This window comes from Galleria mellonella, unplaced genomic scaffold (genome assembly GCF_026898425.1).
Source record: "Galleria mellonella isolate WM207_F2 unplaced genomic scaffold, CSIRO_AGI_GalMel_v1 utg40, whole genome shotgun sequence".
In the NCBI taxonomy this organism is placed as follows: Eukaryota; Metazoa; Arthropoda; class Insecta; order Lepidoptera; family Pyralidae; genus Galleria; species Galleria mellonella.
In genome coordinates this window covers 2,917,736-2,977,200 of record NW_026442094.1, presented here as the reverse complement: position 1 = coordinate 2,977,200, position 59,465 = coordinate 2,917,736, and the positions used below count along the sequence as shown (strand labels likewise).

The 59,465-nt window shown below is 31.5% G+C and overlaps 6 protein-coding genes and 1 long non-coding RNA gene across 8 annotated transcripts; 4 read left to right on the top strand and 3 right to left on the bottom strand.

Moving 5' to 3' along the window:
• Positions 1-3,499: 3,499 nt before the first annotated feature.
• Positions 3,500-6,296, top strand: LOC113520356 (deoxyuridine 5'-triphosphate nucleotidohydrolase). Its single transcript, XM_026905673.3, has 3 exons — positions 3,500-3,753; positions 3,859-3,995; positions 5,789-6,296. The coding sequence occupies exons 1-3, from the start codon at positions 3,647-3,649 to the stop codon at positions 5,989-5,991; spliced, it is 447 nt and encodes a 148-aa protein (XP_026761474.1). The 5' UTR covers positions 3,500-3,646; the 3' UTR covers positions 5,992-6,296.
• Positions 6,297-6,632: 336 nt separating this feature from the next.
• On the bottom strand, positions 6,633-7,377 carry LOC113520376 (uncharacterized). The gene has a single exon (XM_026905699.3). The coding sequence runs from the start codon at positions 7,206-7,208 to the stop codon at positions 6,744-6,746; it is 465 nt and encodes a 154-aa protein (XP_026761500.1). The 5' UTR covers positions 7,209-7,377; the 3' UTR covers positions 6,633-6,743.
• A 7,419-nt stretch (positions 7,378-14,796) lies between these two features.
• Positions 14,797-20,215, top strand: LOC113520309 (RNA exonuclease 1 homolog). The gene has a single exon (XM_026905610.3). It carries the CDS (start codon positions 14,981-14,983, stop codon positions 18,233-18,235), a length of 3,255 nt encoding a protein of 1,084 aa, XP_026761411.2. The 5' UTR covers positions 14,797-14,980; the 3' UTR covers positions 18,236-20,215.
• A 3,025-nt stretch (positions 20,216-23,240) lies between these two features.
• LOC113520295 (ubiquitin-conjugating enzyme E2-17 kDa) lies at positions 23,241-27,145 on the bottom strand. Its single transcript, XM_026905586.3, has 3 exons — positions 26,886-27,145; positions 24,975-25,260; positions 23,241-23,553 (listed from the first exon to the last, which is right to left on the bottom strand). Exons 1-3 carry the CDS (start codon positions 26,927-26,929, stop codon positions 23,428-23,430), a joined length of 456 nt encoding a protein of 151 aa, XP_026761387.1. The 5' UTR covers positions 26,930-27,145; the 3' UTR covers positions 23,241-23,427.
• Positions 27,006-29,658, top strand: LOC128201349 (uncharacterized). Its single transcript, XR_008253204.1, has 2 exons — positions 27,006-27,140; positions 28,403-29,658. It is a non-coding gene; the product is annotated as an uncharacterized LOC128201349 (long non-coding RNA).
• A 5,877-nt stretch (positions 29,659-35,535) lies between these two features.
• Positions 35,536-41,102, top strand: LOC113520353 (coiled-coil domain-containing protein 174). The gene is made up of 8 exons (XM_031914620.2): positions 35,536-35,870; positions 36,537-36,636; positions 36,958-37,163; positions 37,301-37,486; positions 38,153-38,297; positions 38,778-38,922; positions 39,591-39,812; positions 40,311-41,102. The coding sequence occupies exons 2-8, from the start codon at positions 36,592-36,594 to the stop codon at positions 41,072-41,074; spliced, it is 1,713 nt and encodes a 570-aa protein (XP_031770480.2). The 5' UTR covers positions 35,536-35,870; positions 36,537-36,591; the 3' UTR covers positions 41,075-41,102.
• Positions 41,103-41,235: 133 nt separating this feature from the next.
• On the bottom strand, positions 41,236-50,073 carry LOC113520257 (uncharacterized). Of its 2 annotated transcripts, none has more exons than XM_031914797.2 (3): positions 49,744-50,073; positions 43,179-43,337; positions 41,236-42,274 (listed from the first exon to the last, which is right to left on the bottom strand). In XM_031914797.2, the coding sequence occupies exons 1-3, from the start codon at positions 49,820-49,822 to the stop codon at positions 41,436-41,438; spliced, it is 1,077 nt and encodes a 358-aa protein (XP_031770657.2). In that variant the 5' UTR covers positions 49,823-50,073; the 3' UTR covers positions 41,236-41,435. The 2 variants fall into 2 exon arrangements, with proteins under 2 accessions (XP_031770657.2, XP_052754027.1); XM_052898067.1 differs by having other exon boundaries at positions 43,179-43,334.
• Positions 50,074-59,465: the final 9,392 nt, after the last annotated feature.

Below are 59,465 nucleotides of genomic sequence, written 5' to 3'. Positions count from 1 at the left end.
TTTATGCTACTAAAGGATTATGGACCTTGTAATTATGGGCAAAAGTTTCTGTAAAGTTACTATATCAGAAAGTATCCAAAAAGTACTTAACATTATAATAAAGTGGTGTAATAAAAACAAATTATTAGTAAATCCTTATAAAACCTGGATTCATTTGTGTGTCGTGGTCAGGTGGAGATTTTTTATATCCTCACTGAAGCCACCACTGGGGGCTTTACAGGGAACTACCTTAGGGGTGAAGAAAACCCCCTGAACAACCTTAGGGGTAAAGAAACCCCCTAGGCGACATTAGGGGTATAAGGTACCGCACTTCATCATCACCTGCTCTGAAGCTCAGTAGCCTTCTCTGCACATCAAGCCGCAGAAACTCCCGTGCCTGCCACCTCACCAGACCAGGGAAGTGCCATTCGGCAGGACAAGGTTGGCTTAACCAGTGACGGGCATGGAACCCTTTATTTATATTGCTATAAATAAAGGGTTAAGATTATATATTAACGCTACATAATGGGGGGTCGTCCTACACTGCGTTTGCCCGTACGCGGTCGCCACTCAAGGACCTTTCTTCCCCATCGGTTGTCGATTCTTCGAGCTATGTGACCAGCCCATTGCCACTTCAGCTTGCTTATCTTTCGAGTTATGTCGGTTATTTTGGTTCTTGCGAATATCCTCGTTTCGGATTCTATCACGCAAAGAGTAAGAGTCCGCTGAGTAACTTGAAGCTTTTGCATACGGACAATCGTGTAGAACCATGTTTCGGTTCCATAAGTCATCACTGGCGATACGCACTGGTTAAAAATCTTCGTCTTAAAATTCTGAGGTATTTTGGATGAAAAGGTGTAGTGTAGTTTCCCAAACGCTGCTTAGCCGAGTTGGATTCGTTGGTTGTTTTTGGAACCCAGCTTGTTCTGGTGTTGTTGAGCTGGAAGTCGTCGAGTTCAGAACAAGACTCTCGAAAACAGTATGTAGACGCGATTCAGAAGGGATTTTGGTGTATAGTTCTTCAATAGGGTATTGTCACCCTTCTTGACGAACAAGACTACCGCACTTCTGCTCCACGCCTCTGGCGTAACACCGTTATGGAGGACGAAATTAAATAGCTTCTAAAGGACTACAGGTACCGGTTTTCCACCCGCTCTCAGATACTCTGCTGTAATTCCATCCTTCCCATGTGCCTTGCCGTTCTTAAGCTGTTTGAGAGCCATTTCAATCTCCTGCAAACTGACGTCCGGGATATCACGGTATAGTGTCGGGTTACTTTAGCTCTTTGGTTGTTCTAATATTCTTAGATTATACTAGTATTATATCTACCTTAGTAGTAACTATTTATTACGAAAGTTAATTGACGTACCATAAAATATAAGATCACGTGAACATCCTAATATCTCTCTCGACTCAATTTACTGTGTAACAACAAAGTCTTGGTTTCAATTTTCAATCGAGAAAGTATAAAAAACCAAAATTTTTAAACGACCTAGCATGTAAAATACCTGATAAATTAGTAATGTTAAGAGTCATTGTAGACAAAGTTACATCGCGATCTAGCACTATTTTAAAAAATACATAAAGTGGTTGCTTCTTAGTCACTAGATGGGCTAGAATACAGAGAATGTAATTAGTAGATTATTTAGGAGTCTACATTGCCTTTATATTAGTGACAAAAATAAAAGTGAATTTATTCAACGAATTAAGAGCATCAACACAATATTTTTTATAGAAAGGGAAACAATTTGATGGTCCGCTTGATGGCAATTGACAATTGCCACCTATAATCATCAACTAATAGTATTAAAATATAGTGAAATACATATAACGTAACATATACTAAAATAAATATTTAAATGTTGTACATATTCAACTTAAACTAATAATATACGTCTGTCCAAAATATCAACATCAATAAACATTTCAAAAGACCTGGCAACTTCATAGTCTAAAGTCTTTAAATTTGCTTAAGTGGTTGCATAGATTTCGTACAAATGGTTTACAAAAGGTTGCAAAGACTATAGTAATAAGTACGCCCCATTTTTGTTTTTGGTAGAATGACTTGGGCTTTATGTATTGATATACGGTTAAGTATAATTGAAGTTTGCATGTATTATCTAATTAATTAAGATGTTCGTTCATATAATGGCAATATAATATTTTTAAATTTAAATATAATATTACAAATTTTGCTGAACTTATAAAATTAATTAAAATCTATTAGTATTGTTTTTATCATGGTTTCTACTATTTATCGATATGAACTGAAATTGAATTACGAATAATACTTAAAAATATTTATGAACAATTAATGATAATGAATTATATTTGTAGTATGCTGTTTCCCATTAAAATATCACCTTTTAAAATAAAAAAAAAATTAATCATATAGTTATATGTAATTAATTATAATAATATATATTATAACTACAAATCGGGATATTTCTGTTATATGTATATAAATCGTATGTGTACGAGTATATTCTTTAAAACTTTATATGTGTTTTTTCAGATGCTGTTTGTTAATATGTCAAAGAGAACTTGCATTACTCACCTGTCAAAAAAAATATTTTAAATTGTAGCAGAGTAAAATAAAGTAACTAAACATAAATACTTACACTAAACATAATAATTTAATTGATATATCAAACATTTTGTATACACTAGCCTACTACGATATAAATTGAGAAAAATAGCAACTGGTGGTGTATCTTTCGTCCTCTTTCCACTAATTATATTTTAATAAGAAGAAAGGAGACAACCATATAATTTACAATTTTTATTTTATCATCCCTTCTATGCATTCATTATTCTTATGTAATTTCTTATTTAGGATTGTACCCATATTTGACAAATTTTTTTTATTTTATATTTATATCCTAAGTTTGTACTTGATATGCCAGAGAAAGAATCTTATTGACTTTTGGATTAATTAAATTGTATTAACAATATTATTTAAATTAGCTTAAGTATTTTGAAGATGGTTATATTAAATTTGACTAAATATTTAATGAAAAATGACGGGTACTTGCCATATTTGCGATGTGAGGATTGAAGGAATGATTAAAAAAATTGAACATATTGTTTAATTTATTTACTTTATATAGTATATTTATGTACATTCATTTAAACATGAATTATAAATTTGTTATCACTCATCAAAATAGGTACCTTTTAATTCTAATCCCTTGACTATTTATAGTAATAGTAACTGTAAAATCTACTTATGCCATTTGAAAGATAACAGCCCAATTTTTCTATTCACCCCATATGTCGTTTTTTAACCCTATGTTCATAGTGAATAGAGACAACATTTTCATATTTTTCTTTCAAATAAAAAAATAAACCGCTTTTCTATTATTTTAAACATATTAAATTAGTCTAGTTAAGTAGTGTAATGGATATTTTTGATGCCTCATATTAATTTAGAAATAATATGAAATCTATGTCAAAGATAGAAAATGTGTACTATTCACCCCGTTTCACAGTAATGTATTCTAGTTACCGCCAATTTAACTCATTTCGCGCCAATTTTCTTGACATTACTTGTCTTTCTTCCATATTTTTATCTGCTTGACCTGTGTACTTACTTAAATAATATTGAATTCGGTTCAATTTCAATCTGGTTTCGCATTTTATTAATCGTTTAGCACAAATATTGAAAATGACTCTTTTTGAGAATCGTCCTACATTGAAATTCTCACGAATTAGCGACAACGCATTCACTCCTACAAAAGGCTCTGAGAAGGCAGCTGGCTTAGATATGAAAAGGTAAGAGTATATACCTTAGTTTCGAATTGTTTATATCTTAAATTACAGATTAGTATATAGCCATTAATTTATTAAGTTCTAAACTATTCATTTTTTAATTTATAGTGCCTATGATTGTGTAGTACCAGCTCGTGGAAAAGCATTAGTGAAGACAGACTTACAAATTGAACTGCCACCTGGTTGTTACGGTCGTGTGGCTCCTCGTTCTGGTTTAGCTTTGAAGAACTGTATCGATGTTGGCGGTAAGCATTGGAAATCCTTAAGCAAATTCATTCTTCCTCGGACTTGTATGAACAAAATAATAGTACTTCAGAATCAATTTCTCTATCATTATTAATACTTTACTTCATAATCAAGGACTAAATTTACTGAGATTCAAGAATAGTTAATAACTTGGAGGAACATATTACTCTTAAATAACTTGCACAGCAATACTTTTACATTCAAAAATTTTCACTGCAAAGATTTCAATAAAGTATGGTTTATTTTTTCAAATTTACTTTCCTGAGAACTGTTGTAAAAAATCTACTACTATTTATCCTTGAGTGTCTATTTCTGGGCCTTGCTCGATATATTCAAAGGCTCTGACACAGGTTATTGAATAACAGTTTTATGTGTCCTATAAAGCATAAAGTGAGTGGTAGTCATTTTTAAATGTCTAAGTGTTGATATTATAAGTCAGAGGTTAAGACTGAGATAACTTTATTAAATAATGCATAAACATTCTTAAAAAACTTAAAATTAAGAAAAATTATAATTATTGTAAGTGGCACCTACACTGTACAAATTAATTTTTACAGCCCTATCACTGGATATTCTTAAATTATCACACATCTGTTGCAAATATAGGTAACAAAACATTTTCCTTATGTTCTAACATACTCCATCCAGTCTTTATCTAACTTCTAATAAGACCACACATGTAATTACCCATATAAGTTACTTGAGTAATAGGTTCTTTTTTTCTGTACTCTCTAAGTTTTTTTGTTCTATTTGTTGTCTCTTCTTTTTTATTCCTGTGGTAAATTTATTTTCTATTTTTTTATTGGCCTTTACTTTTTCTGTTCAATAAAGATTTTGTGTAGAGATAAAATTAGAAATTTTTCACAATATATGAATTAGACAATGTCTGAATGAAATCGAGTTAATAGGTTAGCATTGCTTGTTAGCGTTGTTGGTTCACTAGTAGATTTTTTAGGAAGGAATGTAATGTGTACAAATTTGAATCTGTGATACAAATTTATTATAACAAATCTCTTTCGCAGTTTCCAAACAAGATACAAATATAATAACTTGTTGCCTGTCTGGTGATATAAAATAACTTTGTCTGTGCCACAGTGCAGGTAGTCTTAAAATTACATATTTAGGAAATCAATAAGAGTTTATTAGAAATTTCAAATATGTATGGTATACTACATGTAATAGGAATTAGTATATATATAATATTTATATAAACAGCAGCAATACTTTTATCTTACACGAAGATTGTATTATCTTCAAATGCTGTCATGAATAGCACCTACCTTTGCTTTATGCGTCATCTCAAGCAGTACCCCATAATCATGCTATGTGATTTAAAAATTGTGTTTCAATTGTTTTAGAGAGTGTTCAACTAATTAATCTAATTATTTTTATTTATAAACATGGTTTAAAAAACAGCTAAAAATTTTGAGTTTTAAAGGTATATAAAGTTGAGAAAGTGGGGAAATATGTTTAGATTTACTCATTGAGTATTTATTAAAAAGGATTTTAATGATTTCAGTTTCATCCAGTAAACACATGACCAGTAGTATTACCCATATCACAAAAATAATTTGACATCAATAATAGTCATCCTATTTTTGTAATTATAGCCATGCAGGTAGATTTGCTAGCCGTGAAGCAAAAATAAGGAATAATAATTAATGCTATCAATCACATATTAAACTGAAATAGACTAGAAGAGAGAATAAAATAATTATATTACTTTTATATATGTAGATGCCATTTTTATTGAATATTTGAAATATCTACATATGTGTTTATTCTTTTGCAGCTGGTGTCATTGATGAAGATTATCGTGGAAACATTGGTGTAGTCTTATTTAATCATTCAGATGAAGATTTCCATGTAAAAAAAGGAGATAGAATTGCACAACTTATTTGTGAGAAAATATTTTATCCTACTGTAATAGAAGTAAAAAATTTAACAGAAACTAAGAGAGGTGAAGGTGGTTTTGGATCAACTGGTACACAGTAAAATCTATCATTTTGAACATTCACACAAGTAACTGTTCCCATTTTCCCAAAAATGTTTCAATTTTGCTAGAATTTGGTAAACAATATTTGAAGAACTGAGCTATTGTGATATATGAATAAAATAGATAATAATTTGTAGTTTTAGAAAACCATTACAAATGTACCAATTTGTTTTGGTTGCATTTTGTTACTAATGATCTGCATAATTTGTTAACCTCCTACTTTTTATTTTCCTTACAACACTCCTGATTGCATTTTTTTTTTTTTTGTTATGAATAATATTAAATAAAACATTTAACCATCCAAGTGTTTATATTTCTGAAATGGAGAGTATGAGAAAAAAAGTAGGTTAAAGAGCTAATACGAGCTAATAGCTTATACCACATTATGCTTAATTTTTTAATCCTTTTGTCACTATGGTCTTTGTAAACTGATGTTTATAAATTTCATCTTTATAATTCAAAATCTGATGACAAAAATATTTATAATACAGTATAATAAAATATATACATACAAGAGCTTACTTATTTAGATGCACTCAAGGGGTTAATATTATCTTTTTCTATAACAAGGATTTTGATTTTTATTTCATATATGTGTAGACAGTTTGACACATTTTATAAGCATAAAATAAAAGAAATATTGTTATAAAATTGTTTTATTGTACGATTTTATAGTATGATGAAACAAATTTTTTTTTGTGCAGTATTTAATACTTAGGTACATCTTACATTACTTATTTATATATAGATATCATGAACATGGAGGATTACAGTCAAAATTTTCCATGACACTTTGTAGTTGCAGTTTTATGGGGGGTGTTATTGTTATATCAGGATTTGAAACAGATTCTTTACTTTTCTTCAAAAATGGTTTGAAGAAGCTTAGTAGCTTATTGTCCTTAGAGATACCAAAATCAATTTCTGCTTTTTCTACTTGCTTCTCAATTATATCCACATTATTTTGTAATTTTATAATAACATCATTTATAGCAAGTATTTTCTTCGAGAGTACACTTACTTCACTGCGATATTTATATATATCATCAGAAACTACTTTGTTGCAGTCGCCATTTTTCAACTTTATCATGAGTAAAACACTGGTTAATTCCTCGAGTCTTGTTAACATATTATCAATAACATCTTGCACACTTTTAAATCCACTAGACACATCCAACTTCAAATAAGAGGCATAATCGTTTGCCAATTCTTCCAACATAATGCCTTCATTGTGCGTCACTGAAATTAGGATAAATACATTCTAATAAAGATAAAAATTTATCCAGAATATCTGTCAAGACTTTTGACAATTCCCTGATGGAAGTTGGACAAAGATAGTAAAATTTCATAAAAACGTTCATAGTATAATATTAAAACTACAATAATTTAGTTTTAACTACCTGTTGACTACTTAAAATACGAAACATATTTCGTAAAAGCTTGTAACTAGTAAACGTGATTGTGAAATATATCTTGCAAAAGTCGCTGTGGATCGTGGCCATGAATAAATGACATTTCCAGTTACTTTACAGATTAGAGAGTCTGTCTAAACTTTAAGACAGTTTCTCTAATCTGTAAAGTAACTGAATATGTCATTTAGACTAAAGAGTTCCGAAATCTTTTGTTAGAACTGACATAGCACATTGTCTTATTTGAAATAATGTCATGTCAACGTTCATTCATTGTTTTTGTTTCCTTTTTAGTTCACTGTTTTACTGTTGTACATACTAATAAATCTATTTTACATATTTGCTGAGCCTAGACGTTATTTTCTTGTAGGAAAACCCTTTGCTTTCACATCTTTGCTAAATTACGTACAAGGAATTACATAGAAGGAATGATAAAATAAAAACTATTAATTATATGGTTGCCTTCTTTCTTCTTATGCAAATATAATTAGTAAAAAAACGACGAATGATCAGTTGCTATTTTTCTTAATTAAATAGCAGACTAGTGTATAGAAAATATTTGATATATCAATTATTTGTCAATGATAAATTTTACATTACTAGGTTATATATTCTAATATAGGAAATTGGTAGTAACACTCACCAGTATTAAGCAACGCCGGGATCAGGATCAATGTTAAGGAAAACCAGGACTAGGATTTTGGTTACCTACACTAGTTAATATTAGTCAGTTAGAAAGTTCAGTCAATGTTCATAGTATATAAGACAAAAGGGTAATCTGTCATATTTTATTCAAATATTATTTTTCTTTATTTTACATTGACAAGCGCTGCTAGAATGCATATCGCCTGCCATTGAACCAAGGAAGTTCTTAACATCTTCTCTCGATGTGTAATCCTAGCAGCTTACTAATCTTCTCTAACCTTGGCTTTGGTAAAGCTTTGGTAAAAATATCCGCAAGCTGCCACTCACTGCTAATTTTCTGAACCATGAGATCACCTTTTGTCACAAGTTCTCGAACAAAGAAGTGCCTGATGAGAATATGTTTTGTTCTCTTGTGAAACTCAGGATTTTCCGCTAGTCTCACCGCGGCTTCATTGTCCACTTGTAATACAGGAGGATACTGTATTTCACTAAGTTCGCTTAGTATCCTAGTTAGCCAAATGCATTCTCGAGCTGCTTCACTGGCTGCAACTATTTCTGCTTCAGTGGTTGAAATTGCAACACTTGCTTGTCTTTGACTCATCCAAGATACAGCACCACCAGCAAACATGCACAGTACTCCAGAAGTTGACCTTCCAGTACCAACGTCTCCTCCATGGTCAGCATCACTATAACACTCTATGATGCCCTTTTTATAGTCCTTTTGATACAAAATACCCATATCTTGCGTATGTTGTAAATAACGCAGAATCCGTTTCAGCTTTACACAATCGTCTTCAGTTGGATTTTCCAAATTTCTTGAGACGACACTAACAGCAAATGCAATGTCAGGTCTCGTTCCAACCATGAGATATGCTAAGGCTCCAACAATATGTCTATAATTCAACAACATATTACTCATGTCGACCTTATCCCGGTTTTGAGACATGTCTCTAACAATTGGTGTATGCACCGGTCTGCAGCTGTCCATCCCAAACCGTCGAAGAACTTTGTTCACATAACACTTCTGATGAATTTTTATGCCGTCTTCTCTGGTTATTATCTCTATACCGAGAAAGTAGGATACAGACTTCGTTGTGATTTTAAATTTTCCCATTAAATCTTTTAGGAAATTTTCGATCAGTTTCTGATTAGACGCAGCTACCAAACCATCATCCACATAAAGAGCCACAATGAGCTTCTCGCTAGACTCCTTTCTTGTGAAAAGGCATGGATTAGCATCAGATACTTTCAAACCGATTTCCTTGAAAAAATCTAATATACGCTTGTTCCAGCACCGAGGTGCCTGCTTCAAACCATAAAGACTTTTCTTCAGTAAACAAACTTTACCAGAGTTATCTTCATAACCTTCCGGCTGTCGCATGTAGATTTCTTCATCAAGATCGCCATACAGAAATGCAGTGGATACATCAAATTGCGCCATATGCATCTGTTCACTAGCGGCAACAGCTAATACACTTCTAATGGTCGCCATTCTTGCTACAGGACTGAATGTTTGATAATAGTCCACGCCTTTCTTCTGACTATATCCCTTAATAACAAGCCTAGCCTTGTATTTGTCGACATTCCCGTCAGCATTTAATTTGACCTTGAAAACCCACTTGCAGGGTATGACTTTCCGACCTTTCGGGAGATCTACCAACACCCAAGTTTTATTTTCCTTCAGAGAATTAATTTCCTTATCCATTGCCTTTCTCCAAAGTTTACTTTCAGCACTTCTCACAGCTTCCTTGTAGCTATTAGGTTCCAGTTGATTACCAGTGCTCTCTCCATTTATATTATATAGAACAAAATCATTGAATTTCTGTGGTAGACGAAGCGATGATCTATCTCTAAGAATACGACTACTTTCCTCTATAATCTCATGTTCATCCATAGTTTCGTGAAGCTCGGCTTCGTCATTTCCTTCTAATACCCCCCCACATTCAATAGTTTGTTCTAGCGTATTACTTCTTGCATCATCAAATATATCTTCATTAATAACAGAAGTATCTTCTCTATCAATAAACTCATCATTGTTTACAAGACCTTCAACTTCATCATTATCAATTACAATATTCTGAGCATCAGAAGATTCTACATGAGGTAATTTTTCATCATTCCTCTGTTGAGTTATCTCTTGTAATGCCAAAGGTTGCAACTCAATTACATTGCTAGGAAATTCTGCTTGCATGGGTTCAGACACCTTCAGTGATTCACCTCTAAGCAGAGACATATCATCAAATGTCACATCTCTTGACCTTACTAAACCAGTAGAACCATTCCAGAGACGATATCCATCATCATTATCATACCCTATTAGAATACATTTCATAGCTTTCTTATGTAATTTTTTCCGAGTCTGTTTAGGCACGTGAGCATAACATGATGACCCAATAATCCTCATGTGTTTAATCCTTGGCTTTATACCAGTCCAAAGTTCTGAGGGTGACTTGTGTTCCACTGACGTTGGCCCTGTCCTGTTCAAAATATATACAGCAGTATTCACCAATTCAGCCCACAAAGTTTCAGTTAACCTTTCATGTGCATGCATCATAGCTCTAGCACATTCCACGATCGTTCTGTTATCTCTTTCACTATTTCCGTTTTGTTCCGGTGTATACGGCATCGTCAGTCTTTGCTTTATTCCATTTTCCACCAATATTTTCCGTACTTGTGCATTGTCGAATTCACCACCATTGTCACTCAATAGTTCCTTAACAACATGACCAGCTACTTTAGCTTCAACTAGAAACTGTTTCAATTTCTCGTGTACTTCCGACTTATTCCGAAGAAAATACACAAAACGATGACGTGTATATTCGTCTTTGAAAAGTACAAAATATCGTAATTTGGAATAACTAGATGGAAAAGGGCCCGCAAACATCCGAATGTATGCGTTCTCCAGGTTTCGTAGCTTTATCTCGTACACCAAACTTTTGTCTGTGAGATTTTCCAAAGATACAACCTTCGCATAATTCTTCACTATCTTTTGTTTTTATTCCCAACTCTCTATCTATCAGACTTCTTATATGTCTTTTATTTTGATGACCAAAACGTTCGTGATAAAGTTGCAATATATCAACTTTCTGTACCAAATTTACTGACATATTAATAGGCGGTACGACTCTACAATTCAGCTTGTATAATCCTCCATACCTCTCCCTATTTCCTGTCACAGTAATCATTCCTCCTATTTTCATAGTACAAGTAGTGACCCGTGATTCAAACACGCTACCTGGATTCCTATCTTGCGTCGATAATACAGAAAACAGATTTCTACTTATCTGAGGAACATACCAAACATCTCTCAAAGTCGATCTCACAGTATGTCCATTAACATCGGCCTCAATACAAACTGATCCTTTGCCTACTGCCTTGATCACATTTTTGTCCGCCGTAGTTACAGTGTGACCTTCACTGAAGTATTCGAAATCTTGAAAGATATCATTCCGCATTGTAACATGATTCGTAGCCCCATTATCCACATTCCAATGGTCACGATCTACAATACTACTTTCAGCCGAATTCACAGTCAGTAACATCATGTTAATTCCCTTACTACTGCAATCTTTTCGAGAAACTACTTTCTTAGGACAGTCTTTCTTAAGGTGACCAACCTCTTTGCAACCAAAGCATTTAAACTTTTTGCTACTGTCCTTGTTATTACTACCTTTGTCTTCACACTTACTAGGTTTCTTCTTGATTCCTTTGACAGCAAAGGCCTCACAACTAGATTCACTGTCTACATTGTTACCGAGTGCCTTTTCATGCGCACATAGCTGACTTGTGATATTCTCTATATTCCTATCCTTCTTAGATATTAACAGCCAACTTGACTTGAATGAAAAATATGTTTCAGGTAAAGTATCCAAGATTTTACAAATTAATAGAACTTCAGGTAAATCCTTACCTTCCTCTTCTTTCATTAATTCTTGCTTGAGCTTATACCACAGATTTTTCAACTTCGAGATGTGTGAAGCTATGTCATCAGCAGGATTTTTCTTATATCTGAAAAATTCTAAACACAAATCATACAGGCGGTCCTCACATACACCTTCGTATAGGCGATGCAATTCATCCCATATTTCCTTTGCGGTCGTTAACCTTAGAATTTTATCCAGGATATTATCAGAAATATTATTTGTAATTACAAGTACAGCTATACTGTCCAACTTAGTGTAGCTTCGTAAGTCCTCTTCGTACTTAGCCATAGCTGCTGAATCCCCAGCACTACTATCTGGCATTTCCGGTTTTTTTATTGATCCATTTATTACATCCGTTAAACCGTCTATTCCCCTTAATAATGCTGACATGCGATACTTCCAATGTATCCAATTTTCACCTTCTAGTTTATTAATTTGAAATTTCGACACATCCATTTTGAAGTTTGGTATTAGCCCATAACCTAATATAGGAAATTGGTAGTAACACTCACCAGTATTAAGCAACGCCGGGATCAGGATCAGTGTTAAGGAACTATTGAGTGACAATGGTGGTGAATTCGACAATGCACAAGTACGGAAAATATTGGTGGAAAATGGAATAAAGCAAAGACTGACGATGCCGTATACACCGGAACAAAACGGAAATAGTGAAAGAGATAACAGAACGATCGTGGAATGTGCTAGAGCTATGATGCATGCACATGAAAGGTTAACTGAAACTTTGTGGGCTGAATTGGTGAATACTGCTGTATATATTTTGAACAGGACAGGGCCAACGTCAGTGGAACACAAGTCACCCTCAGAACTTTGGACTGGTATAAAGCCAAGGATTAAACACATGAGGATTATTGGGTCATCATGTTATGCTCACGTGCCTAAACAGACTCGGAAAAAATTACATAAGAAAGCTATGAAATGTATTCTAATATTATTTTTCTTTATTTTACATTGACAAGCGCTGCTAGAATGCATATCGCCTGCCATTGAACCAAGGAGGTTCTTAACATATTCGACACAGTTTATGTAGAAAATATGCAAGGAGGTTGTATCTGAATTTGTTAAGATTATATAACCAATAAAACCAAGTGACATATCTTGATGAATTTAATTTTTACGGACTATCTAGAACAGAACACTAATAAAATAACGACTTGACTAACTTAACAGTTAGCTGACAAAAAGTTGACCTGTATTTAAGACTCGAGGCTCTATCTTGTTCTTAGCTCCATCTAAGCTTCTTAGCTAAATCTAATGACATCTCCGTGTCAAAATGTAATATCTGTAGTGTAAGTGAGCTGGGGTAGTGAGGTACTTACTCTGTATTTAATTTTATTCACTGTAGCGTTGCCAGTGCGTTATTTTTGTAGCTTTTTACGTTACTTTTCATAATGATGTGAAATAGTTTTATAAAAATTACAAATAAAAAAAATTAATAGATCGAAATAGAGCTAGTAGATGTGGTATAACGCCTTCTAACTTTTTAAGCTGTAGCGTGTCAAGATTTATCATCTAAATTGTTTGATTTGCTTCTTTTTTATATTTTAATATTAGATTATTATTACAAGAGTAGGTATGTCCATTAGGTTGACGAAGTGATATGCTCATAACAATTCTATGGTATATTCTTTCTACTGTTCAATATTTTTGTTTGTGATTCTTAATGTATATTTATATATCTGAGATATAATATTCATATAACTACTCTTTTCTTTTTGGGAATATAAATTATTAGAAATAGTTGTCTGTTTGGAAATAGCTTCCATATTTCTAGCAATATATCCTGTCAAGTTGACCTTTACACCTCTTGAAAATCATTATATAACACGGTGCAGATTCAAAGGCATCTAATATAATTTATTTATAAAATAAAATGTAGAAAATGTATGTAGCATATTTATTAGTAATTCATTTCTTCTGTTGCATCCACTGCTTTTTTAGATATGAAATAATATTATAAATTATGAATCGTAACAATCAATAAATACATTGGAATTAATCATAATTATAGGCCTCTCTTATAAAGCGAAATTTTGGGATGCAAGAGCGTAGTTACCATACTTAGCAGGCGAATTGGTAATAGCAGTTGTTTTTATGATTTTTTTTCAATGGATGATAATGAAATGGTGACCCTTTGCGCTATTGGTATACACTGATGGGGGCACTAGTGAGGGATGACAGGTGAGTATGAAATCAGGTCAGTTCGCCCATCGTGACGAATGCAAGAAGTATTAATCACAATGGTTTTCAGGGGGAACCTCGACGATGGTCAACCTCACAGGGCTTGCTAGCAATGGGGCCATTAGTCCACATTACTAACAATCCCTTCCCTCCCCCCTTGGTGATGTTTTAAGACGATGATGCCCATCTGATGAAATAAAATAAGGGAAATCTACGAGTATATAGCGTATTATATTTTATTTAAATTTAGATTGAGAGTAACTGACCCCTGAAAATACACCCGTACATCGCACACACCATCCCTACCAGTGGGGACGAAGATTCCACACGATACACGGTTCGCGCACAATCAGGTTTGTCCCCGAACGCATACCAATGACTCAGTATTCCCACCCATCACGACATATGGACCCTTCACCATCCCTTGACAGGTGTCGAAATGCAATGGTCTAAGCCGAAGCCCGAGCCACTCTGGCGCCCTTAGGCGCATGCTGCAATCCAAAAGCAAGAGTTGACACTTCTGTCGCTCCCCTCTCGTGGGCTTGGAGTGCCATCTGCATTCATCCCTACTTACACGTTCGGTGAAGCTGTAAAGTCCACTCACGGCCAACAGCAAACACATTCAGAAAAAAAAAGCGTTAATTTTACAATTAATATTTTTTTTTTAGCAATCTCGTGTAACTTTTGTCTATCGGCTATTGGCAACATTGATCTGTCTAATCTGTAGTTGTAAAAATATAGATGTCGGTGATTGTGTCATTTTAGCGTTCTTAATTTTTTGTATTATATTCTATAATTTTATACAACTTTATAAAATGTTGCCTTCAACTGGTTATTTTAAAGGAATTAACTGTCCATTCTATGACAGTGGTTTATGTGAAAGGCCTTATTGTCATTTTCGTCACGTTAAGAGGGAATCTCAAAATACAGTAAATGAAGGGATGGAAAGTGGAACGATTTTACAAAAGCTTGTTTCAGCAGCAGTACAGAAAGTGCTTCAGCATACTGATGCGACTACTAGTACATTAGGTAGTAGTGATGATGCTGACGATAAAATACCAAACGTTCAGTCAGGGTCTAAAGTAACATATAATCCTACACCCATTGTAGAATTAAACAAAATATCCAGTGCAGATACAGATAATGTTGAGGACGTAAGTGAACAAAGAAAGAGACATATACCTGTACCATACACTCCAAGGAAGCCTGTTACTTTGCCTATTATCAGACCTGTTGATTCTAATGGTTCTTCGAAACCTTTTATTTATATACCTCCACCAGTGACATACTCACCGGGAAGTAATGATTCTCCTAAATTGGATCCTTATACTCCTAAAGGTACAACAACAGAATCAAAAGAAAAGTATTTACCTGGCATTGAAATTGAATTGCAAGAATATACACCCAAGGAGACAACACAACAACCTAATAAACACAGCTATATACCTTCAGACAAAAGTGTTAGTAAAAAGAAAATTCTGGAGTATAAACCAGCCAAAGTAAATTCAAAAATAGCCCCACCTTCAGTTACATATCGGCCTACACCTCGATCACAGGTTCCTTATTTCTCAAGTGACGAAGATGAGCCTGATAAGAAGAAAAGAAAGTTATCTAGTGATCTTAATGGTTTAGATGATCTGGGTCCAGAGTTTGATATTTTAGACCAAATATTAGATGAAGAAAAGACAGAAAAAGATAAAAATGCCAAAAGTGAAATAGATATTAATAAGACAGAGAAAAATAAAGACAAAAACAGTAAAGAAAATACATTAGGTAGTGAACATTGTGCAAAAGATGAGAGAAAAAAAAATGAAAAGAAATCTCATAGTAAAGAGAAATTGGATTGTAAACATAAATCTACATCACATGATAAATTAAAAACTGAATGTAATAATAGAAGTTCTGAAAAAGCTAATAAAAAAGATGAAGCAAAAATTGAAAATAACAGTAGATGTTCTGAAAAGTCTAACAAAAAAGATGAAAGTAAAGATGATAAAAATAAAGGGGACAAAAAAGAAAAATATTCAAGTGAAAAGAAAAAGCACTCTACAAGAAGCTCTAATGAGAGCTCTAAATATTCTAAAAGTTCAGAAAGACATTCGAAGCACTCAAGTAGTTCTAAAAACAATTCAAAAAGTAAAGACAAAAGCGACCATGACAAATCACATAGAAGGTCTAAGCATTCTAAAGAAAAACACAAGAAAAGAAAAGATAAGTCTCCCTCAGTTGATTTATTAGAAAATGATAATCACAATGAAGAAAATGTAGACTTAAGCAATGAGGATATATATGATGAATCAGATGAGGATATAATAGCCATGGAATGTAAAAAAATATTTGAAGAGTATGTTCCTACTGAAAAACCTAAAGTGTATGAAGAAATAGATAATAAAGTAATTGATACTGATAATGAATATGTTTCAAGTAAAAAGAGAATATCAAGAACAATAGAAAAAAATATTAAAATAATTCCAAAAGCTCCCATAAAACCTGATTATAAATTAAGTGCTGTTCAAACAATGACTGAAAGATTACATAAAGTTAGAGAATATCATTCTTCAAAAACTCCAAGTTCTACTGTTGAAAATAAAATAGATATTACAAAAGGTACATTTAGTAGTCCCAATATTGGCAGTTCTAAGATTCGTATTGCTCATGTGCCTTATGTTTCAACACTATTAAATGCTAAAAAAACTATTACTCCAAGTTCTAATTCAGTAAAAACTGAACCTTCTACTAGCTCTACTGTTATACAGACTGTGAAGAAAGGAGCTCAGCGTGTTGCTCATATACCTAATGAAAAGTTTATTGACAGACCTGGCGTTTTAGAACCACTAGCATCTAAAATTCCTGCAAATGTAAGATCTACGTATTTGAATATGATGATAGATGAATGTCTTAAATTATATCTGTCTGCAACAGATGCTTATGCTAGAGCACAACATGAAGAATTGATTACTAGTAAAAAATGTTCTACAGTGCAAATCTATAAAAACTCTGCTGTATTAGCTGTGAGCAGGCTGAGAAAAGAATTCCAAGAATGTAATGGTATAAAGAAATCAGGATCTGATTGTTTGACTTTACAAAAAATTCCACAGGGTGCAAAAACAAATTACACTGGTTCTTGGAGTATAGAAAATAAGAATAGGAAAAGTTATGATAATTTACATGAGTTTAGTGGAGCAAAATTATATAACAATATAAAAAAATGGATTTTAAATGAAGAACAATTAAAAGAAAATGGTTTTCCTAGACCTCATCCTAGTGGTGAAAAGGGTAGGGCTATCATTATTGGACAGAATAAACAGAAACCACCAAATGGCAATATAAGGACTTGCTGCAGGTGCAAAAAAGATTATACAGTTAATAAAAAAGGGTTTGCTGCAGTTAAAGAAGAATGCATATATCACCCTAATAATAAATACAGAGTACGTGGTGAAGCTCGATATCAGTGTTGCAGTCAAGATGGCACTTCTGATGGTTGTTGTATTGCACCTAGCCATGTATATGAGTATGTAGATTTTGAAAACCTCAAAGGATATGTTAGGACAATGCCACCTGAAAAATCTATGGAGGACTATGGAGTATATTCTTTGGATTGTGAAATGTGTTATACAACTCATGGCTTAGATTTGACTAGGGTGACAGTTATCAATTCTGCCTGCAAAGTGGTTTATGAAACTTTTATCAGGCCTTTGCATCCTATTATAGATTATAATACTAGGTATTCAGGCATTACAGAAGAACAAATGTTAGAAGTGAAAACTACACTATTGGAAGTTCAAGCAACATTACTTACTATGTTCAATAGTAAAACTATTTTAGTAGGTCATAGTTTAGAATCTGATTTCAAAGCTCTTAAACTAATCCATGATACTGTTATTGATACCAGTATATTATTTCCTCACAAAATGGGGCCTCCATATAAAAGGGCATTGAGAAATTTGTCATCTGAATACTTAAAAAAGATTATTCAAAATTCAGTAGATGGGCATGACAGTGCTGAAGATGCTACAGTTTGTATGGAATTGATACATTTCAAATTAAAAGAAGATTTAAAAACTCGGTGATAGTTATGTTAAATTTCTTTATTTAATAATAGGTGTAAGTATAATAATATTCTGGAGTTTATAAAGATGATTTTCCAGTTTAAATTAATAATTTTTATTTGAAGTCACTAATTTTGGTACTTAGATTTGCCTTTAATTATTTAAATTAGGCTGTTGCAGACTTTAAAAAAATAATTTTATATCTAATCAACAATTTTATAGGACAAAATCCATCATTACCCATAACTTAGTTACTAATACATGTATGTAGTCAGCGATCCACAATAGTGGAATTATATTTTTTTTTATTCAGTTATAGTTTTAAAAAATACTTTTATCAAAAGGCTCTAAATATTTAGATTTAGTGCGAATATATAGAAACAAATTGACTAAATCATAATTTTTCTGTTAAGTACCCCTATAGGTACTATAGATTTATTTAAATTTTATATACTTGAGTAGGTAGATAAATTAGTTATTTTATGCATTTTTAAATAATTTATTGAATTGATATTTTGGTTATTTTTAAACTAAAATGCAGATTTTCGTCTACTGTGTAATTTTTTTTTAGTTGAATATACACTTACCTACTTAGGTATGTACCTAATTTCATTATAAGAGATACTGAGCGATTTTGTGGCGTCATTTCTCCAAACCTATTTCAACTTAATCTTTTAATTTGATACTTTTGCGATAGCTTTATGGACCATCATAAACTAAATTTATAATAGTTTTGACATGAATCTATTAGAAATTTAGTTTATATTGATATTTAAAATAGATATTTCGCTGTGATATTAAATTGAAATTGTAATTTTACAGATAGGTTTCGAGAATAACACGTTAGATTTAACCTCATTATTTTAGATGACAAGTATTAGCAAATCAAGTATAGCCATACTTACTTTTTTATTTATTACGCTTAGAATGTTTATATAAATAATTTCCCTACACAGAATGAACTTTTATTTCTTTTTTTACCACCTTAAAATCTTAAATTCGGTACTTACACCACAATGAGAATAGGTAAGATATACCTATTCTCTTTATGACTGTTTCAAAAATATTAAATAACGGGCTTATCTATACAGATGAAATCAAGCGTTAGGCATCTATGAAACAAACGGTCCTAGTACAAAATACAGTGAACTCTCTATATAAGCAACATTCTTTATATTTTATTTATTCTACTCAGCTTAGTTAGTAAAAAAAATATTTCAAAGACAATAAATATGTTTATACTCCTTTTTTCCCTATAAGCAACTTTTCCCAACTTTCCTATAAGAATCTTTTCTATAGAAATTGGTTCAAACGAGTTGCTTGTATAGACCGTTTACTGTATATTTGAAACACTGTTTATCTAAACAGAGTTTAACAAAACTGTGTAAGTGATTAAATACTGTTTAGTCAGGTAACAATGTTTATTAAAATTTTGTGTGCCATCATTTATAGATTATATAATAAAATCTATTACTTTAACCCTTTCAGACCTGAACGATACGGGCGTGAGTTGTAACTTTAAAAAATTCTAAAACCGCGCGCAATTCATTTTTACACACGAAGCTGAAATAACATGATATTGAGATTCTAAACCAGCCAATAAGAAATCATTTTAGCGGTTAGGTGGTGCAGTAGTCTCGTGCGTACCGGCAAAATGGCTTGGCTCCAAAACAAAATTACAAAATATTTAATCTGAAAGAAAAAAAATCTTGGGTCTGAAACACGTTTTATTTTCAATAATGTATTTTTATTTGTTTAGACAAACAAATGTTAGAAATATTTTTGTAACGTTATGTAAACATTTATTAAAGGCCTGTCTATAGTAAATTTAACGTGTCATACTAATCATACTAATACATATAAATGTTATTTTTATATTTGTATATATTATATATCTTTGACAGTTTTTTTTTTTTGATGGGTGAAAATGATATGGTAACTCCGCCTGCGCTAACGGGATACGCTGGCGAAGCATCAGTGAAGGGTGATAGATGAGAATGAAAACAGGCCAGTTAACCCATCATGATGAATTCGTGAGGAATTAACCATGATAGTTTCTAGGGAGAACCGCGAGGAGGTCGACCTGGTTGGGTATATTGCTAGCAATGGGATTCTCGGTCTCCATTACTAACAATCCCTTTCCCCTCTATCTTTGACAGTTATTATAGCAACCTCAATTTTCTTCGTCTTATACTCTTGGGAAAAATATTCCATTTCACGAATAGAAGACTCTCTTGATGGATGATTGAAAAGGATGAAGGATAAAGGATGCTAATGAATTCAAAATCACTCTCTAATTTGTGTCTTTCAAAGTACAAAATATCTAAATAGGTATGAGAGCGTCGTAACCCAGTATACTATATATTGAATAGACCGCAAAAGTCGTGAATTCAATTCTGGCCAATATAAAAAAAATGTGTCAATATTAATTTCTAACTAAATCTTCAGTAATTGATAATAATAACAAACTAAAGAATCCAAGAAACTGTGATAGACTTACCTCCTGTCACGTCGGATAGTTATGCTCGGCGAATGTGAGCATATTGAGTTTCGTCAGAAAGATAATTGTGAAATAGCTCAGACTAGCCATATATATATATATATATATATATATATATATATATATATATATATATATATATATATATATATATATATATATATATATATATAATAATAATAATAATAATAAGTAACTATTACATAAATGTAAACACAAAGGTAAGTTTATGAAAGAAGATATTGTTTGTAAAAAGGTCAACCTTCACGTATTCCTCCAAAAAAATTCTTATAAATCCGTCACGATAGACCAAATGGTTTGCTGTCAACCTCATCTATCATCACTTATTGATAGCCAACCAGTGTATATCGATAGAGCAAGTGGGCTTATTATTTCCATCCCATTAAAAAACTAGTAATAGTAGTTCCTAATCGGATGTTATTTCTAATGCGTCCAGGATTTTTGGATATAATACCCTAGTTAGTGGCAAATTTATACTTTGACACTTCACAAATAGTAATAAATCAGTTAACAGAAAATATTAACCTACATATACTATTTAAATAAATATTAGGACAGTTTGTACAATATTTAGTGGCAGTGAAATTAAACACGATTTAAAACCGAAAATAATATTTTACTAAGACAAAATATTACACATAGGTACGTAAAAATGTCTTTGCAACACTAAGACATTCATACTTTTTAGCTTTATTAGAAAAAAAAAAAACAAGGAAACTGCTACACATTGTTGCACAATAGATCCATTGGGACACTAGTAAAAGATTAATTAGTTGTGGCTTAATTTTGTGCAGCAGAATTATAAATTAAGAGCAATTAGGATAAAGATGTCAAGCAAACTAACTGTTATTAAATCGGTACTTAACTCTATTAAATTTTGTAATATAAATATATAAAAAACACATAAGTAGTCATGTAGGTCTAATATCTAATTTACATTGGTAACTTTTTTATCAGAGCAAGTACAGTATTTTTGCCTATATGAGAAATAACCCTGGGATCACAACACATAATACAATAGTTCACTTAACATATCAGTTCAAGAAAAGATAAATTTTAAATAAAATCCTGTACTAAACCGCTTGGTCAGCGTGGTAGAAATAGGTTACTTCACTCTCTTATTATGAGCAGTCCATGCTATGTAGTGGGAAGTTGATGGGTGATGATGATATAGTATAAAACGATCGAATTGTGGCGAAGTAGACTCGTCATTTGGACTCGCTACTTTTCTAAAAAGATTACCAATGTAAAATGGCAAAACCCTATAGTTCATAAACTTAATAAAACAAAAGTAGGTGTATGGTGACAAATGAGAAGTAAACGTTATCTATAGTATAATGACTGTAAAGACATTTTACAATGATATATTTATGATTTTAAAATGATTGAGATACAGATTTGAGCACCAATCGATATCGGGAAATGAATCAAATAGAAACCATATCATGCTGAAATACTATTTGTAGAGAAAATTCCAAGTATTGATATTGTGATTAAAATACATTTGTTAGGTAGTCATTATTAAAAGGAGATGTTACAAAATAAGTAATTCTGGTATTTCACAGATAACCTTGAATGCAGAAACATAGGTATTTATTCTTAATTTGCTTACATGAAACTAATTATATGTTAACTATGGGATTCAATGTTATAGAAAGTGAATATTGTTAAATTTATTCATTTTGAAAAGATTCTATAAAAAGTGAAATATATATTAAAATATCTCTATTCTTGTGTCATAAAATTAGCGACTACCCACAAAAGCAAGTGTGGTGTAAACAAAAAGTAGATAAACGGTCGCTTACACTTCACCCATTGCACTGATACTGGATCTTTTTACTTTGGATACTTTTTTAGAGTCAGTTATTTGAAGAGTTTAGAGTCAGGGCAGTAAGATAAATTATGACAATCATCCACCAGTCTTGTGTTTGCATGACTGTGTTTCGGTTTGAAGGGTGGGATATGGCGTGAATTTACAGGGTACAGAGGAATAACACCTGAGTCCTCAGGAATGGCAATATAATATTACATTCTAAGTTGCATAAAAAAAAAAAAAAAAAAAAAAAAACATACATATTAACATCTGAATGTTTATTTCAAGGGCTTTCTACATAACTGACGAGTGAGCCTGTCACTGAATATAAACATAACATCCTTGTTAATAATAATTATATTACTTTGGGCTTTATTGTAGTTGTAGCACTATGTGTAACCTCTAATTTTGTACAATTAACCACCACCCACATGATCATTTTACACTATCGTCGTATTACCTGTCCCATCCGTCGGCTATATGGCGATCCCTTAAATAATTTACTAAATGGACATCGTGGCTTGGTTGAAGTTAGGAAATAATTTTAATATTTTTTTAAATACTATAAAATTATGCTTGGTTGTAAGATCTAATGATATATTTGTTACTATCTTATTAAATTGGTTTGTAGTGTATCATTATACTTTATTCACTATAGAAAGTATAGAAATAATTCATCAAAGATTTTTGAATAACGGTATAATTGTGTATTCTAAATTATGGATTTGTAAGAGGTTAATCTTAAAAAAGTTATATTATGAGGCTATATAGTTAATTTACATATTTGTCCCAATGAATTTACATGGAGGTATTTGCCAGCATTGTCAGCAGCACAGTCACGCATACATCACTGATGTCTGAGATCCTGGCTGTCCCCTGCTAATCAATAAATGATTGTTCTACACATGCTTTTACCCGCTTTTCGTATTCCCTCCTGTTTTCTTTGTATAGTTGCGCTGCCATTGAATTTGCAGGTGAATTGGGGTTTGGATCACTTAGTAATGACTGTAAAAATAAAACAATTATTAATAGTTCACAAGTTAGCAAACAAGGATAAGTTGTTAAACGGAATGTAATTAAAATGAATAATTACTTATGTAACTGTCTATGTACTGACTATGTAATTTCCAAATTATGTCAAATATTAATTATTTAAACAGTTATAATTGTCTACAATATCATCTACATATTTTGTGTGTAGAGACTATTAAAAAAAAATTGTTTAATAAAAATAAGTATTTTTGAGGATCTCCATCACATAGATGTGTTCGATATTTCATTCTGTTATGCATATGCAAAAGCTTCAAGTTAAGAGCTATAGAGAGGGCTATGCTTGGAGTTTCTTTGCGTGACAGAATCTGAAATGAGGATATCCGCAACAGAACCAAAGTGACCATAATAGCTCAAAGGATAAGTAAGTGAAGTGGCAATGGTCTGATCACATGGTTCGAAGAATCAACAACCAATAGGGAAGAAAGGTTTTAGAATGGCGACTTTGTGCGGGTGAACACAGCATAGGACAACCACCCGCTAGATGGAGTGAGTTAGTGGATGCAAGTGGATATAGAGATTTGTTTTGAATCTAGTGGCAATTTCTAGTATTGAATTGTATGATTTAATAATTTCTTTCATATCTCTAAATAAAACATGCATATTTTCTTTATATAGTGGGTATTCTGAATATCTATTTTCATCCAAAATCCAAACAAATTGTAGAATCTTATAAGTTTTAAAAATCAGGAAGATCAAAAAATAATGTTACTCAACTTTTAACATTAAGTATAGGTTGTTGTATTAGACTATATTTTAAGATACACATTAGTGTTGTATATTAGATGTCCGAAAATAATTGTTACAACAAAGACAATTAACATTTAAACAGTCTTGTTATGTTAACCAGTGAGGTAAGTCTGGTTTACTTAGGACATCCTGTATTAATGTGGGTTATAAAAAAAATATCTGCAGATAGCATCCTGATCAGAGTGATTAAGGATTATAAAAATACATGCACAGAATGGAGATGGAATGGAGATCCCCAAAAATAAGTATTGTTAATTAATAACAATTGTTTTTTTATATCATAGTTTCATTAAACTTTGGTTATGCCTAAACAGAAATTTGTATGTTGTAGAGTGGGTTCCCTTCTAGTTATTAAGATAACAAACAATAAATAAATATTAAACAAATAATATTAAATTTATTTCTTTTTCACACTTGTTTCAGTTTTACTTGAATAATGTATAAAACTTTATATCATGTCCTTTCTGTGGCAGACAGAAGTCCTTATTTAGCAACTGTATCACCAAAAAATAAGGGATATTGCATGGATTGTAGTATTTATAAAAAGTCAATTTACCCCTCATTTATAACAAAAAATTAAGTATAAATGGCTTATATTGTTACTTTACATGTTAATATTAATTTACCTGTATGGAAGTTAAAATAGCGGACACATCATATGTTGGACTCCACCTGTTTTGCAAAATGTCAAGACAAATCCCTCCATCAGCATAGACATTTGGATGGAACATTTTTGATACAAATCTAACTGTAGGGGGTTTATTGGGATACTCCTCAGTGAACTCTATAGTCAACTTAAAGGTTCCATCTTCAAATGGGGTGTCATGAGGTCCAAATATCACAGCATTCCAGATCATAATATTGTTGTCAGTGGGTGCCCCTGACACTCCGGTAGGTGGATCTTCTTGTAAACTGTAATGTTACATTATTTATATATTATTATCAGATTTTTTTCACACTAGGAATAATTACACATAATATACATATATGTAATTCTAGGCACTTAGCAATAAGAAATTATTTAATAGCCCAAGCAGAAATATTCAATTAATATGCATTAAGTACATAATACTTATCAAAATTAATATTTTAAACAATTTAATTAAATTATTGTTACATTTTTTTTTATACCACTTAAAATGGCAAACAAGCTGATGGCCCACCTGATGGAAAGTGGCAACTGTCGCCTATAGACATAAGTAGTATCATGGACATAATAGAGTATACTGTTTCGCCCATGATACCACTCATGCATTGCCATTCCTGAGGACTCAAGTGTTATTCTTCTGTACCCTGTAAATTCACCATATCCTTTCAAACCGAAATACAGCCATGCAAACACAACTGCTTCACGGTAGAAACACAAATGGGACAGAGGTACCCAAGCAATCGACTTTTGTACAAAGTCTCCCTCTGGTGAGCTAAATTATTATATTATATTTATAATAAGTTTAATTTATTTTAATAATAATTAATATATGGTTACAAGTGAATAAAACTTGTAAAATATACATGATTTCTTTAACATGATCATGAATTTTCTAAAAATATTGTTATTCTTAATACCCTTAAATTCAATAATTGAAAGGTAATGAGAATAACAATGTAAATATATTAATATGGTTAGATTATTTCTTTATTACTCCTATACAAATTGTAATTGACATGAGACCAACAGAAGTGATTGCAAAAAGAAATACCAAAATGTATTCAGAATTTAACAAGATAAAATATAATATAAATGCAAAAATTATCATCAAGTTACTAATGTGTTTTTGACACTGCTTAAGTCTGACATCTACATTATTATACTGAACTAAAATCTTTATCATACAATAACATTATTGTTAAACTACTACTAATTTTTTAGATGGTAAAATTGTATTTAGAGAGTTATGCAACTTGTTTATGATTAAGTTATAAGAGAAGTTTTTGTTTAATCATTCAGACACATGGAACATATTTTTTGTTTTTCGAAATTGATTGATAAAATTAAGCAGTCATTGCTATACTTCAATATAACTACTCATATGACCTAAATATTGCTTTTGGATTTGAAATTATACTGAATGTAATATTAAAACTGGTAATTTATTGTCAGTTTTCGCTCAAGATGGCATTGAATTAAAAGTTACATATAGCAAACTCTCATATTTATAAATAGAATTATGAGCAAGCGAAGTTTTGCATTAAATAATAAACGTAAATATAAGAGTTCAAAGTAAATATTGAAACATATTTCGACAACCTACATAGGTTACAAACAACCATTCATAGAGAATGACGTAGCCGTGGTCTGGTCTACTTAATATATATAATAGTTTTTTGTGATAGGGAGCAGTCTTCGCTTTTATGTCAGTATATTTAGTGAACAACTGGAAATGTGGAACATAGAAATCGATGAAAATGACAGTGATGTAATTTGATGAATCAGCATTACAATGGAGTAAAAATATTTTATAAAGATTAGCAAATATATAATAATGAGGTTATGGGAGCTAATAAAGAAGAAAAGTACTAGATTATTATGTACAAACCGTTTAAAATCTCTCATTAGGCGTCTTCGGGCAGGAGTTGACATTTTAATTTCAAGCTTTTAGAGCACTAACACAGAGAAATATTGATATATGATTCGTATGTTAATAACTAGTTCATATGAATGATTTTAGAGATTTAATCCCCGTATTGAATATAGACAAAAGATTGCTCCTTTGTGATTGAAAAATTTTTGTCGTCACGGTCGTAGATGATTGTCAAATGATCATGAAATTAGCAACATTCGCAACAATCAGGTGTGACAACTTCCTATTTTTTTTTTAAATTTAACTCTAAGAACTAGGAATTATATAGAAGGAATGATAAAATAAAAACTGTAAATCATATAGTTGCCTTCTTTCTTCTTATATAAATATAATTAGTAAAAAGAGGATGAAAGATATACTATCAGTTGCTATTTTTTTCAATTAATATCATAGCAGGCTAGTGTATAGAAAATGATTGATATCGTAATTATTTATCAATAACAAATTTTACATTACTAGATTATAGATATTATAGATATTCGACACAGTTTATGTAGAAAGTATGCAAGCAGGTTATATCTGAATTTGGTAAGCTTATACGGCTGTATAACCCTACCAAATTCGTCGAAATTCCATTAGGAAGTAAAAAATCTTATCACAAGAAATGAAGATTCCTGCTAGGACACTGTCGCGTATTACCTTTTAGATCCAAAGAAAACTTTTACATAACTTTGCAAACTAAACAAATTGTATATAGGTGCTACAACTCTGGTATTAATGTTACCCTTGCGTGGTTTCCTAGTCATTCAGGAATTATTGGGAATGAAACAGCAACTTATTGGCCGAAAATGCTATTCAACATGGTAACAATTACAATTTTTACTTCACTCGAGATCTACATTGTCAGGCTAAACCACATATGTTAGAGGCTTGAGATAACTTGTGGCAAAAAACTAGACAATCTAAAGGCAAGTATTATGGTAATATCCAGCCCTTCATCCCTATAAAACCATGGTTTGCTTCACAACAAAACTTAGATAAGTGGGTTACATCAGTTATATGCCGCCTTCGTTTGTGACATGTCTGCACACCCGTATTTTTATCCAAAATCCGAATCCAAGATCACTCTCTGTGCGAATGTGGCTTAGCGGAAGGAACCTTAGAGCACCTATTTTTTGAATACTTGAGGTATTCAAAAAATAGGTGCTCTAAGGTTTTTATTGGCTCTTCCCCTCTATGACCTGTTGCCTCGTAGCCTTTACGCCCTGTAAATATTCCATTCCTTCTTACTTTAGTCCACTCTCCTTTGATTAAGGTACTGGCCAAATTTATATGTACTAATAATATAAAAATTTAAAATATAAGTATATGTCTCTCTTTACACTTCTCGTTTTTTCATTCCTTCCGCGTATTGTCCTTGCTATAATACACTCATACATACATATCATATTAAATGACACGTCTTAATATTTTGGTTTATTTAATTTTTCGTGTGTATTATATTATGTATACTAAACTTTAATTTATTTTAGGAGTTTCTAATACTACCATAAGACGAATTGTTGCTGAAGGCTGTCAAAAGAGGAAAGGTGGCAAAAAAAAAAAAACTTGGACAGTTTTGATTTAGAATTGATCAGAAACAAGATAAATGAGTTTTACACTGTACGAAAAGAAATACCCATTGTCATGAAATTGCTACAAATTCTTCGGGAGGAAATCAATTTCAATCATTTTCTTTCAGTTTGAATATAATCTAAAAACATAGTAATCTAAAAATAACAATCTTATTTTGTCTTCAGACTTCTTTTGAAAGACATCGGATTCGAATTCGTGAAGTGCCAATCAAATAGGATTATTTTAATGGAGCTACATGACATAAAGATACACAGATTCAAGTATTTGGAGCGTATAGAAAAGAATTGAGAAGCTAGATGTGGCTTATTTAGATGAAACCTACATACACGATTCATGTTCAGTGAACAAATGCTGGCAAAATAAAGATATTGCAGGCCCATCTAAAAGTATTTCGGCAAGGCCTAGATGGATCATTGTACATGCTGGTGGAGAAAATGGTTTTGTGCCAAACTGTTGTTTGGTATATAGGTTGAAGAGTACATCTGCTGACTACCACCATGATATGAATAAAGATAACTTTACAAAATGGGTTACGGAGAAGTTGATTCCCAATCTTACAAAACCTTCTCTAATTGTCATGGACAACGCCAAGTACCATTCTGTACAATTAAACAAACCACCTACATAAGCCGACCGTATTGCTGTTATAAAAGAATGGCTTCAATCAAACAATATCCCTTACGACGATAATTGGCGTAAATGTCAATTACTGGAAACAGTGAAAAATCATAAGTCTGAACCTAAATATCAGATAGATGAGATTTTAAAATCACACGGCCACGAAGTCTTGAGGCTCCCACCATATCATTGTATGTTAAACCCCATAGAATTAATCTGAGGAATAATGAAACAAAAAGTTGCGGGTAAAAACGTCAATAGACCTGCAAGTGATATAAAATCTTTAACAGAAGAAGCTCTCTCTCAAATAAGGATCAATGAATGGCAAAAATCTTATGAACATGTAATAAAAATTGAAAATTAGTTCAAAGAACAAGATCGATTAATTGAGATGCAGGAGGAAAGGTTTATCATAAATACTGCGTCTTCCTCGTCTTTCTCTTCAGATGAACACTTTTATGGATGTGCAGTATTTGGAATCATTTTCAAGTTCTGATTATAGGCTAATTAATTAATAAACTCATGAATAGAGTAATTGGAGTTTTCATCTAAATTTCAAATCCCACATTCGTCACAGTAAGATTTTGAAAAATTATCCTTGAGAATTGGATAAATTTTTATATTGCATGTATCATACAGAATCAACCGCTATAAGGAAAAAAAGTATCAAAACGTTTTACTCCAATTTCCCCAGTAATGTTAGCGTCGAAAAAAAAAGCGCGGGAAACGTTTAAAAAAGCGGGAGTGTTTTTTGATCTTCTTTAAATTAATTTTATTTTTAATTATATAAGGATTAGTCTTATTTATATATTGTGTATTAGATTGTATATATAATTGTATATTTTGTAGTAATAGTGTTTGTTGCTGTAAATATTGGTAAGTAAATTACCTATATTAATTAGACATTATGGATCCACCTATAGACCCTGGGGGGACAACCCCCCAGGTGTCTGCAAATATAACTATCCCATTTAATAATAGTTTTGATATATTGGGTGAATCTAGTATGGACACAGATGGTTCTAGCGTTGCAAGTTCTAAACGTAAGCGAGTACGTGGCGAACGTCGCATTTGCAAACATTGCAATAAAAAACGAAGGAGGCACACCAAAGGTCTCGAATCTAAAATTAAAGATAGTGATTGCCAATGTATTGAGGATGAGAATCAAACTCTAGTATCAATACCAGTTGTAAATAATACCGAGTCTGTTAAACCTGCTTCTCCACCCAGTACTTTAAGCAGAACTTTGTACAATGCCGAGGATGTAGCTCCTTATGTCGTTCATGTACAAAAAAATGAAACACATCCTAATGATAACACTACATTACATCCTATTGCATTTGGTCGCTTTTTACACACTAATAAGATAAATAATATAGTGAATGGTAGCCTCAAAAGAATAGGAAGAAACCGTTTATAGCTTTCTTTCTCAAATTTTGAAAATGCAAATGCATTTTTAAATAATAGTCACTTAGAAACACATAATTTTAAGGCATTTATACCTTCTTTCCATGTAACCCGTATGGGAATTGTGAGGGGTATTCCTAAAGATTGGACAGAAGAGGAAGTAATCCAAAATATATCAGTACCTATAGGTTGTGGGAGAATTCTAAAAACCAGAAGAATTAAGAAAAAGACCATTAATGAAAGACAACCAAGTTTTATTAATACTGAAACCATTGTTATTACTTTTGATGGACAAATATTACCAAAAAGAGTATTTATGTTTTACACATCATTAACTGTAGATTTGTACATTTACCCCACTATCCAATGCTATAACTGCTGTAGGTTCGGACATGTCAAGATGCAGTGTCGTTCAAATCCTCGGTGTTATAAATGCAGGCAAAATCATACAGGTGATAAATGTGAAGTAGATGAGGAAAATGTTTCTTGTATCTTGTGTAATGGTTCTCATTCAGCAATTAGTAAGAAATGTCCTGAATATGCACGTCAGAAAGCCATTAAAGAAACAATGGCCCACAGTTGTGTTTCTTATGCTGAAGCATCAAAATTTCATCCTCCCACTTCTAAACTATATTCAGATGTATTAACATCATCATCTCCGTCCAATAAATCTCATTTTCAATCTTCTTTCCTCAAAGAGAAATCATCATTACCACATATTCAATCATCATATAAAAAAACAGTTACACTTAAACCACGCTCTCCTCAAAAAGCACAACAAGGATATGATCGTTCTGCCCATGAAGCCATAGTTAAGGAATATAATATTCCTGCTCCCTCTAATGGTTGTGCATTATCATCAAATAATATTGACAATAATCAATCCATCTTTGATATTATTCTCATGCTTATTAAAGTGTTATCGCAATCGAAAATGATACAAACAACTTTACCACCGTCCAACGATGCCATTTACAATGTATTTTCTTAATTATTAACTTCTCACAATGGATTACAAAGTCCTAATAATTCAGTGGAACTGTCGTAGCATAACAAACAAGAAATCAGACTTATTTTATTTGATTAATAAATATAATCCTTTTATAATAGCTCTCCAAGAGACTTGGTTAAAGCCAGGATATCCTTTTAGGATTTCAGGCTTTACAAGTCTCCGTGATGATAGAGCTGACGGATATGGCGGTGTTGCCATATTGGTCAAAAACTCCCTTCCTTTTTCTTCTTTTTCGCTTCCTGTATATAGCGGCATTAATGCAGCTGCTATAATTATAAATGGTATCTGTTTTGTTACTTTATATATTCCTGATCCTACATGCCAAATATATTCACAACTAGAACAATTATTTTCAATTTTACCTAAACCTTTTCTCGTAATGGGCGATTTTAATGCTCAACACCAATCGTGGGGCAGTTCTACTTCTAATTTTTATGGTGGAAAACTCCTGACGATAATTGACACTTACAACTTATGTATTATTAACTCAGATGTACCAACACGTAGAACTGCACCGAATGAAGGGTTTAGTGCTCCTGACATTTCAATATGTTCTTCTGATTTAGCTTCTTCACTGTCGTGGTATCCTCATTCCTCTACTTTCGGAAGCGATCACTTTCCCCTCATTCTTTCTTTTCCAATTTCCATTCCCTCAAGTCGAAAGAGTGGTCCTCGGCTTAAATATAATTTATCAAATGTAGACTGGAATATTTACAAACAATATTTAGATAATAAAATATCGGAGTTACCTATTGTTTACCATGGAAATGAACATCAATGTTGTAATGACTTGATGATAAATATGAAGGAGGTTGCTGATTTATTATTTCCTGTTAAAAATAGTGCTTCAGGGAAAATTCCCTCGCCACCTTGGTGGGACAAAGATTGTACGGAAGCAATTAAAAATCGTAAAGAGGCTGAAAAAAATTATAATAATTACATGACACCAGAAAATTTTGAAATTTACACCGCAGTTTCACGTTCTACTCGAAAACTACTGAAAAAAAAGAAATTAGAAGGCTGGAGAAGATTTTGTTCTTCTATCTGTCCAGAAGTTAATTCATCAGTCGTTTGGAATAATATTAAAAGATTCAGATCTGCCTTTAGTGATCATACATCACGTTCTGCACTCGATTTAACTTTAGCGAATAAATTTTTAGATCGCCTTGCTCCTAGTTATGTGCCGGAATGCCTTTACAATATTTCTCTATCCGTCTCTGACGAATTATTCGAACTTGACTCTCCTTTTACTCTAGTAGAACTTAAAGGTGTTCTAGCTTCTATTAAAGACTCTGCACCGGGAGAAGACGGTATACCGTATTCCTTTTTTAAAAATGCTAGCGATGCGACATTAATTTACTTTTTAAATATAATTAATTCCATAATTATTTCGGGAAATATACCTACTTCATGGAAGTCTCAGATTATTATACCATTTCTAAAGCCTCATAAACCACCTTCTGAACCATCTTCATACCGTCCTGTTGCACTTTCCTCTGTCTTACTAAAGCTAGCTGAACATTTAGTGAAAAACCGTCTAGAATGGTTTTTAGAAAGTAATAACTTACTATCCCCGAACCAGTTTGGTTTTAGGAAAGGTAAGAGCACCTTAGATAATGTGAGCATTCTTATTTCAGATATTCATATAGCTTTCTCACAAAATTTGTCAATCCTCTCAGCCTTTTTAGATATAAATTCTGCCTATGATAATGTAATAATTTCTATTTTAAAAACTAAATTACAAGCTCTAAATGTACCGGTAATGCTTTCTAATTTCATTATTAATATTTTATCAGAAAGAACAATATATATGAATTTAGATGAAGATACCAAATTATCTAAAACAGTATGGAAAGGCCTTCCACAAGGATCTGTTCTCAGTACAATCTTATTTAACATATACACATACGATCTAGAATTATTCCTTGATAAATCCGTCAAAATTTTACAATATGCTGATGATCTTTTATTATATTTTATTGCGAAGTCCATAGAATCTGCTTCTGCCAAATTATCTGATTCATTAGATTTGTTAAAAACGTGGTTAGATGCAAATGGTCTTAATCTTTCTGTAACCAAGAGTAGTGTAGTTTTGTTTTCAAGAATGAGATCACCGCAACAAATTAAGGTGCTTTATGATAACTCATACATTCCTATAAAGACTGAAATTAAATTTTTAGGTATCGTGCTAGATAATAAATTAACAGGTCTGTCCCACTGTAATTATATTTCTACGAAATGTGAGCGTAACCTCAACATTCTTAGGTGCCTTGCTGGAGTTTGGTGGGGAGCACATCCCGTTTCACTAAAACTTGCTTATAATGGTCTTATAAGGAGTGTCATTGATTATGGAACTTTTTTGTTAGCTCCAGGAAGTTCATTTGCTTTTAAGAAATTGGATTTAATTCAATCAAAGGCCTTGAGGATTATCTCTGGAGCAATGAAATCAAGTCCAATCAATGCTTTACAGCTCGAAGTCGGTGATCCACCTTTGGTTTTAAGAAGACAATATCTATCTGATCGCTTCTTTTTTCGTTGTTTACAATTATCTGATCATCCGCTTATTCAAAAGTTAGTTATCTTTATTTCGTCTTCATCTTATTGGAAACATAAAAAACCTCCATGTTTAATACAAAGTTATGAAAAATATAAATCCATAGAATCTCCCACTTTTACATCGTCCTGTTTTCCCATTTATAAATGCTCATATCAATCTTTAGTTTTATCTCCTAATATTAAATATGATTTTGGGTTATTAAAAAATGATTCAGAATTGAATGCCAAATTTATGTTTATAACTGACATTGAATGGAATGAATGGCACTACATCTTTACTGATGCATCAAAACCAGACAATAGCGGTTGTGTAGGTGTGGGTGTGTTTCATTCACAATTTAATATCGTTCAAAAAATTAAACTTCCACCGGAGTCTTCAGTTTTTACCGGGGAATGTTATGGTATTTTAAAAGCTGTAGAATATATACTTTTAATGAAATTACATAAGGCAATAGTTTTCACTGACTCTATGAGCTCTTTGCAAGCTCTAGCCAAATATCCGTTTAAATCAAAACCAGTTTATCCCATTATTTGTGACATAAGACAAAGTCTTTATCTTTGCATGTTGAGAGGTTATTCCGTTTCTTTTGCCTGGTTACCAGGACACAGTGGTATTAGCGGCAATGACAAAGCTGACCTTATTGCAAGAGAGGCTGTAACTTGTGGTGATATGTATCCGTATCATAATTACTGTAGTGACCTAGCTTGTCTCCCAAAAATATATTTAAGGTATGCCTGGAAGGAATATTGGGAAAAAACAAGTACAATAAAAGGAAGATTTTATCGCCTTATACAACCCGATATTCCTTTCAAACCATGGTTTTGTAAATTAAAGCTTGGAAAGACCGCAACAACTATTATAACTCGTATGCGTCTAGGTCACGTATGCACACCTTCTCATTTATACAAGCTTGGTATTGTACAAAGTTCGTCGTGTAATTGCGGTGCTGAAGTGGCGGACTTGAATCATATATTCTTCTCATGTTCTAAATTTGACCACACCTCCCTTTTTAATCATCTCCGATCCATCCGTGTTCCATTCCCAACTTCTATTCTTACTCTACTTTCTTCCAATGATCCTATTATCTATAAAATACTATCTTCATATATATATGATAACAATATTAAGATTTAGTTATATTACATGATTACATTTATAGTTGCATCAATTGCTTTTCCTATATATTTATAAGTATATTCTCATATGTACAAGTATATCCTTCATATCCTATAAATATCCTAGACCTAATCCTTATCCTTTCTAAATTCGTTTGTGTTAGGTATTTTTATTACTATTATCGTTTCCCCGTTTTGTTCTTGGCAAAATACCCTAATATCGGGGTGAACGCCACAAAAAAAGAAAAAAAAAAAAAAAAAATGTTAGCGTCAATTTCTTTTTTCCTTTTTTGCCATCAGATTCTGGTAAACCTACAATCTTAAATTAACCGTTTATATATCGGTTAGTCTTGCGTCCATACTAATTTTTAATGTATGGATTTCGTTAGGAAATATCATATCAGCGTTTAGTTAAATGATGAAATCACAATAGTGCCAATTTAACTAACAAAAATACTAACAAATGTGATGCAAATGGCTGCCATCTAAACTATATGTGAAATAGTTTTAGCTTTTTATTTTATGTGGGAATTACGACTATATATAATTAATATTGACTCTATTACGAGATTTACTCTAAAAATTAATCAGATATTACGGAAAGTGTTGAAAATTTGTATTTACTATCAATTATGTTAAGAAATTAAGATTTCAAGGTAATATTGTACAAAATAATAAATTTATTTAAGGATGTTATCTTTTGTTTTATATTTTCTAAAAAAGTTTTCATCGGAACATGCAATTTGACATAAAATTTATATATTTCTTTTATAACATGATTCGCGTTTTTACTATTAAACTATGGTAGGTGTAAACTATTCGTTTCCATTTAAATCATCAAGCTAGCCAACATAAAAATGAGAAAAAGAGGATTTTATTTGTGTAGATTTTTAAGATATTCCTGACCAAGTCGTTTTATGTAGCTTGTATGAAGTGCATACTCTTATCTCTTAGTTATATACTTATTGTTTTGTATTATTGTTATAAATTTATTTTTTGATCATATTTTAATTTATAATATACATTACATTTTTATCTTGAGAAAAGAGTATATTCCTTTTAAATCAATCATTCCTAATCGGAAATCAAACTAACAATATATGTGATTTTATCATACTTATCACCATTATTCAGTTTGTGAACAATATCATACGTACTTCAAGCTATCTAGTGACAGTTTTTTGAAATATTCAGTATATTCAGTGCTCTTTCAATACGTTTCTGTATTTATCATAACATTCGTTCAATAATTATATTTTATTATTATGTAAAAATAATCTGCTATGATTATCTGCCTATATCTAACGTAAATTTTTTTATAGTTATTAAATTCGATATCATTTATTGCAAAGAAAATCAAATTTCATCAACGTCATTATGATGAATGAGAATTCAAAAAAGATTATTTTCAACAAATCCATGGTAAGTGGTATAGTAAGTATATGCTAAGTACTATGCTTCTATTTATAGGCATTTAGTATAATAGGAGGCTAAATGTGTTGTCACTTTATTTTGTGTTATATAAATTTTAATACTAAATAAATGGTTGCCACATATAACATAAACAAACAATATTAGTGCTATAGGTAGCATAGGTTGGTTTCTCTAATTATATTCAGTGCTATATTTAATAATATTAAATATAACATTGAATATAAGTAAGAAGCAAACTGAATTGAAATAGGAAACAATAAAACACAGTGAGTTCATTAATTTCCCATTACTTATTAAAATATTTTGCAGTTGCTGAGTCTTAAAGCGGAACTTTTAAAAAAACAGGAAGAGGTTTTGGAGCAAAAACAGTTGCCCCAGAAGAAGTTAGAGAATTTTAAACCACCATTATCTAAAAATAAACATGTCGACAATTGTTCAGAGAAGTCAAAAACAAGTTTTAAAGATAAATTAAAAGCTGTTGATACTGAAGAATTGGAAGCATGCAGGAAAGCCAAGTATGATCAATTTCAAATAAATTTATCAATTGACAATATTTTATTCAGTTTTGTTTATTTTGGGTTTACTAGTCTAACTGAATAAACTACTTGTCTAGAATAGAACAAAAAAGGTATATTATTGTAATATTTTACAGGTTAGCATTAGAAAGGAAAACAGAGCTGTACGAGCATTTGTCTGATAATGCTGGCAATTCACAACTAGCTGGGAGATTTCTTGTAGATTTTAAAACTAAAAAGCAAGAGCAGGTTGTAGAAAATATTGAGAACTCTCATGATGAAGATGAAGCTACATTGCTTATTCAGGATGATCAAAATGAATGGTAATTTAAGAAAAAATGTATAGTAAACACTCTATATAAGCAACATTTTTTTTTATACAACTTAGAATGACAAACAAGCTGACGCCCCACCTGATGAAAAGTGGTAACAATCACCTATAGACATGAGCAGTACCATGGACATAACAGAGTGTACTGTTTCGCCCATGATACCCCCCATGCGTTGCCATTCCTGAGGACTCAGGTGTTACTCCTCTGTACCCAGTAAATTCATGTCATATCCCACCCTTCAAACTGAAACACAGCCATGCAAACACAACTGCTTCACAGCAGAAACACGAATGGGACAGAGGTACCCAAGCAATCGACTTTTGTACAAAGTCTCCCTCTGGTTTTTCTTTATATTTTATTTATTTATTCTACAGTTACATTTCAGCTTAGTAAAAGAAATAAGTAAAAATATTTTCCAGACTGTATTTTTATACTCCTTTTAGCTACTATTAGCTACTCCTATAAGCAACTTTTCCCAATAAGAATTTTTTTTATTGAAATTGTTTATTTTGATGATGATGATGAAATTATTACACAGTTCAGTTTAAATTTTATTTAATCACAATAACTTTAGTTCATAGTAGATCATATGTAACAATGCTTATGCAAAACAATCAATTTAACTTTGTTTAAAATAGAGGTCCCTAATTTTTACAGGACAGAGTTCACAGACTGCTTGGGTCGAACACGTAAATGCCTTAAATCTGATTTAGAATTATATAAGAAAAGAGATAAAGATTTATTGAGGGCAGTTAATAAGGATGCACCATATACTGAGGTGGAAGATGAAGACAAACATGATGTAAATATTTTTTTTATTAATAATTATTTTAATCTATAAAAATATCTGATGTAATAAATTGATACAGTTGCTTGTGTCAAAGTTCACTGACACAGTGGTAGGCTATATATATATTTTATATATAATTTAGAAATTACAATTTAGTAATAAACAATTGTGAGATTAGGTTGATTTGTATGGCTGTTGAAAATGTTACAAAAATATTACCCATAAAATTGAAAGCAACCAATAAGAGGTGGTTACTTAGATTATAGACCCTTAAAACCTCAGGATGTGCATCATGAATAATTTCATTTATGTTGATATTTGAATTTGTCCATACATATAGTTCCTCCTTGTTATCACTCTAGTGAATTTACCAGTTACTATGTTGATTACGAATTATCATTCTATTTTTATCCATTGAAAATTTGTTATCTAATAAGATGTTGCTGCGTCTTTAAATTTGAATAATAATATATTTGAATGTGAAAATTTCAGGCATCTACTAATACTAAAGAGAAACCTTTTTTGGTGCAAAAAACAAATGACTATCTATTGTCGTTGCGGCAAAAATGGGAGGAAAAAGAAAGAGACTTATTAGCCAAGGATAAAGATATACATTATCAAGATCTGCTGTTTGATGGTTTGTACTTCTTAGTCAATAAAGAAATTTATTTAAAATAAAATGCTTTAGATTTGGAAAAAAGGAAAATATATTTTGTATTTCTAGAAATGATTATATACTTTTGAAACATCATGTCAAAAGATTTTTTGGACAAACTTTGCTTACATTATAAATGTTTTACATTTTCCTATATAGCTATGCTATTTCTGAAACATGTTTATGAACTTTTATACAAATATATGGTGTTTTTTGTAAACACACCATATATTATTATTCAGTTAGTGATTTTATTGGTGAAGTGTAAAAATATTGGTACAAAAATTGCTTATATGACAATTTTTTTAAAAGAATATTTTCTTTAATCTTGTTAAATCGAATTTTTCTATTTCATTTGTTAACCTGACAGAGAGCCTAAATTTGTTACCTAGATAAAAATTTTGATATGTAATTTTATATCATTATTACCTAAAAATCTGATCAAACTTAGAATGGCAAACAAACTGTTGGCCTACTAGATAGAAAGTGGTAATTGTTGTCCATAAATAGACATGAACATCATAGAGATCATATAACACTTACAGTTCCTTACATATGTTGCTATTCCTGAGGGCTAAAGTGTTATAATCTTTTATTTAATTATGTATTAACTAGATTGTAATAGAATAATTATTATAATTTTTTTACAGAGGCACGTATACACGGCGTTGGATATTATTCGTTTAGTACTGATGAAACAGAACGTCGTAACCAAATGGAAGAGTTGATGAAACGTCGGCAAGAAACATTGAAGGCGCAACAGGATGCTGAAGAGGTTAGGAAAAAGCGAGATGCTCTTATGGCTGCCCGAGTGGCGGCGGCGCGAGCACGACAACGGGCCAGGGCAGGCCTTCCGCCGGAGGACCCAAAAGGTATTGTTATAATTCTGTAACTTGAGGTTTTGGTATTTTTATAAAATGTCCCACTGCTGAATAGAGGCCTCTCATCTGTTCGTTTGTATAATTAGATCAAGTGTGTAAAACTTTTGAGAAGCTGAAAAGTTCTTAAGAGGCAAATCCTTACAACTAGATATAGTCGAAAGTTGACATCCAACAGTTTGGTGTATCATTTATTAGCTGTTTATCATATTGTATGTCCTTCATTCAATAAAATCATCAGTTTTGATAAAATTACTATGGGACATAGAGGCAAGTAAATCTTTCGATTAAAAAATAATAAAATTATTACCATGTACATAAAAAAATATTGGAAATATCTACTATTTAAAATTTTACTTAAATTGAAAATTTTGTAGCCTTTTTTATATTTTATTAATATTTCTATATCAGTTTGTAATTTGTTTAATCATATATGTTTATCTACATTTCTTTTGTTACAAGTCTTCTTCTTAATTATTATTTTGCTTTTAGAAAATGAAGAAGATTTTACTACACGTTTAATGGAATTTTTAACGCAACAAAAAAATGAAGCAGATGCAAAAGCAAAGGAAGAAGAAAAGAAAATTCGCGAGGAACAAGAAAAGGAAAGACAAAAATTACGCGAGGCCTATATTCGTGAATGGGATTTAGGCAAAGAAGGAGTTGACGACAAAGTGAAAAAGTTTAGAGAAATGTCTCAAGAAGAATATGTTGACCAACAGAGAGACAAAAGAATAGAAGAATTTGCCCCACCACAAGGTTCAAATTCTAATAAATCTAACTATTCCTTTGATTCAACAGGTCGAATGGTTAATTTAGAAACAAATACGCCGATAGAAAAAAGTTGGTCAGATGTTAGACCTAGAGTAAAGACTCCGCCACCGCCCACAATTGGGGATGTAACTGAACAAAAGGGTCTTTATTTTTCCACTGTTAAAAAGCCAGAACATAGTGTTAAGTACCGAAATTTTATTAAAGCTCAAGAAGAAGTAACGCAAATAGTAAATGAACTTGATGAACATAATGACGGTGAGGATCAAACTAGCAGGCCCGGGAAAAGAACACATGAAACAAAACACACAGAAATAGCTCCACCTCCAACTTATGATTATTATGGGCCAACGCCAAAACATTTAAAATACGAAAAACCATTTGATTCTGATATTAGAGAAGCGTATGCACAAGGATCTAAAAGTTTAGAAACCAAAACTAGTAATAGGCAACTGCCAAAACATTACGATTTCACTTTTGATTGATTGGTACTTGAATAAAACATTATATTAATATTTGTATTTATTTGCACTGTATAATGCTAATATCACATTTTGATAATTACTACTAAAGATTCTACTACTATTCACTTCAGTATTTTTCATATGCATAAACAGTGTATAAGATTTTATAATTATTTTGTTCGGCCCTGCCAGTGCGTAACAATATAGACAGAGGCCCTGATAATTATTAATTAATTTTTTAATGGTATTCTATATGGTTATATAAAATACCATTAAAAAGAAATTAATAATTTTTACTGTAAGTATATCATAAATCTATTATATACATACAGTAAAAAAATATTCAAGAGAGATCAATATCTTTTAAATTCCATATATGAATTTATATTAACATAATAATGCAGCTTATAAATAACGTTATTATTATATAGGAGTGTGAAAATGCTTGCACTCCAATATTCTTATTAAGTGATTGAGTTGGTTTTACAATTTGATGTGTTTCTGTATTAGTTATAGAGGTGGTCATGGATGTTGTTTGGGTAGTTGTTTCTTCACTTTCTTGTTTTTCAATTGTATCAACAGGACTTGCATTTTGTTGAAGTGCCTCTGCAGTCGGTAATACTTCGCTAGGTTTTATTTCATTACTGATTATTGATTTATCGTTTCGGATATTTTCCGTGGTTATCATAGGTGATTCGGTTGCGTGAGTTGTTGGATCGTTTTCTACATTGTTTATTGGCGTAGTAATTTCAATTTGTATTTTCTCGGTTGACTTATTATCTTCAATTGTTTTACTAGATCCATTAGTTATATCTTGTACTGAAGATTCTGTGACGTTATTTTCACTAATAACAATGTCTCCCTTTTTTTCTTCATCAGATTCTAGATCTTCAGTGTTATTAATAATAGTATTATAATCCGTTTCGTTTAATCTATCGTTCGTTATAATTGCTTCATTTTGGGGTGGCATTTCATTAGTGCTAGAGCTTATAAGTGGTTGTGAGGACAATACTGTTCTTTTCTTAATTTTAGAATTATGTGTTTTCGCCACAAGCTTTGGAAGAGCGACTTGAAACGCCAGATTCTCTCGTTCCGTGTGTATTCCATTACATAAATCTCCCCGGCATGGGCAGGTCATCCTCCATGTTTTAGTAGAATTGCAGAACATGGGGTAGCACTCATCTTGATACAGCTTAACGCAGTATCTTGACTCAGTGTATGCTGTAAAATACAATAAAATCAGAAGTAATATGAATGTGCTTTTATATTCTATAAATCACGGAATTATTGTTAATTAATTCGTTGTTTTACTGGTAGGCGATAACCCTACCAGTAAAGCAACGGTGATACAATTATAAAAATATATTTGTAAATTTATTTATCTTTTGTATGTATATATATATATTCAGTTATTTATTACTTAGTCAATTATGTGACTATTAAACAAGATAAGACAACACAAAGATGAATGTACAATAAATTTTATAATAAATCACAACTTTTAGACGATATCAATAAATTGTAAGTAATATGCAGTTCATTTCTAATATATTTATGGTGTTTGCATGGCTGTTTCAGTTTGAAGGGTGCAATGTGGCAGTGAAATTACAGGGTACATATGTATAACACTTTAGTCCTCTGAAATGGCAATGCATGAGGTGTGTCTTAGGCGATACCGTATACTTTGTTGTGTATGGTACTGTTCATGTCTATAGGCGACGATTGCCACTTTCCATCAGGTGGTCCGTCAATTTGTTTGCCGTTCTTAGTTGTATAACAAACGTGATATATAATCTCTAGAAAAAGTTTTACATTCGCATGCGCCTGATGCGAAGATTTATGTGACGATCTTGTATAGACAAATGTAGTGTAGGATTACCCTACGTTTATCTATGCAATGTTCTCCCTTACCAGTAGAAGAAATAATGTCACATACAGTGTGACAACTCAAACACGACATGGACTAAATATACAGTACATACATGATTTTGTTCTTTTTATTGCTCAATTAGTTTTCCTCATAAGGAAAGTTTGATCCATTTTATGCCGGGATTACACGGCAACTAATTTTATATATATATATATATATATATATATATATATATATAAAAATACAGAGACATACGTGGTGAGGTAACAACAACTGCGCAGTATGAATATCCAGGATCACACATGGTGACAGGGTGTTCTTGGGTGTCGCAAGAGGGCGCGCGGCGACTGCGATGCACTTGTTCGGCTAGTGGACCACACCAGTGGCACTTTCGATGTTCGCTCGCGGACACTACTGAAAAATAAAAGTAACCATAAAATGTATATTTATCACATCCTCGATTGGATTGGTGTGACGGATTATTTCAACGATATAAAAATAGGATTTATCAAATATTCGTAGGTAGTATGTAGGTAATATATAAAACTAGCGACTCGCCCCGGCTTCGCACGGGTGCAATACAGTCCCGCCGCACCGCTATGTCCCTGCATTTTAAATCTGTAATATGTTCGGAAATATTCATTTAAATTACATGCTGTAATAGGGCCATATTTATTTATATTCAATGGACAATGTAATTAAGGTACTTAATTGGATAAAAATAATGCTGTATTGCTTAAAATCACTGTAAATAAGCCATTTTTTTCCGTAAAATGTAAAGGATAAAAAATGGGTATTGTGGGTTAACCTTAAGAGATAGACATACCATCGCGGACATTTTTGTTGACCTTTTATCTCGTGGGGTTCAGCCAGCGTTTACAATGTAACCCCAAAAAATCTGTTTATTTACGACATCACATTAGAAACCTTTAAAATCAGTGTTTCTTTACAATATTACGCATGTATTATACATATAAACCTTCCTCTTGAATCACTATCTAAATCGCTTTAAAATCCGTTGCGTAGTTTTAAAGATTTAAGCATACATAGGGACGGACAGACAGCGACAGCGACTTTGTTTTATACTATGTAGTGATGTCACGATTACAGGTCGAGCCGTTACGGCCCTTAGAAAATAATAATAATTTCTTTTAAATTCATCTTTGTGGTAGTAATAGGTACCCGCCTCTACTTACGATTTAAAAAAAAAAAATATTAATATTTATTACTAACTCAAAAAAAAAATGAACAAATTAGATTCTGCCATTCTGAAGTGATGTGCTTATATATATTTGGCAAATGATTTTTACTGAGATAGGTAAATAATAACATATTCAATAATTATTTATTTATTTTAAATAATAATTTAATTTAAAAAAGGTAATAATAATTTTAAATATATACAATACAATACAATAATATACAATATATGTATCAATACATAGTTCCGCCTTCCAATTCTTGACTGAAGTACACACTGCCTTTCCTCGGATATTAAGAAGGATGTTATCAGATGATAATCTGATAATCTACTCATATAAATGAGTTTGTTTGTCTATAAAGAATGAAAATTTGCGAAGACATTCGCTGAAGTTTAAGTACTTAGGTCTACTTATGTCATTAAACATTTCTATGGAATCATCTCATCATTATTATCATTATATCGGCCTTTAACTGCCCACAGCTTAACACAAGACATACTTATGAATACAAATGTTTGTAGATGCTACGAAAGAATCGAGCCCACAACCATTAGAGAAGTAATGTATTAAATCAACTACACAACATAATGCAATAAAAGTCGTCAAAATGATAGATACAGTATAGAATTAGATTGAAAAATTTTTGACATGGCTTTTGTACCTACCAGTTAGTAACTCGATTACGAATGTTAAAACCGGTTGGGCTATCTAAGTATAAAATTAGATGATGTCCTATAAATCAGTGAATAGATCTGATCGATTTACGTGATATAGCAAATAGTTAGTTATTATTTATTCTATGACCAATAGTGTGTGTGTTGTAGTGGATACCTAGATAAGTCAGAAAAGAGTGTACCATGTTAGGTCTTCTGTCAAAACTCTTTGGCAAAAATCCTCACTGAATCCCAAATAACCTGACTTCATCCTTAAAGTTTCATCCTCTACTGACGACTCGCCATTGTATACAATTATTATACCAGAGGGAGACTTTGTACAAAAGTCGATTGCTTGGGTACCTCTGTCCCATTCGTGTTTCAACCGTGAAGCAGTTGTGTTTGCATGGCTGTGTTTCGGTTTGAAGGGTGGGATATGGCGTGAATTTACAGGGTACAGAGGAATAATACCTGAATCCTCAGGAATGGCAACGCATGGGGGGTATCACGGGCGAAACAGTATACTCTGTTATGTCCATGGTACTGCTCATGTCTATAGGCGACGGTTACCACTTTCCATCAGGTGGGCCGTCAGCTTGTTTGCCATTCTAAGTTGTATAAAAAAAAAAAAAAATTTGCATGAGCGGGAGTACGCTTCCATTTTTAATCACTTAAAATAACTATCTAACTGTATAGGTATCTAATATTTATTCATTACCAAAGTGAAATGGTTATGTTTGTTATAAAATTTAAAAGCGATATTATCGTACTATTATAATTTTGTGACTCTATAACAAACACAATTTAATGTCGATGACAAACGATAATAGAACATTCATTTTAAGTATTTTAGGGTCACGCACGATTCAATACCTGTTTCATTTGAAAGCAATTTGAGTGACATAGATACCTGTGTATTGATATGTATTTTGTTTCAATTGAACTTAACGAAAAGGTTATTAAGTTTTGATGAAAATATCATAGGAACTAAATGAAATTAGGTTGTAATAAATGAAATTATTATCAATTGTTCGTTATTTAATTTGTACTACTAGTAAAAACATCACGATTTGCATTAAAACATTTAACGTAACGTAAAATAAACTAGATGTTCCCCGCGGCTTCACCTTCGCTGCTGACCCTTTCTTTCGTTCACGAGAAACAGAACTTCTTTTGGTAGATACGTAATTGCATTCAAAACTATAAGGTTTATTTTCTATTAGTTTTAACTGCGTTGATTTATCGATCAGTTAGTACTTCAGTTTTTTATTAAGTAGGTATAATAACAGATAAATATATAAATATCAACTATATCCAACATACGACATACAACATACGACTCGAGTTAATACTACCTACGTATGCACCTATATAATTTAATAATTTAGTAATTTTTTTACGCAACTTTGAATACCATGCAAAGTGGTAACCGTCTCCTATAGACATGAACAGTACCGTGGACATAACAGAGTATACTGTGTCACCTATGCCCTTATGCGTTGCCATTCTTGAGGACTAAGGTGTTACGACTCTGTACCCTGTAATTTTATAATTTACTTTATTAAGTTTCATCAATCAAAAAAAGGTGTTTTTAACGAGAGTTCCGCTTAGATTCTTGTTTGTTGAATTTTTTAAAATGGATAGAATAATTTGGGATTTTTTTTTTATAATACAGAGGACAAATGAGCCTGCGGCTCACCCCATAATAAGTGATTACTATTACGAATAGAGCACCGAATGTTAAAGATGGGCCCAAAGGAGTCAGCTAACAATTATGTTAAAATTTTGTTAAAGGAAATAAAGATATTCTATTCTATTCTAATTACTAATCAGATTAAAAAAAAAAACATGTTTTCGTTGTGTTGTTTCTCAGTGATGGAAGTAATTTGATTAAAAATCCTTCGAAGTTCAGATGCTTCTATTTGATATGATGAATTATTATCACGTAATATAAGTAAGCATATATGCATATATGTATACAAATTTACACTTTGATTCTTTCATATTTATATAAATACTGGTACATATATATTTATATTAATCAAAAAGTAACTCACTCTCTGGTATTCCTTAAACGTACATTATAACAATATGTATATAAAAATTATATGGCTATAAAAACTTTCAGTACGTCAGAAACATCCTCAACGAATATGATGAAGATTGTGCAACAAAAAAAACTTTAATTGTGACAAGACTAGATATTTTGATTTAAAATTTAGCTACTGAACCAATATTGATAAAATTTCTATAAGATCAATCTGTAAATATATCCTTACAGATAAAAAAAAATCCAAATAGGTTAATAACTGACGGAATTAATTATGAGGTAATAAATATAAAAAAAAACACAATTGAATCGAGAAACTTCTTTTTCTAGTTGGTTGAAAACGAATACATATTGAAAGTCTATTCTCGGATATCGATCAGTAATGATAAAGACAAACATTATTATAAATCATGATGCTTTGTCTTCGTCGTACTATCAAATATAGATACGAGATATCGTAATATCGTAATGTTCTTATTTAACTAAACATTTTTCTCACTTTCCGAGTAGTAACTATACATTTTGGTATATCTATATAAATAGACGCAAAAGTTGGTCTGTTTTTGGCAAAGCGTTTGTATTGAGATACTTTAGGTAGTCAAGCTTCGAGTATGTAAAGCACTCGACAAGTCAGCTATTCCACAAAATATACCTACATTTATAATTCAGCTGACATCTAGTGATGTGTGTGAATACACTCGATTACTTATTCAGAATGCAGTATCGAGTGACCCGTTTACTACCTATAACCTATCAATATTGTGTATTATCAAATATACTAGTATACACATATATACTGGTTTTTATTGCACTCATATTGGACGACCTGATGATGTTTTTTCTAAGATTGTACTCTGTGGTTTTTTCATCTCAAACGCTACGTGTATGCTAAATTTTGTAACGATTGGTTAAGTCGGTTCAGTGACTTTAACAAGTAACAAATAAACAATTAATTTCATGTTCTTATTCACTCTGGTTTTGCATAGTTGTTTTCAAAATAAAATGCACCCCATATTATTCGCTGATATAGCTGATACAGCCTTCTATAGGCTAAAGGATTTTTTTTACTACCATATTTCAAAAAATTTTGGTGCAAAAATCGGACTTATTGCGCGAAAAACCATGGTCTGGTATATAATTCTAGCAAAAGTGTAATCATGACATTTGTATCTGGACATAAAAAACCGAAGTATGTGCCTTATATCACTTAATGGAAAAATTGACGTGGTAACTGATTTTAAATATCTCGGTCACATTATTGAAAAAAGATGACCTGGATATAAAACGAGAAAGAAGAGCATTGGCAGTTAGAAGTAACATGTTGGCCCGCAGGTTTACTAGATGTACAAAACAAGTAAAAATAACCCTGTTTAAAGCTTTTTGTCAGGTGTTCTACACAAGTAATTTGTGGGTCAACTATAGTCAAAAAACTTACAATGCTCTTCGAGTCCAATACAATAATGCCTTCAGGGCACTGTTGGGGCTACCTAGTCACTGTAGTGCGTCACACATGTTTGCACGGGAGCGTACAGATGATTTTTACGCAATACGACGCAAACGAATTGTTTCGCTGTTGGGTAGGGTGCTTAGCTCAAACAGTGTTATTACAATAGATAAAATGGACTCATCCAAGATATTGGATGGAAAAATGTAAGAGCGTTATATATAACATAGGTTAAGTCAATTTGTAACTAACAAAATGGGCCTTATGTAGTCTAATTAAATAAATATTATTATTATTATTATTATTGCGATATACTATAATGGCTTTCTCTCTTAGTTAACTTTTGGAAAAATAGAAATGTAATTATATATATATATATATATATATATATATATATATATATATATATATTATATATATATATATATATATATATATATATATATATATAATAAATATATATTGCTATCTATTTATATATTTTTGACTACACGTGTTTATTAACTATAAGTATTGGAAATTGTATGGGATATTTACATGTGTTAAGAAGGACACCGCGCTGTGTATGAATTTTTTATCACTGTCACTGTCGACTTATTACGTTTCGTAATAACTCGATAGTGACAGTGATAAAATAAATAAATGTAAATTATAATATGAAAATGAAATTATTTCTACATAAATTTTGTACAATATAAATGTAATTATTGTTATATATATCTACTTAATTCATTGTAATTGATTTTGGCTATCATCATTACAAAAAATAAATATATATAAATAAAAAAGTTTCTTATTTACTCGTTGGTATCGATAATTTCTTCTTTTCTCGTAACATACGTACAAAATTTAGAAAATCATATACAATGACCGGAAATTATGATCGACATTTATATGATCGACATTTATATGATCGACTGTCTATGTAATATTTTCCTCATTTTTATACGCTGCACCATAAATGTTAAATTTCTTGCTTTAACTTCCACGAGACGAGCTTTTCCTAGTATGGAATACTATGATCTGTATAATATATATGGTACAATATATCTATCTATATTGTACCTATGGCTAATGTTGTTTAAGGAAATAAAGTTATTCTTATTCCAAACTCCTTGCTCCTCGATCATCGTTTATTAAGAAACTTCAAAAAAGAGAAAGTCTTCAGTTCGATAATATTTTGGTATGTTACGCGATACTTTTGCCAATTCGGTACCAAATTTTATGGAAATATACCTAATATTATAACAACATACATTACATACTTAAAAAGTTATGTACATACAGCGATGTACTTACAAATGTAACAGTTATAAGTTTATTAGGTAAACATAAATTTTAGCTGAGTTGTGCAGCCGCTCATAATATATATTCCGAAGTTGTAAAGTGATGGGAGCGTTTATCACGCAACTTTGAGGATATCTAGACGTACAAAAGTTCTCTCTATGTATAATCTGAGGTTTGTACTTACCACTTAGTGAAATGAAAACCGCACTGCTTACAATGAGCACATTCCAAGAAAGGCAGAATATTTGAGCCTTTTGCGCCATTTGGGTCACAATTGTGCTTTCTAAATTGTATACAAATAAGAAATTGTTAATTAGTTTATTATGTGTTCAAACTATTTACAATGTTAGTTTGTTATTGATTTAATTAATTTAAAATTTTTATTTTAGAATATAAATTGTAACAATGCCTAAAGCAAAAATGGCCTGGTTAATTCAGTGAATGGGTTAGATGTGTGTACTGGTATAACGGTAGGTACGCGCGAACGATGTCGTATGTGGTCTCTTTACGAATAACGTTTGGTCGTCATTCTTACTGGCTCGTAGCTTCGCTCCTCGGTTCGTGACGTGGCTAGCTACGCTCGTAGCTGTGTACAGTGACGCATAAAAAATATTATTATTTCTTTTGTACACAGAATTATAATATTTTAATTTTGGATGGTTAATTTATGACATTTATAGAGACTAAGCAAGTATTGTGTATCTGATACTTAATAAATTTTTTTAAATATATTTTATATGTATGTTTAAAAAGATTTAAAAATATATTATTATGACATTATTAATAGATTTTCCGGTTAACCTACATTATTTAAATACTTCAGATACACAGTGGGAAATCGAAAATGTTGGCAAACTTTTAAATGAGTGTTCCACCAGTGAAATTGTGTATTTTCCCAAAGGAACATGGGTCGGTAAACGACAAAAATTTTGAGCTTCCCATGTTAACATGGCGCGTTCAAGTTTTAAGTTAATACAGGAGGTTCTTAACTGTTATTTTTGAATTTTTTACTTACAAAATTTCTGCCTTAATTATTCTAAAACACGCAATATATCTTAGTTTTACATACGGTTAACGACTTTATTTCACCCTATATATCTATAGTATACCTATACTAAGAGACTGTTTTCAAATTATTAACAATTGTTTTTTATGGATCGATGTTTAAAAATAAAATCGTATATATGTAATTAGTGTTGAAGAAAGTAGATATTTTCTTTAATGGTCTTTATCGATAAAAGGTATAATCTACTACATAGTACTTATCTAGGTACTAAGTATAGGTACTCGTATATAATATATCGAATAACTTACCTGTAATGGTTTTCACTGAGCATATTATTGTATGTACCTGTTTTATTATTAGTATACCTAAATTAGAAAGCATTATCTTCATAGAAGATGTAAAAATAAAATAATGTTAACTTTTATAATGATTGTTAGAAATCGATTGAGCAGAAAAAGAAATAACCATAGATACCTGTTATATAATAAACAATCTTTAGGTGGATCAACAACGCATTTTCAATATATCTTAGTTCTAAACCACCTTAAGTATTATGCTGCTAAATAACTAGTGTCAACATTGGTTGTATGTATGTTTGTGTTGCATACTAACATAATAATAAACTTATACAAACTATATTTATATATATTTCCCATGATATATTATATAAGTATAATAGACCTAAGTACATATATATTTATATATATCTAACTATCACACACAGTGCTTCTAATAAAATGCGCTCAAACTTTATATGCGTTAAAATATAATTCTTTATATGCGAAATACAAGGGGAAAACCCGGTGTAAACTAGTGGGATTTTCAAATACCCTTAAATTAAAAAAAAAACCGTTACATACTATGTCAGCCGATAACTGTCCACTTAAAAACATAGGCTTTCCCCATAAACAGGGTTTTGCCAGTAGTTGCCATGCTTGGTAGGCGGGTTGGAAATCGCAGTTAGACTTTAGTTTTAAGAAAAACGCTGCTGTTTCCTCAACCACTAAGTTCCCTTAGTCGCCTTTTACGACACCCATGGGAAAGGAAAGGAAAGGAAGGAATGGGCCACCCACCCATTCTACGTCGGGAACACAGGGCCAACCTGTAAACCAATAGCGTATAGCTATTTATTGCGTACACCATAAGTTACACTTAAAAAAAACCATAGCTGATTGAAATAGTAACAGAATGTCATTACTCAGACTTACCATACCAGTAAGGACAACGGAGTTTTCCAAGGCCTCGGTCTATAACATCAGTCTTCACCCCATGAAATAAATAATGCTAACTATGAGTATATGCTAATATTGCATATAGCTAACATCAAGGTTGCCTGTAGCCTGCAAGTACTTTTCTTTTAATATTACATTATATAAAATTACTGTTTCAACACCAAAATTGGGTAAGATATACTTAAATGAACTTATCTAACTCGGGACTTGGATCTGGGTGTTCTGTGTTATGTTTGCACAGAATATCTGGGATATTTCAAGCCTATACTGGACCTATAGTCACTGTTTATATTTTATAATGTCGTTATTTGGTAGATTTGTATTTTCTCTTTATAAGCGGGACACGCTCGTATTATATTATACTATTTTCACAGTTCTAAAAGCTATCAAAATAGTATATTTTAACCGACTTAAAAAAAAGAATGAGGTTCTCAATTCGGTGTTTTATGTTTGTTACCTCATAATTCCGTTGGTTATAAACCGCTTAGAATTTTTTTTTGTCTGAAAGAATTTCAGATTAATCTCATATAAAAATTATTTTAGTAGTTTAGTTTTTAAATTAAAATAGCTGATTTTTTAAATCAAATTAATAGATTTTGCCACGATTGAAGTCTGTATTTTTTGTGGAATACAATCTTAAAATATTTCGTTTATAAAGATGTCTTACCTAGTTTTTCATGATTCATATATATATATATATATTATTGATGATAATGGAATGGTTACCCCACCTGCGCTAACGGTATTCACTGGCGGAGCACTCTGAGGGGTGATATGTGAGAATGAAACGGCAGGTCAGTTAGCCCATCATGATGAAGTTTCCAGGGGAGACTACGTAGAGGTCGACCTTATGAGGCATATTGCTAGCATTGGGACTGATAGTCCGCATTACTAACAATCCTTTCCCCCCATAGTATATTTGTTTGAGAACTAAGCAATATCACAGGTGTAATTTATATGTTTCAAGTTTATATAGGTTATATAAGATATTGAGATAGTTGCGACCTAATAGAGTGATGCCCCAACTTAGATGTATATCCAAAAGGTCATGAGGTTAAATCTGATCTGCGATTCTAAATTGAAATATGCTCTGTGAAATATAAGCATGTTAATATATGTTATTTTATAGTATATGTATTATTTTTGAAAGGCTATAATGCTTCCTAAAATTTGAATTAAGAATGAGTATACTTTATTTGCATTATACAATATAGTAAATAAGCAAGACAATTTGATTTATTTGAATGAGTAGTATTTTGACATTATGTACCTACTTATATGGAATATTTTTAAGAAGACACTTTTTTTTATTAATTATTATTATTTTTATTATTTATTAAAAATGTTAAGTATCTAAATACATTCTATTGTAAGTGTTAATATATTTTTTATAAGTAATGGTGACGTGTTCTTTCGTTTACTATTCTGATTTTTATAAAAAGACAAAAACAATGTAACAATGTACCAATATAAAGAAATGTGGATGTAGTTAGAAATGTACGATGATTGTTGGAATTGATCTAATCCATTATTGTTGGTATCGCACACACCATAAAACTTCATTGTACTCTTGTATTGTATACGTATCACATTCACGTCATCATAATAAAGTTTTGGTTCTAAAATCGATAAACTACTTGCTCAACCTATATTTGCGTCCACGAGTCCCTACCCCAAAGGGAGTTTACTAATTAGGTACGTATCAACTCTATTAATTACTGTTTGTCTATACTGTCTATCGATTTTCTCCGATAGCTGAAAATCATTAAAATAGATGTGAGGGAAATCACTACCTTCTCACTACTTAATTAATCATTAATATCATGTGTGGGAAGATAGGGAAAAGTGTTTGTTATTATGTATATAATTTTTGGGATTGTAATATTACAGTATTATAATATTACTAATGATCTAGCCTGGCTAAGCATGTATATAGTTCTGGCCCTCTGGCGTCATTACCAATGAGTCTATGAGATAGAATGAGACAGCAACTTCCGATGTTTCATTCTAACTTATGGACTCTCCTGCTATAACAATTCCATCGATGGATTCGTTTGCCATTAGTCCAAGGGGGTATATTTTTCGCTGATACAGTAGCTTTCTATAGACGAATTTTTAAATTTGGTTGGGTAGTTTTTGAGTTTATCTATTACAAACTCATAATCTATATAATATTAGTGTAGATATTATCTGTGGTACAGATTTTTTTTTTAAATGGGTGAAAATGGTATGATAACCCCGCCTGCGCTAACGGGATACGCTGGCGGAGCACCAGTGAAGGGTGATAGATGAGAATGAAAACAAGCCAGTTAGCCCATCATGATGAATTCGTCAGGAATTAACCATGACAGTTTCCAGGAAGAACCGCGAGGAGGTCGACCTGGTTGGGTATATTGCTAGCAATAGGATTCTCAGTCTCCATTACTAACAATCCCTTTCCCCCGGATTCATAGGTTGATCTCTCGGTTGAAGTGGGATTTACCTAGTCGCACAAGTTGTCCCCGGTATACGAGTAGATACTAGTCGACAACTTCGAGCATTATAACGATATAGCTAGATAAAATTTATAATGTGTAGGTACCTGTGTGTATTAGTAATAATTAAATCTGTGTTTGTCAGTTAACAGAATATAAAAAAAGTATCAAAGTAACATAATGAATTTATATTATAATATGAATGCCCATTTATTTTCCCGAAGCGACGTTATTTTCGTCTTGTTTTCCCTTTCCCATAAAATAGCTTCTTTGAAAATAAGAATGCTTTTTAGAAAATACGACCGTGCGGGGACAATAAATTGAAGCGTGAATAAACACTTCTAAGTAATAGATTACTATGTGGCTTTGTGAGTTTGCCATATGTAGAGGCCGTTCTAGACTCGCAACAAAGTCAGTAAGTAGTAAATATCTATAGTATTATAGTTAATTAATAACTATACTATTTCTCTTTCTCCTCACTAGCCTTACTACTTTCTTTTTATCTTGTCATTCTTCGTCTAGTACTTATTAATAAACTTAAGAATAATCTACTTACTGCATTTCTTTAATATAGGATAGTATTAAAAATATTCGAATTAAAGTGTTAATGAACTTGAAGCGATTTTTTTACTCGTAATAATGTAAATCGGGTGTAACTCTAACGACTTTTTTTAGTAGTGGTCTATAGGCTAGAATATGTTACCAGCAATATTTATTTGAAAACTAAGAATATGGTCGTGAAGATTTTAGATCCCGTTACGACTAAAATTACATATCCGGAAATACAGCTAGGTCAGCGCGCTTTCAGCGCATTCATTTGACCTTCCAACACTAAAAATGTAGAGCGTAGTGGTTGCTTTTTTCAGTGTGAAATTGTTGAATATTTTTCATTTTCATTATAATTTATCTAAATATAATAAATGTATATTAGACTGTGTATGTGAATATTTATTTCTGTAAATGTATTCTGTAAATTTACTTTTAGCTTAGACTTATACATAGGTATCGCAGTAAAAGACTTGAGAAAACTTACTACAAGTCCGCCTTTGTATGTGTGTATGGTACAAAATTATAATGAGGTTTCAGGAAAAACATTAATAAAATAAAATAATATATTAATGTAGTGTATAGTAGATCTGAAAACTAAATTCACATACGAATTAGACCAGAGCTGCAAACGTCCAAACAAGTTTATGTTTTATGTAAATTATAGTAGAATAATGAACATGTTTTTCTAAAAGTTGTTTCTGGTGAAGGTAATAAAGGTGTGCAGTATGATTGTTATCTTGTAAGGCCGCATTGTGATTCAATGTAGGTCATCGCTCGTGCACTATGCTGCAATGCGACGCCCCTTGCAGCCGATTCATTAATGATGTGCTCCAGATGAATGTACTATACTATTCTTAGGTTTACTATTTCAGACAAATTGTCCTTAGTGAACATGCTATTAAGAGTTATATTGTAGAAATTGTGGATTGTTTTATTTACTTATTTTTATTTCAGTGAGTTTGAACTTGTTCCAACAAATTACATGCAAAATCTTTTTAAGTAGCTACACTTATATAAAAAAATCTATCCATTATTGATTCAAAGACTTCCATGATAAACTATTCATTTATACAACAAAACATTCTTTATAAATATAATATTTAAAATGCGTGTTACTTGTTTACTTATTATTATACATGGTACTGCTCATGTCTATAGGCGACGGTTACCACTTTTCATCAGGTGGACCGTCAGCTTGTTTATCATTCTAAGTTGTATAAAAAAACATAAGAAAAGAGTATGTCTTTAACACCTTAAGCCATTATCTCCTAGTCAACGATAAGATAACATAGGTTCATGTACTTACCTACATGATACTTTCTCGACGAATTAATCATAATCATCTCTTAGAATATAAATTAATTTGGATAGGCTTACTTAAAATTTAAGTCTTAGTTTAGCTTGAATTAGATTAAGTAAACGAAGAAAATTGGACCGCGTAGCTACATGGCCAATTTTCTTCGTTTCTTGTTTACAAGATGCTGGCATTCTGAATTTGCATTAGTTGTTACTTATACTACAATAGTTCATCCCTAAACTAATTATAGACTTTCTAAATTTAAGATACGAGACTAGAACACGATGTTGAATTACACTATTGAAGATATTTCACATTTCATTGTACCACGAGGTATTACACCGAAGGCTATTGTTATCTATCTCATAAGAGTACAGGCAATATTACTTACACGGGGGTTTACACGCATGCCTACAGTTTGACAGTGTTTAAGCTCCGCTACACGATTTATTATAGGGTCGACAGGTCGGCGTTCCGTCTTCATTTGACGCACCTTCCAGTTGTACCCAGGTCCCAAGTGTCCTGGGGTCGCGATAAATGGCACTATTTGTATAGATTTGTACCCACGTTCGGGGACTGAATGTAAAGGCCTCAATCAAATGAAATGTTTTAATTTTTTGTCAATATTGTTAATCACATCCTAATGTTAATCATAAGTATTAATAAGTAATTGTTTAATATGTTAGAATTATAAGCATATTCATTATTGAGGTTTATAAATATAAACCGCAATATGTATCACACAAATTTTAAATTTAATTTTATGTAGATAGGAATACAAATAACAGAGCATAGATGCATAATACCTTAAGCGACACAGTATACTCTGTTATTTCCATACTGTTCATGTCTATAGGCGACAATTACCACTTTCAATGAAGTGGGTTGTCAGCTTGCTTCCTATTCTAAGTTGCATAAAAAATGTTTATGATTATTCACGTATATGAATGAAATAAAACAAGTATGTACTTAATTTTAATAAGTATGTATGTTCTTACTAACTTACTAATATCATTTTTTAACTTACTAATGTCTTTACTAATATAATTTTGTAAAGAGTCTTCATCCAGAAATCTGTTGTCATGTCGCTTTCGTCGCAAATTCATATTTATTTTCAATATCACATTTATATATATTTTTAACCGACTTCAAAATGAGGAGATTCTTAATTTGAGTATTTCTATTTTCATATTAACGATATGAATATCGTTTTTGTGTAATTTTATGTTGCAACTTCAACTATGTATTTTTAAATTTTATGAATTCTATATTTTAATTCCATACTCTAAATTCAACTAAGTTCGACTCGACCCGATCAGTATATCACTTTAATTGAGTTTAGTCACTAATTTACTCAACAGTCTAGTGTTGAATTCAGACACTTGAATTCAATAAATTTTGTCAATATTATTTAAAGCTGCTTACTAAGTTTGGCTAAATGTATTTAAATTTGGTCAGTTTAATTAAGTTTGGCTAAATTGAGCTAATTTATATCATTTAAGTCAAGGTTGGTATATTTAGGCTAAGTTTGTTTCAACATGGCCACGTTTGGTTAAGTTAGGCCAAATTTAGACCAGTTCGATTAGTTAAATCTAATTTCGTATAGTTTGGCCAAGTTTGGCCAAGTTAATTCTCGACCAATAGAAGGAGATTCAAAACAAATTGGCTAATTTTAGCTTTAATCTTCTCCTATTAAAGATGGTTGGAAAAAATGTGATATCAACTAGGCGCTTTACCGGCCAAACTTGCATAAAATTACTCAAAACTTACTCCAAAGAGTATTTACTCTTTGGAGTAAGTTTTGGAGTAGTTACTGTAGCAAGTTGTACTCTTATTTAAGAGTACAACTTGCTACAGTAACTAAAAAAAATTCGCATTTTTTCGTCGAAACCCAAAATATCACATTTTTTAAATAAGAAAATCCAAATTAATCGTAAACGACATTCACAATTAAATTTAAATAAACTATTCATACAATACAATATAAGAAAAAAAAAACTAAATTAATGACCAAAATTGTCTAAAATAATGAAGTAGACAAGTAATAAAATTTTTACATTATGAACGTGAAAGTGAGTTTGTTTATTTGTATCTCTTTGCATTCAATTATTTGGTTTAATCAATCGTTATAAAATTTGTTATATAGGTACTATTTACTTAATCCCGGTCGTGGGCGTGAAATTGTGGATATAAATTAATATTTTCATAAAGATGTGTTAATGTAAATTTAGTTGCAGTTTCACAAATGCATGCATACGTAGTTAATGTTGTATAATACTGAGTGAGAAGCCAGGCCAGGCCATGAGATCTTACTATAATGTTAATCATACCTACGTAAAATTACACAAGTGTTAAATTTATTACATTTAATTTGATAATTATAAAATAAAAGTTGTTTATTTGAAAATGTATATACGTACTAATTTATCGAATCCATAATAAATATTATGATCTTTAACTGAACTGATAGAGAAAGAGAGAATAAATATCTGTATAATAAAGTTTATAAATAATATTGGAATATTTAGCAGCAATATTAATTTGCATCTACCTATATATCCACATATTAGGTATATTTTAATAGAATTAAATTTAATTATGAATTTTATTTCTTATATTAAATGTACATTTAAAATTCAGTTATTAAAAATAAAAGTAATAATACAGTACGGCGCACATGAAAATCCACTTACGTAGAATGCATATGAAATATGAATACATCGCGATTCGTGATAGTAACACTGCAGAATATTGTCCGTACTTGTCTGGCAAACTTTGTATATTGCGTCGCGCTGACGAGTTGTGAAAATTTCATTTATATTTAATATTTATTCCCCCTTAAAACGAAAAAGTTTAATAAAAATAAAAACGGTGAAGTATACCCTAACGTTCTTATACGTGCATATTTAAAAAAAATTAAATGTATTTATCATATGTATGTATCATCATAACAGCCTTTAACTGTCCATTGTTGAAATAAGCCTTCCCTTTGAGTAGGTTTTCCAGTAGTTGCCAAACTTGGCAGGCAGATTGGCAATTGCAGTTAGGCTTTAGAGATGTTTTAAGAGGGACGCTGCTGCCCATTCCTCGCCCTCCCTCAGTCGCTTCTTACGACACCCACAGGAAAGAAAGGGGTGGCCTATTCTATGTCGGGAATAATAACCAAATGTTTTGAAGTAATTATTGTTACAAATTTTACACTTAAAATGGTCTGCACATCTTTATGAAATATAGTATTTATATATTTTTTGCAGTTGGTTAAAAATATAACAAAATCGACTGCGCACCACAGAGAAAAATGTTTCCATGTGCGTACAGCGATACTGGTTTATTTACGGCACTATATCG

What these genes read in the sequence shown, in the direction of transcription:
- LOC113520356 (XM_026905673.3), top strand. Translation starts at nt 3,647, where the DNA reads ATGACTCTTTTTGAGAATCGTCCTACATTGAAATTCTCACGAATTAGC. An exon ending in GCTGGCTTAGATATGAAAAG is followed by an intron (nt 3,754 to 3,858) that starts GTAAGAGTATAT and finishes TTTAATTTATAG; the next exon opens with TGCCTATGATTGTGTAGTAC. An exon ending in GAACTGTATCGATGTTGGCG is followed by an intron (nt 3,996 to 5,788) that starts GTAAGCATTGGA and finishes ATTCTTTTGCAG; the next exon opens with CTGGTGTCATTGATGAAGAT.
- LOC113520376 (XM_026905699.3), bottom strand. Translation starts at nt 7,208, where the DNA reads ATGTTGGAAGAATTGGCAAACGATTATGCCTCTTATTTGAAGTTGGAT.
- LOC113520309 (XM_026905610.3), top strand. Translation starts at nt 14,981, where the DNA reads ATGTTGCCTTCAACTGGTTATTTTAAAGGAATTAACTGTCCATTCTAT.
- LOC113520295 (XM_026905586.3), bottom strand. Translation starts at nt 26,929, where the DNA reads ATGTCAACTCCTGCCCGAAGACGCCTAATGAGAGATTTTAAACG. An exon ending in CTAATGAGAGATTTTAAACG is followed by an intron (nt 25,261 to 26,885) that starts GTTTGTACATAA and finishes GTAACATTACAG; the next exon opens with TTTACAAGAAGATCCACCTA. An exon ending in CTATTTTAACTTCCATACAG is followed by an intron (nt 23,554 to 24,974) that starts GTAAATTAATAT and finishes TTATTTTTACAG; the next exon opens with TCATTACTAAGTGATCCAAA.
- LOC113520353 (XM_031914620.2), top strand. Translation starts at nt 36,592, where the DNA reads ATGATGAATGAGAATTCAAAAAAGATTATTTTCAACAAATCCATG. An exon ending in GAAGCATGCAGGAAAGCCAA is followed by an intron (nt 37,164 to 37,300) that starts GTATGATCAATT and finishes AATATTTTACAG; the next exon opens with GTTAGCATTAGAAAGGAAAA. An exon ending in TCAAGATCTGCTGTTTGATG is followed by an intron (nt 38,923 to 39,590) that starts GTTTGTACTTCT and finishes ATTTTTTTACAG; the next exon opens with AGGCACGTATACACGGCGTT.
- LOC113520257 (XM_031914797.2), bottom strand. Translation starts at nt 49,822, where the DNA reads ATGGCGCAAAAGGCTCAAATATTCTGCCTTTCTTGGAATGTGCTCATT. An exon ending in GGTTTTCATTTCACTAAGTG is followed by an intron (nt 43,338 to 49,743) that starts GTAAGTACAAAC and finishes TTTATTTTTCAG; the next exon opens with TAGTGTCCGCGAGCGAACAT. An exon ending in AGTTGTTGTTACCTCACCAC is followed by an intron (nt 42,275 to 43,178) that starts GTATGTCTCTGT and finishes TGTATTTTACAG; the next exon opens with CATACACTGAGTCAAGATAC.